Source organism: Poeciliopsis prolifica, unplaced genomic scaffold (assembly GCF_027474105.1).
Source record: "Poeciliopsis prolifica strain line A6 unplaced genomic scaffold, Auburn_PproV2 SCAFFOLD258, whole genome shotgun sequence".
Lineage (NCBI taxonomy): Eukaryota > Metazoa > Chordata > Actinopteri > Cyprinodontiformes > Poeciliidae > Poeciliopsis > Poeciliopsis prolifica.
Window position 1 is genome coordinate 4,187 of NW_026562633.1, and position 72,089 is coordinate 76,275.

At 39.7% G+C, this 72,089-nt stretch overlaps 1 protein-coding gene, 1 long non-coding RNA gene and 2 pseudogenes across 3 annotated transcripts; all 4 read right to left on the minus strand.

Moving 5' to 3' along the window:
- Positions 1–4,784: 4,784 nt before the first annotated feature.
- On the minus strand, positions 4,785–31,274 carry LOC129357572 (WAS/WASL-interacting protein family member 1-like; annotated as a pseudogene).
- A 9,667-nt stretch (positions 31,275–40,941) lies between these two features.
- On the minus strand, positions 40,942–49,990 carry LOC129357573 (transmembrane protein 41A-B-like). Of its 2 annotated transcripts, XM_055026698.1 has the most exons (6): positions 49,644–49,990; positions 45,014–45,164; positions 44,772–44,933; positions 43,209–43,347; positions 42,885–43,128; positions 40,942–41,239 (listed from the first exon to the last, which is right to left on the minus strand). In XM_055026698.1, the coding sequence occupies exons 1-5, from the start codon at positions 49,844–49,846 to the stop codon at positions 42,908–42,910; spliced, it is 876 nt and encodes a 291-aa protein (XP_054882673.1). In that variant the 5' UTR covers positions 49,847–49,990; the 3' UTR covers positions 40,942–41,239; positions 42,885–42,907. The 2 variants fall into 2 exon arrangements, with proteins under 2 accessions (XP_054882673.1, XP_054882672.1); XM_055026697.1 differs by having other exon boundaries at positions 40,942–43,128.
- A 1,664-nt stretch (positions 49,991–51,654) lies between these two features.
- On the minus strand, positions 51,655–52,890 carry LOC129357574 (uncharacterized). The gene is made up of 3 exons (XR_008605505.1): positions 52,872–52,890; positions 52,684–52,795; positions 51,655–52,348 (listed from the first exon to the last, which is right to left on the minus strand). It is a non-coding gene; the product is annotated as an uncharacterized LOC129357574 (long non-coding RNA).
- Positions 52,891–62,132: 9,242 nt separating this feature from the next.
- The window catches only part of LOC129357570 (protein BEAN1-like), a 20,986-nt pseudogene continuing 11,029 nt past the window's right edge, over positions 62,133–72,089 (minus strand).

The following is a 72,089-nucleotide window of genomic DNA, read 5'->3' on the forward strand; positions in this document are numbered from 1 at the left end:
TGACATTAATTATAAATTTTGAGCGTCTTGGGGAGTTCTACAAGTGTACCAAATTTCATGTCTGTACGATGAAGTAAGTGAATAGCAGAGGGTAAAAAAGGGTGTTTTTACAATTTCTAGGTGGCGCCGTAGAGCCATTTCTGTTGCAATTTTTGCGACGACTTTAAAATACGTAAATTTTAAACAGGCTTAAGCCCTCCGCCAAGTTTGGTGAGTTTTTGAATATGATAAAGCCCCCAAAAAGCCAATTCATTTGGGTGGAAGAATAATAATAATAATAATAATAAACAATAGGAAAACAATAGGCCTTCGCAGCGCTTAGCTGCTCGGGCCTAATTAAAGCTGCAAGCAGCCTCGAGCGGCCCTCGCAGCCAAGCGCCGCTCCGGCCTATTGCCACCGCAGGGTACTAGCAACCGCCGCCCGACGCCAGCCACCACAGATACTCTCACGCGGTTTTCAGCACCTCCGCCCGCACCGCGGAAACTGTTGCTCCGTTTCCATCAACGCTCCCCACGTTCTAACACAGAAGTTAGGGCACGGTTTCCGCGCCCGTCCACCAGGCGGTACGCATCGATGCGTTCGGCGGCACTTCCTGACGACGCACAAAAAATGTGGTGCAGATTCGTTGATATAGCGAGGAGATATAGCTGGTGTATTAATGTAGTTGGCGCAGTGGAGTCAAAATACATTTCAATGTTGTTGGGGTGTTTAGAGGTCAACAAAGGTCATACATATCCAATTTGGCGCCAGTCGGATGATCAACGTATCATTTAGAGCCTATCATATGCACATGGTGAAGAACTGCAGTTCGCCATTTCTACACCCAATGCGGTTTGGTCAGCAGCCAGCATTCACAGAGTTCATCATCTTGTCGTTTTAAGTCAGTATTCACATGATGAAACCCATATATATGATAGAATAACAGTAAAACTCACAGGAGAAAAAACTGGTGATTGCCTTTGAAAAGTGGTCGGGGCTAGGGTGATTTCATCAAGTGACCATGGAAATGTGTTCAGGATTGTTCTATAGAGAAACACAGGAAGTGTGATGCAGCTGTGATCTTGCATTTGGAAGTTTTTAATGTTTATGTTTCATGGCAAATAGTGAAAGTTTTACACTAAGCCACGCCCACATGCTTTGATGTTAACTGCAACTGAAATGCAGTGCAACTTTAACATTTTCCTAAAATGAGTCAGGAAAATGGTAAAGGTTAAGATGTATCAGTTTAATAAACCCTTCTGATCAGTAATAAACCAAGGGCAATGCACATTCAGAGAGCACAGTTAACTTTCAGTACATTAGAACAAAAGCACAGGTTAAATCTCTCTCAATAATTAGGTATTAATCACAGCAAGTGGTCCAAGTAAATATTACAACCCCAATGTATCAGTCTTAAGAACTCAGAACGTTGTAAGATTGTCGCTCCCAACAATCGTAACCGATCATCCTGTAGTGTGTGGTGTGTTACGACCGATCGGGTCCAGTCGGTGGAACGTCGGGACCGCTTTGATCTAAAATCGGGGATATTGACTGTCTTTAATCATCTTTGCTCATTCATCCATTCTCTGTGGTGTTCCTCCGACTTTTTTTTATCTTTTAATGAAAGATAATTATAAAATTATTGCACAGAGTACATCTGGTTGAGAAGCACATTCCAATCTTTGGTTGAAATGGCGCATTTGATTTTATTCTGCAGTCATAATACAATTTTAAACAATATAATAGTTTCAATTAAAGGAGCTGGAATAGGCTACGTTAAGCTTTCGCGGTCAGTTGGGGAGAAAGGATAACTCCCATTTGACTTTCTAAAAACATTGAAAACAGTATTTTTTATGAAAAATAAAAACTCACCTCCATGTTGCGATGCAACAAATATAATCCTTGCTCACGGTATCTCCAGTTCTTAATCCAAAGCTTTGATTTTTGGTTACATCTTTTTTGGGTTAAAATAAGTCCGCAAACTAAAGTTTCCACTTCAACGTCGTTGTCCATGTTTGTTTGTTTACTCCAAATTCAGCTGTGGTAGTGCAGAATTTTAATTTGAAGGTATTTCGTAGCTGGTATTAGAATGTGTTCGAGTGAAACCTCACTCTTAGAACGAACCCGTTACACCTACGATTTTAAATAGGCTAGTGTGTGTTCTCTCACGTTTTCAGAATTGGCCGACTTTTCTAAAATCGTGTAGTGTGAACTGAGCTTCACTCACCGCATCTCCAGTTACCACTTTTAAGACGAACGGCAATAAAACTCCTCTCCAACAGACCGTTCCGGCTCATGAGCGTCATTCAGGTCTGCAGCTCCAAAACCGAAGCAAACGTTAGCGTGGTCTGGTTATGTAGCTGCTCCAAGAGTTTAGCAAAAAAATGTACAGTCCACAGCGTAATGCGCCGAACCTCAACCATGTACGATCTCCTGCCGACTGCCAGTACGTACAGTAAGTATTAGCACAGCTACAGTACGTGCAGTCCTTCTCAACCAATCAAATTGCTTAAATTTGTTTTTGCCCTTGACTGGCCATTAAGGTAGAGACGAGGGAAATGATGCATTTACTTGCGGTAGGAAATAACAGTCATTAACAAAACGCTACATTTACTCCGTGTTTTAAGCCAACAAAAATTATCTTAGGGCTTACATATAACATTTCAGGTTAAATGTAATCGCTGTCCTTTTGGAAATCTCACGGCAGACGCGCTGGAAACGTTTTCACGGCCGTCCGAAAAAAACCGAACTTGATCTGTTTTCTCATTGATGGAGTACCAGTGACTCCTGCTGGCGCAATAATGGTATTGCGCCAGCAGTACCAGTATTGCGCCACCAGGGGCCAGTCGTACTCCATCAACACTGACCAGAATGTGTTACTCAGCGGAGCTGAGTAACACAATAAAAGTTTTGCTGAATGACGATGTTTGTATTATTTATAGCCAAAATTAATGAATGTTTGTACTCTAACCCACAAAACAAAATTATTAAAAAAAAAACTTTAAAAATAAAATTGAGAGCCACGCCGCCACGCCCACCTTCTCCATCGAAGCTGGTCGGGGTTGGAATCCTCAATACACCAACATGTCTTCTGTGACTGGGCAGTTTCATGTTGATGAGGTCAAAGGGGTCAGATAGCGACAGTTCACAGTAAACATGACACTTCCTGTTCTCAGGGGGCGTGGCCTAAGTGATGTCATCATTTGACCATAGGGTATTGTAGTAGACCCGATGATGATCAACAACAGTAATTTTGGTACCTGTGTGAGTTTCTGTGTAGGAGATATAACAGTTATTTTTTTACAGCGAGTAGGTGAACTTTGACCCTTGCTAACCCCCCTTCAGCATACTCAAAAACTCACCGTTTAGATAACTTTAGATGAGACATGCCTTATGAACAGACTGACCGAGTTTGAAGCCGATCAATCAAAATCCCTAGGAGGAGATAGATCAAATATGAAGGCTGTAAACGGCAAAAATGGGGTCAAAAACCGAACTTGAATCCAAAATGGCCGACTTCCTGTGGGGTTTAGACCATGGCTCCAAGAGACTTTTTTGTACGTCCTGACAAGGTACACATGTGTACAAAGTTTCGTATTTGTAGGTTAAAGCATGGCTTGGGGCTGATCATTTAAAGTTTTCTAGGGGGCGCTATAGAGAAATTAGGCTACGCCCACCAAATATTGTGATGGATTCCTGTTGGGGAGTGGATGAGGGTCCATCCTTATGAGTTTGCAGCAGCTGGGCCCGAAAATGTGGAATTGATAGCCAAACGTATGGCGATGGCGTTAGAGGTCACTTCGCCACGGCGCCACGCCCACCTGCTCCATCGAATCTGGTCGGGGTTGGAATCCTCAATACACCAACATGTTTTCTGTGTCTGGGCACAGTTTCATGTTGATGAGGTCAAAGGGGTCAGATAGCGACAGTTCACAGTAAAACATTACACTTCCTGTTCTCAGGGGGCGTGGCCTAAGTGATGTCATCATTCGACCATAGGGTATTGTAGAAGACCCGATGATGATCAATCACAGAAACTTTGGTGCTTCTGTGAGTTTCAGTGTAAGAGATATAGCAGTTTATTTTTTATGGTGAGTAGGTGAACTTTGACCCCTGCTGACCCCCCTTCAGCATACTCAAAAACTCACCGTTTAGATAACTTTAGATGGGACATGCCTTATGAACAGACTGACCGAGTTTGAAGTCGATCAATCAAAATCCCTAGGAGGAGATAGATCAAATACAAAGGCTGTAAACGGCAAAAATTGGCAAAAATGGGGTCAAAATGGGAACTTCAATCAGAAATGGCTGACTTCCTGTGATACTTGCACTATGACATTAATTGTAAATTTTGAGCGTCTTGGGGAGCTCTACAAGTGTACCAAATTTCATGTGTCTACGATAAAGTAAGTGAATAGCAGAGGGTAAAAAAGGGTGTTTTTCCAATTTCTAGGTGGCGCCGTAGAGACATTTCTGTTGCAATTTTTGCGACGACTTTAAAATACGTAAATTTTAAACAGGCTTAAGGCCTCCGCCAAGTTTGGTGAGTTTTTGAATATGATAAAGCCCCCAAAAAGCCAATTCATTTGGGTGGAAGAATAATAATAATAATAATAATAATAAACAATAGGAAAACAATAGGCCTTCGCAGCGCTTAGCTGCTCGGGCCTAATGAGAGTACCGAGCTGCTCCAACGTGCCGCCAACCTCAGCAGCGCAATTCTAGAATTGTTGATTTTTTTTATTTTAAAGGATGTTTGGAGCAAAAGTTGAACAATAAATTTGATTTCTTGATCCAATCTTACCTGTTGAGTGAGCTGTTCCTCTGAGGCAGGCGGGGTGTGTTTTGGTCTTCTCCTCCTCCTTGGCCAGGCGGGATTGGAGGCGGGCCCGGTCGTCCTGGAGGCAGAGGGGGCACCCCGCTGCCAGCCAGGGAGCGACCCGTTGATGAAGGCGAGGCAGAAGGTTTGGAGTTGATGGACGGGGGAAGCGGGGGCATGTCGCGGGGCATTGACGGTCGGTGACCTCCACCAGGAGCCGGCGGTGGCGGCGGTCGGTCGTCAGGAAGCGGAGGCCTCCCTCCTGGAGCTGGAGGTAATGGAGGTCGGGTGCTGTTTGAAGGCAGAGGAGGGGGCGCGGAGAAGCTTGACCGTGGCCCACTGGAGGATCCCCCTGGTGGGGGAGGGGGAGGAAGAGACCCATGCCTCCCTGGTGGAACACTGGGCGGCACTGGGGAGCTGGCGTGACTGGGCCTGGGTCCTCCGGGAAGCAACGGCGGAGAGGGCCCCCCACGAGACTGGAGGCTCTGCGGTGGCCTGGGGGTTGGGTACTGGGGGAGGTGTTCCACCTGGAGTGTCCTGTCTGGATGGCAAATTAGAACGGCCCTTTGGGAGATCAGGGGCGCCGCCACGAGGCACAGCAGGGATGGCTGGCAGCTTCGGGTCCGGATGGACTGCCGCCGCCGCCGAAAGGACTGGGTCCACCAGAACGGAACCCGGAGGAAGAACAGGCCCACGGCTGGGTCCTGAGTCTTGGAATGAAAATCAGAAACTGTCTTAAACCTAATGAGGATCTTTTTCTGTCATAGTTTTTGCTCTTCACAACTTTTCTTACCATTGTCTCTGTTTGCTGCAGACCTCAGTTTTGGCATCCCTCCTGCAAAGAGGCCTCCTAAACCAGCAGGAGACCCACCACCACCACCACCACCACCACCACCTCCACCTCCTCCTCCAGCACTGCCTCCACTTCCTCCTTTGGGTTCTGAGAAGAAAGAAAAACTGTCTCAATGCGTGATAGTAGTGTTGTCTGTTTCTATAACGTTCAAACTGGACATATGGGGTAAAATAAGTGCACTGAAAGCCAACATAGGGAAGGAGTTGGTCGTTTGTGCCATGGTATTGGTGATACCTTTGGGCTTTTTCAAATAAAAAGAAAGACATACTATTTTGTTTATCATAAAAGGTTGTACAGGGTTTCCTTCAGAAAACACCGCTGTGCCCAGTGGTGGGGGTGTTGGGTCAGTTCCCAGAGTTTTTGTGTTGAAAAGTGTTAAAAAGTTGCAAAAATTTACAATTATTTGGAAATAAGAGTTTGAGGTCAACAGACGGCAAAGAAGGAGATGTGGTGCGCAGCCCCTCATGCCCAGTTCAATGCAATCAATCAATCAAGTTATATTTGTACAGCACATTTCAGCAGCAAGGCATTTCAAAGTGCCTTACATCATAAATAAAAAAAAAACACAAAGTAGAATAAACAATACATTGTTCCATCATTACATTTTTAATTGATTACGTTTCAAATAAAACTCTAAACAGGTGTGTTTTTAGTCGAGATTTAAAGGAAGTCAGGGTTTCTGCTGTTTTACAGTTTTCTGGAAGTTTGTTCCAGATTTTTGGTGCATAGATGCTGAAAGCTGCTTTTCCTCTCTTGGTTCTGGTTCTGGGGATGCAGAGCAGAACCAGAACCAGAACCTGAGAGTCTGGAAGGTTGATACAACAGCAGATCTGTGATGTATTGTGGTGCTAAAACCGTTCAGTGATTTATAAACTAACAACAGTATTTTAAAATCTATTATTTGAGCTACAGGGAGCCAGTGGAGGGACTTTAAAACTGCTGTTATGTCTCTATCTTCCTGGTTTTAGTGAGAACAGGAGCAGCAGCTTCTGGATCAGCTGCAGCTGGAGGATTGATTTGTTGGACAGGCCTGTGAAGACGCTGTTACAATAATCAATGCGACTAAAGATAAACGCATGGATGAGTTTCTCTAGATCTGGCTGAAGAACATCTAATCCTGGAGATGTTCTTCAGGTGATAGAAGGCCGACTTTGTAATTGTCTTTAAGTAGCTCTGAAGGTTCAAGTCCGAGTCCATCACTACTCCCAGGTTTAGGGCCTAATTGCTAGTTTTTAGTTGTAATATCTGAAGCTGTGCATTGACTCTAGATCTATAGCTCTAGATCTGTAGCTCTAGATCGTTCCTCTTTAGGTCCAAAAATCATGACTTCAGTTTTGTTTTTGTTCAGCTGGAAAAAGTTTTGGCACATCCACACATTTATCTGTTTTAAACACTTATTCAGTGATTGGATGGGGTCAAAGGTCATCTGGTGACATTGTAATCAAGCGATAATGGAAATGAGCTGGTTTTTCTTTGGGATACAGGTATACATGTTGGTGCCAATGAGATGCGCCGACTTACTGTCGAAAACAGGCCCACTGCGGTCATTTGTGACGGCTTTCTTTAGTCTGGCGCCTTTGCAAATGTCAGACAGAAGAGCGCCACGTCCCTGCTGCTCTGTTCGGCTCAGAGTCGGCTTCTCTGTGTTGGCCTGAAACACAAACAACTCAAAATATTCAAAGGAAGAAATGACCAAAGCTGCAGAAAATATTATTTAGAAAATTCTAATTAAAATTAAATTCATATCAGCATTGTTAAAATAATGGCAGTGGACAGATGCACAAAATCAGTAAAGGGCAAGTATCATGAGTTTTTGCACCACATAGTGACATTTTATAGCATAATCCAGAAGTCAAATTTGACTTTGTGATTTAATGGCCTGTGATGAACTGGTAACCTTTCCAGGTGACCCTGTCCGTGTGGGAAGACGATGGAAGACGATGATCATTGTCATCGTCTTCCATATAACCATATAGCCATGTCAAACGTTATATCATTAAAAATATATATTTTCTAATTGATTTTAGTCAATATTCCAATATTTTAAGAAATTGAACTTTGGATCAGCTATAATAATTCCAATTAGTAGAAACCCACAGAATATGTCAGTGTGTATATAAACTAAATCAAATATGAATTCTTGAGTTAAATTATTATTATTATTAATAAATGGAACCAGAAAGAAAAAAAAATCAACATGTGTCCCATTTTTACAGTTTTCTGATCCAATCCTTGATATCGTCATATTCCTAAAATAATGCGCTTGCACATAAAAAAAACCTCAGCTTCAACATTGGAGCTTTAATTTTTTTGTTAGAGAATATATATTTTTAGGGTACAGCTGTTAAGTCCCAATCCATACATTGATTCTGCCATAAACTGGGTTTGTCCACTAGATGTCTCTGCTGAGCATGACATCTGAGGGGAACAGAGACTCACTAGAGCCAGAGTGGGAGGAGGTGGCGGCCCTGGAGGAGGCGGGGGAGGCGGAGCTGGCATCTTCTGCTCTTAGCTGGTCCCTATCTGCGTTGGATTCCTCAACCTGTCACAGAACACACACATAGTCACCAAACGTTGCATTCAAATCACAACCAAGTCCAATTTTAAGGCGCTCAAAGTAATGTAGAGTTAAATCCGTCTGACTAAAGGGTAGAGTATAATCTGAGACACCTACTTCCAAGGTGCAGAAAAAAGTGAAAACGTCTGATAGAACAGAGAAAATCTCCTCAGCAGAATATCAGTCAGCATTTAAATATAAACTAACTTCATCACAATATGTGGAAGTTTCCATTTTTTACTTCTCATTTTGCCCTCATGTTTAATGGTAATGGTGAATGTTTTTTCCTCTTTTAATCCACCAAATCAACAAAAAACACTGAAGGGGTTCTTCATAAACTTAACATGTTCATTAAAATTCTAAAAATTTGGAGAATTAGTTTTGGATTCATCTAGAAATTTTAATCAACCTGGTGAAAAACCCCCCAAAACATGTTCAGAACATTGAAAAGTAAAGTGTGAATGAAGTGTGAGTGAGAACTCGCATCAGAGTTTTAAAACCGTATTAATCATACGGTTCTTCAGGTTACAATAATTTAAATGAAATGCCTGAGAAAACAATGATGTGAGCAGACTATATTACTAAGAGGAGAAGAGAAGTCTTTTGTTTGTTGACCACTGAAGAGCTGTTGGTTGAAAAACGGCTGCAACAGTCTGTCACCAACATGAAACAACTGAAGCCGTTTCAAATATTTCCACTCAACACTGATGGGCATATGTTGTTACGACAGAGTACTAGGGACAGGCTGAGAAAAAAAATGTCATTATGAGAATAAGGTCTGCTTATACTGCAATGAAGATGGAACAACATGAGAATAAACTCATAATATTGCAAAAATAAAGTCAGAATACAAGACAAAGTTTTAAATACACATGGATTTGTATGACAAAAAAGTCCTAATATTACAAAAGTTTGTGAAAGTACAAGAAAAAGCTAACACAATGAAATATTCTGTTGAAGAGAGCAGGAACTTGAAGGATAAGTTCCCTAAAACCTGCTTCTCTCCATTTAGCCTGTAAATATTCTCAGTCTAGTTTCTGACAAACTGCTAAAGACTTGGGCTTAAGATGAGCCAATTATGTCAATTTAACAATAAATGCATCATATTCCTAACAAAAACCACAAATGTTAAAGTTTGAACCCCTCTGTCTTTTGTCACACTAAAAGGCTCAACATCTTTTAATTTTAATATCAGTAAGATAACCATAATTGTTTAAAATGAGTTTTTAAATGATGATTTCACCTGCGATGGTCTGGCGTCCTGTCCAGGGTGTACCAACACCAGGACTCCTCCTGACCTCAATGGGATAAGGACGTAATAAAATGGATGGATGGATGATGATGATTTCATTAAATGAAGTAAAAGACGCATTTAAACCAACTTGACTGTGTGAAACAGTAAAGTTCTCTAAAGCTACTGACTGGTTGTGTCACCGTTGCTGCAACAAGTCAAGCTAGGTGATAGCTGGAAACTAGTGTCATATTTTGCCCACTCTTCCTTGTAGAGCTATGTTAGGAAGAATTGACAGACATTTTTATTCTGCTTTAATCCAACTCTAATTTGTCTAGAAGGTCTGGTTTGTTAGGGTATGTGTGGATGAAATCGAACTCCAATGCAGATCAAAAAAGAAAAGAAAGACTGATCTGCCTAGAAATCTCAGTCTGGGTTTGGCTGAATGCATATGTGAACACTAAGGGTACCAGAGACCACTCTAGAAGCAGGAAGTGGAGTACAGCACAGGACCTTCTGGGTAAATCTCCTTTGCATTTACACAACAAAACAAACACGCTAAGCTAGCACTAGGGGGAGAAATGGCTCGTGGTGTTTAGCCAAAAACAAAAGAGAAATCCTCTAACCGCCAAAATCTATTACTGCTCCTCAGTCCTGGAAGAGCCTGAGACTGTCACACTACAGCTGGTTGATGGGGACAAAAAAAAACAATAAATTCAGGTATTTATTGCAACCAAAATAAAATGACAAATGAAAATCTAGGCCAACACCAATATTAATATTGGATTGATGGTTGATAACCTATAATTAACATGATAGTTATTTTATTACTTTTCAACATCTGTAAAAAATGACTACACTGCAGATGATGCTGCTGTGCTTCAGTAAAATATCCCACAATCCTGTGCTACATCATTGTCACAATGACATGAGCAAACAAATCCCACATAGCTACTTCCCCATCCCAATTCTGCCTGGATTCTAAACTTCTAAATCAAAACTTTACAACTTACTTCTTAGAGAGTTTGAAGAGAACAAGAGAAAATAAAAAGATAAAGTCTCCAACTTCAGATTTTTATTTACTGCCAAAAACAACAAAAGTGAAGAACTCTGCTGCTATAAACACATGTGTTAGAGCTTAATGCACATGCATCCATTTTCACACTTGAATCACCCTGTTCCACCAAACAAAAATACTCACAACTCTGCTTCACACTTCAGACCGTCCTCGAGGGGCCTCTTACTTCCTCTACGCAGCAACAAACAGGAAGTCACATCGTGTCTGCAGCACCACAGCCATCCGGCTGCCAGGATAATGTTGATAGCTTCATTGCACCGACATCATTTTCTGATTCTTGCTCTTTATCTTTACTCAGTTTTGCTTTTTCTGACACATTTTTCTTTAGCACTTTGCTTTTTTCCTCTTCCTACTCTATCTCTTTAACAAACTTGACTCTTGGATGACATAGAGAGCTTATTTAACCATTTTACACCCATTAATCTCATGTGCTCTCGCTCAGTTGTGATCCAACAAACATTTCTGATGCTGCTAAATTTCTGACAACCCAGAGATTCAGACTTTCTTAAAACAAAAGGAGGAAATAGAAGTTTTGCTTGACAAAAATATAACCCTAAGTGTATTTTATACGACAGAAAGATAAAGTAGAGCCTAACTGTAAAGCTTGACAGTGAACTTGTCTGCATGTACAGCACACATGACCCCAGTGTCATGTCGGCTGTACGTAGTAAACAAATGTGATTTTAGTGGTTGGAGATTTCAATTTTGTCTTTGGCAAAAGCCCACAGCCATTTCTCCGACGAGATAGATTTGTTCTTGTTTTGGTTGCATTTACTCACAACTATAGAATGCTTGCTGCTTTTGGAGTGATCTCCTGTCCAATTACAGTTCGCACCAGAGTTCACTTCAAACTGAGGCCGAGGTTTGTAGACATACCAGAGTTTGCTTTTTTGGTCTGTATCAGATGTTGATTAACATCCTCCATCACACCAGACTTTCTCAAGAAACAAACGAGGGTTGGATTAAAGTGGCTTAAACAGGGCTGTTAATGCTCTTCATATCTCTGACGAGTTTAAATTTAACATCAGAAGTTTTTCTGATTCCATGAACAAAGCATAAATGTGCGTTAATCTGAAACCCTATGATATGTGATACTTAGTAGATTAGAATTGTTTAAGAGCAGATATACAAAAGACATTTAATAACAGTTCACAACTGTAAAGCAAGGCTCTAAAAACAACAATGAAAAAATACTCAACTTATCAAGCAGCACATCAAAGGTTCCCTTGTATGGTTACAAATACGAAGTGACAATCTGTGATGCTCGTGCAAATGAAAAGCAGAAGAGTCATCTGCACTAATGAAACATATTGATGAAGAGATAATATGTAGTATAATTGGGCAAAATGTGAAAATAAAAACAAAACACATTTAGCCAGCATGATGGTGCATGGCAAATAGCTTGCTTCTTAACTTAAATGAAGAAATGTTGAATTTTCCATGCATGTATTCTAACAAGTCACAAGCAAATTACAACACAAGTTTCTCTGCAAGCACTTCACCTCTTCAGCTCTCATAGAAATCTCTTGTATTTCAGAAACTCTGAAGCAGTGACTGAAAGCGAGGCTTTTGAGAAGCGATGAGTTTGGTCTACGGTTTTGGAAATTGAATGACCCTTTTCCCATGGTCAAATAAAAGCATAAAATAGAAACAAAAACTATTTATTTATATGGGTTTGTCGAGGACTGTGCAGAAACAATAATAGATAGATTTAGTATTTTCTCTGCTGGTTTGTGAATGATTGTTTTGTAATTTTAGCCAAAATTCAGCTGTTTCAACACCAAATTTGCAAAAATGCAAAATTTCTAATCCATTATCTTTTAAGTCATGACACTGACTACCGTACATGCGAGTATCATAAGTGACACCATAATGCATCTGCAGAGTTGTAATGCTTGCAGGTCTCAAAATGGAATTAGACTTCTGTAAAATTCAGACCATTTGACAGATTTTGTGTTTCAGAGATTTTCCTTAAAAACTACAGCTGATAGCATTAAAAATATTTCAAATAAAAGAAATAAAATTTTACTGCTCACAGCATTATTACAAGATCTAAAAATAATTGAAAAAAGTAATTCATTCATTTTAGAGGGATCTAGTTCAGACGCTAAACTGTTTTTCTAAGAGCCAAAAGATTTCCACCAACTGCATTTTGCTAAATACCAAAGCAGTCCCTTCAGACATGCTCCATAAAAGTGAATTTTCTATATATGAAAAAAATGTCATTCAAATTCGAGAGTTGAAGGCTGAAAGCTCAAGCATTTTTTCTGTTACTTCTGCTAACAGATGCTAGAACAATATCAATGAGTAGCTATTGGCTGTGAACAGCAATGACTTCCATCAAAAAAAATTTACAATAAGTTCTATTCAATGCAGCATTCAACTTTTTGATAGAAAAACCATCTTACTGATGGAATAACAGCTACGTTTCAGTGTTTTCACTGTGGTAAATATAGCTGCTTTACTAATCACCAAACTAACAGTTAGCACTTCCTGTAGCTTAGTGCCGACTAAAAAATGAACCAGTACTAGGAAATATGTATACTCCAGGCAAATGTTATCGTTTTGTTTGGATTAAAATTAATTATGCCATGTAGAATTGCAAAATATACTGCAGAAATACTATTATGACAATTACTGTGTGTGCAAAGATTCTTTAATGTGATATTCAGTTCAGCGTGTATCAGACTTCACTTTGTTAGGAATCCAAATAAATTCACTGAGACATTTTGCAACTACAATGAAAGACTTACTTATCTTCAAGATTCACTTTTACATACCAGCACTAAAGGTGAGAATAAAAGTATCTTCAGCTGTAAAAACATTGCAGCTGAAGTGTCCCTATTCATCAGTGGTTTCCTTTTTGTGAGGGGAATACCATACCTGCTATTTTAAACTGAATAAAACTGGTCAGCATCAGAAAATGATTGAGACTTGAGGCCTTTCAGCCTCACTTTAATCTGCAGTTAAAATTAGCGTTGCTGTGACTTACTGGCTTTCACAGTATTACTGCAGATACTGAGGGTGACATGTCAACTCATTTCCTGTAGCAGTCATGAAATGACGCATGAAACAGCAGCAGCTCGGACTCCAGTTACCAGCGTGCTTTCAGGTGAGAAGGCCTGGGGCGGAAAGCTCTTCCCTGATTTTCCACAGTTAATGACTTGCCATTTATTCATCTGAAGCAGATATCTGGAAGTCAAAGAGCAGCTGCAACTTGCAGATTAACTCTGCAGCAGTTCTGAGTGAATGCAGAAACTTGCAGAATACAAAAACAGACCAGTGTGTTGAAATAACCAAAGGAAATAAACCACTTCTTCTTTTCTCTTTCTGAGATGTGGCCTAATATTAGTAAACCATGAACAATGGCTTCTCTGACAGAGAGGGAAGAGCAGCAGAGAAGATGTGACTAGATTAAAGCCGGTGAATCGTTTGAAGAGACAGTCATGTGACACACACACACACACACCCACCCACCCACCCACCCACCCACACACACACACACGCACACACACACACACACACACACACACACACACCCAGTATGGTTAACATATGTTTCCATTTACAAGTGGCTAAAATAAGACTTCCTTAGCCTTCCACTGAATCCCTTTTGCAAAACAACGCAGAGATTCATCCAAATATTAAATTAAGTTATTAAAGTTATTCACACAATGAAATAAGTCTGCTGATGGTAAAGTATCATGTAAATTAAAACCACAATTAACACAGACCAAAGAAGTTTACTTTGTAACTTTGATTTTTCATACTGACCATATGAGAGTTTGTGTAATTTATGTACTTAAACAGTGTAGAATACATTACATTTTTTCAGAAAAAAAATATTCCAACATGGATTAGTTTCTTTGCCAATTTCAACCCTCAGTTTGCATCAAGTTCACTGCCAGTCTACTTTCTCTGTGCATTCCTGTAAACTTAACCACCAAGTAGCTGTAAATAATTAAAATATCTAATTAATTACAGAGATTAACAGTCATGAAAGGCTCTAAAATTATTAAAATGTTGTTTTTGTGCAATTTGGAAAGGCAGACAACTGTCTAGACAAAGTGTCAGTCTACAGTCTGAGCACAATGTCAAAGGATCAATCTGGGGCCTGGTAGGAAAAAACATAGTTTGCTGCTTTGAAAGTCCCGATGAGCAAAGTGGTCTTGATTATCTATGGAAACAGTTTGGAACCAGCACTAGAGTTGATCAATCATAGAAGAAGCCGGTGAGGAGACCAACAACCTGATGGCGCTGCGATGGCCAGGAGGCCGCCATGTTACTGCCTTATGGGGCAATGATAGCCAATCACTGTTTGGGTTCCGTCTGTCAGAACTCCATCTTCGCTCTGCACAGACTTAGTTAGCCGAGTCTTAGTGAGCGACTAAACTGAAGTTACCAAAAGGAACTTGAAGAATGCTAAACCCATGAAAATTCTAATTCTCTGGTCTGCTGAGACAAAGGCATGAATGTCAGTGATTTTGGGTACAGAAAACCAGGCATCATTCCTTCAAACCATCAGGACAAAGACCTCCTACAGTAAAAAGAAAATAGTTGGACCAACTCAATTGAATTGCTTCAATTGGTAAACAATTCATATAAGTTTCCCCATCTTAATTTATTAAGTTGGTTTAACTTGTAAAATTTAGGTGAGCCTTACTCAAATTACTTAGTTTACTTCATCAAAGTAGTGAACAAACACAAGATCTTTAATCAAGCTTTTTTGGCTCAGCCAGCCTTTATCTGAGAGTAGTTAGACAGGAGAGTGGGTAATGACAGAGAGAGAAGACATGCAGCACAGGTCATCAGGGTGGAACTGAACTTCCAATGGGCTTGTTGAGGACTAAGGTCTTCTTATGCAAGTTGTGCTCTAGCCCTGCACCGCCACAGCACCTGGTTGTACAGGATCTGTCCCTAGTGAAGCCTGGGTCATAACGTCAGTCATAGGATACGAACGCAGCATTGAATTTAATTGTTTCAAGTAAAGTCAAAGTAAAAAGTTTAAAATGTTTACCTTTTAAGTTAATTCAACACAAAAAAGTAAGTTGTCATAACTAAAGCAAAAGAATTAAGTAAGATGAATACAAATAAGTCCATAACATGAACTACAGCCCAAATACACTTTTCAGAGTGTAAACTCTGACGTGGGACAATGGTTTGTCTTAGCTGAGCAACTCGAAGCAAAGCCAAGATGAGAAGGGAAGAAATTCAGGGCAACTGTGGGAATGTTCCCATGTGGCCAAGCTAGAACCTAGACCTGAATCTATTTGAACGTCTCTGGAGAGATCTGAAAATGGCTGTGCATTGACCCAACCTGATGGAGCTTAAAATGGTCCAGCATAGAGGGATGGACAAAAGGTTTGTGGGACTTATTTCAGAAAACTTAAAGGTTGTTAGTACTGCCAATCGTGCATGAACAAAGTGTTAAGAAAAAACTGATTACTTTTGTACATAATTTCCTACGGTTTTTTTAGTCTCCAATATATTTTCAAATACTTTACAAAACACATATTATTGTCATTATTGGGTATTGTGTGTAAGGATTTTACCATAAGAACAAATCTGACATTCAGACATTTAGCTGGTAAACATTCTTAAATTAAAACATATGGTTTACTGTTAGAACTTTCTGCAGATTCCTTAGTTTTTTGGCAGCTTAATGCAGCCAATACAATTCGCTGTCTTTTACTGCAGGATGGTGTTAGCATCACAAACTGACTTTGTATACACAATGCTGCTCAACCAGGTGACAGGATGTAGGATTTTGGTGAATTTTTTAAAAGGTGTACCTATGAGAAAAAAGCCTCTTATGCTTCCTCCACAGATGCCTCTAGAGGCCAAAGACAAACCGATCCAAACGTTATAGTTTTTTTCTACTAATGTTGTACAGCAACCAAACAGGTATGTTGGTGATCAAAAAGAATGCTCAGACCGACTGCCAACTTGAATTCTGGGAAACTGTAGATGTAGACATTCAATGCCATTGAGGAACGTGATAAACGTGTCAGAGGCTGTGCAAAAACTGTGCCGAGTGGCTAAGCTAACTTCCTGTGGTGTGTGTGTGAACTTGCTCTCACACACCTCAGTTTTACCATTCAGCAGTTGCTGTTACTTTAGTACTTGACTGAGCAGAGTAATGAACAGTTTCTTATGCCAACATGCATAACCTACAGAACAGTCTGCTAAGTAGCCAAAAAGACACAGCAATAAATGTGAACGGTGTCTTTTTCTTTGCAGATGAGATTTTCTAGAAGCCTGTAACGAGTTAGACTCAACTGCAACATCCTTGTGAAGCAACAATAGACTTATGCAAGAAGAGAACCAGATTCTATTGCACACATTAGAATTATATCCGAACACTGAAAACATCATGCTGTTAGGAATAGTAGAAGTTCATTTGCATCTTGAAGGAAAACATCAAAGTAAAATACGTCAAAAGAACTCTCCAATTGGTATGGATACAGACTTGAATTGGACTGAATTTATAGGAATTTTGGAATAACTAATGATCCCAATTTTTTTTATTTCCACAAATAAATTCACAAATGACAAACTTTGCCTTAAATCTATGATTAATTCAAAATATTCCAAAACAGCTTTTAAACAACTACCAATTTCCAGTCTTATTTTGACACTTTCACCTGCCGACAGATTTTTCAGTCGAAAAAAAAAACAAAAAAACTTGGTTTTTTCTCCTTATCAAAAATATTTGGAAGACAATCCAATTCAGCACAAATAGCAAAGCCAGTTGAAATGCTATTGGCTGGTGTTTGCAAAGCAGTCAATCCAGGAGCACGATTCATTTTCCTTAGCACTGATTGGCTGAACCTTCAAGAGTGGAAATAAAAAAAGAGTGTAGGCGTTGGCCTCTAAAGTAGAAGACTAGGGCAGTTTCACTTTGGAGAATTAATTCTTAAGTATACTGCCTATTTTAATACTTTGAACTATTAAACTATTAAAATAGGCAGTTGTCATATTTTTCAAAGGAATCTTTAAGTATCCAAATATTTTACTCACTCGCTGATGGCAGTGGTTCTTAATAGAGGCTCATAAATCTCAAACCATGTTGCCTGTTTAGCATGACATAGCATTCCACACTTCAACTTTAACTAATTCAAGTGTAACATTTTTAAGCTAGAGTCCAGATCCCTTAAAATCTTTGAAATAGTCTTTTAATTTAGCCACTACAGGAAGTTACGAAATGCTGTCTATGCTGACTTTAGCATAGTTAGCGATTAGGAAAGAACATGTCAATTGCTGTCAACAGGCCTAACGAGAAACCTTTATTAGCCAACTGTGTCAACACAACATCCCAACTCAAGAACTACTACCATTCTTTCTTTAAAATAAGAGTCTGAATCATCAGGAGAACAAGATGTGAAGTATAAAACACACACCTGCAGATCTGGAAATGGTAATATCTTATACTTTCTTCTGCAGATAAATTCATGTTCAGACATCGACTGGACCCCATCCATCCATCCATAGATCCATCTTCTTCCATTTATTTGGTGTTGGGTTGCAGGGGGAGCAGCCTACGAAGGGAGGCCCAGACTTCCCTCTCCCTAGCCACTTGTTCCAACTCAACTGGCGTTCCCAGGCTACCCGAGAAACATAATCCCTCCAGCATGTCCTGGGTCTTCCCCAGGGCCTCCTCCATCCTAACCAGATGCCCGAGCCACCTTAACTGGCTCTTCTGGACGTGAAGGAGCATGGGCTGTACTCAGTCCCTCACGGATGACTGAGTTTCTCACCATAACTCTGAGGGAGATCCCAGACACCCAACGGAAAATTCATTTCGGCCGCTTGAATCCACGACCTAATACTTTCAGTAATGACTGAAAGCTCATGATTATAGATGAGGATAGGAACATAGATCGACTAGTACATGAAGAGATGCGCTTTTTGACTGAGCTCTCTCTTCACCACCACAGACTGGTACAGCGCCCGCTTCACTGCAGACGCTGCACCAATCCGTCTGTCGATCTCTCAGTCCCTTCTTCCCTCATTCGTCAACAAGATTCTGGTCACGATCCTGTTAAACTCCTCCACTTGGGGCAGGACACCTCCAGGCCCCGACCCGGAGAAGACCCTTTTCTGGCTCGAGACCATGATCTAACAGTCCATATCAAACCCCATATTCCCGGAGCAACTAGATCCCTCTAGAAACATTGTGACATATGAATTGGGAGATTGTGTAACACCTTACTCTAATCCTTTAGCTTTAAAAAACTAATTTTCTTATGCGTGGTGTCCATTGTTGTATTTGGACATTTAAAGTTAAGAAAGCTGTTAAGAAAGCCTCCTTGTTTCACTTCTTAAAATGACTCATGAAAGCAATTCTCAAATACAAGCAGACAAGCTGCCTTTAGCTTGTGTGTGCACATAAATGCAACTAGCCATTATGACACCAATAAAACAACTATTTGTTCTGACTTCCATTTCTCAGAGGAAATGGAAGTCTTGTCTGTATTCCTTTTTTTGCACCAAGTTTTATTGTTCAGCAGGGTAATCAAACAGTGCTAAGTATCACTTTAAAGACTTACTTAACAGATTTAAAGATAGAGTTGGAATGCTTTTCACATGGCGAAGACATTTAAGTAAACTTACAATTTTTGCTGGACATATACGTTCCCAGAATTTGAAATAACATTGTCATTTAAAGCATTTTCATTTAAAAAGCAATATAATGATACTAATAATAGCATATACATATGCAAATGCACCCTCTCACAGACCAAACAAACTTTCTTTTCTAAATAAAAATATTTAAAATTCTAACTGGAAAATATTTTACATCTCTTACCCTAATCAAAAATTCCAGTTCAAAAACTAAAAATCATTCAGCTTCGATAGGCAGATAGTACAAGCTAACTATTTCGTACTGGATGTCAAATGCCTGCAGCATTTCCCAAAACGCAGACTTTTCTCCAACATTCAAAGAGAAGCAATTTTTTAATGACTGATGTCCAGAAGGAAATGATTAGAATTAATTGTTTTTATTCATAATAAGTAAAAGGAATTTATTGCTTATTGTGACAGGCTTAGATGAACAGCAGACTAAAAAAAGGTGAATTGTCACAGCAACCAATTGATGAAGACTATGCTGAAGTAAAGAAATAAGAGTAAGTGACAGGGTTTGTTATTTTTTGTGGAAAATACACCAAAATAAAACATGTGAATTTTGTTTAACTTCGCTTGTTCCTGCTAAATGACTTCTTCAGGAAGTCTCTTAAATAGCTCCTTCTCGCAGCACATAGATTTGGCTTTTAAATGAAAGCACCATTATTAGACTGAAAGTGAACCTGCAGTGCAAATTAAGTCAACACAACTCTCCAAGTACCAGACTGGAGCCATAAGGCTTGGTAACTCTTGGAGTACAGATCTGAGCTCAGCTCTTCACACGAGTGCAACACACAGTTGGGCACGAGTTACAGAAATAAAGTTACCATGTTTGCAAACTCGTTTTTGCATTTGCAAATAACTGATCATGTGACAACGTAAGGAAATTAAGGTGACTTACTCAATCTGAGTCCATAGAAGAATAACCTATGTTGAAAGACGGTAGAAGAAGCACCTCAATTCATTCCGCAGAAAAAGGCAAATGGCGAACAGCAGCCATATGCAGCTAAAAACGGAAAGAGGCAAAAGTTAGCTGAATCCAACAAGTTTTAGAATGGCACTCAGAGTTGCAGAATTTCCTGATTCCTCTTTCTCTGATCTCACAGCACACACTTTGAGAGAACTGTCACTTCAGCAGCCACTTTATATATCCTGCGCACCACTTCCTCTTTCAGTTCCCTGCCTGCTGTAGGCAGGGGGGGGGGGGGCGTGCTTACTCGAGGCGGAAGATTAAAACAAGAGTTTAGAAAAAAAAGAATGAAAAGAAAAAAAAGTTAAAAAAAGGTCATGATGTAAAAACAGAACATACTTGATTAAAAAAAAAAAGAAAATAATCCAGTCAAAATTAATAATGTACATGGGAACCATTGTTCTTTTGTAGATACAGCTGTAATTGAATTTCAAATGGAAAATATGATGAGAGTTTTGTAGATCTGGCTACAAAAAATTGAGGTTTCAAAACTAAACATATTTTAGGTGCCAAACAAATCATATCTGAAAGTGAGACACAGTTGTGATTAAACTAAAAGGTACATCTTTGCTAAAGTGCATCTTAGCAAATTAAAACATTCATTACTGCAATCCAACCATTTAACACTTTCCTTCCACTCAACTTTCCATTGATAAGCATGGACTCAATTCAATAAACAGCCAGTTTTTCTATAACATTGGAGTTTTCTGGATTAACCATCTACTGCACAACTGTCGAGTCAGCACATTTCGGCATAACACTGCTGAAATACAAAACTATTTCTGTTGGTCTTGCATAATATTTGAAATTGATTAAATAAATCTTAGGTTTTCAAATAGTTGTAGAGCACGTGTCAAACTCAAGGCCCGGGGCCAAATCCGGCCCGCCGTAGCTTTTTATGTGGCCCTCTACAGTGTAGCCTGAACACTAAGTGTGTTTAAATATATTATCAATCACATCAATGCAGTTTTTATCTGTTTACTGCCAATTTATATCAATCAATCCCTCCAGTTTTCTTGAGAATTTAGTTGATGTATGATTATAGTCCATGATTTACACAGCGAGTAAATAAAAAGTCGCATTTATTATTAGTCCCTGAAGGGACTGAAACGATGTTCAAAAATATTATGTAATTTTAAGAATTTATTGACATATTAACAGTTTGTGAACAGGTTTTATCAACACATTCTGGCACAACCGGCCCTTTAAGAGCCGTCATGATCTTGATTTGGCCCAAAACGAAAAGGAGTTTGACACACCTGTTGTAGAGGCTTACTAAAGTTTACAGAAATAAAAACATACTGAATGTAGCATTCAGCATAACCTCTCTGTAAAATCCTATATACAAAATATATTGGACATTATGTCACTGTTAACACAAAACTGTGTATTAACAACAGCAAGAGGAATCGGAGGCCCTTGTAGCAAACCGCGCCTCCAATCTCGTGGCAACTGTAAAGAGTCCAGCAACGCCACACTCTCCACTGACCACTGACCGCTGACACTCTCGCTCAGTTCCCACAGCCGTCTGTCAGGCGACAGACACAAGCTATTGGGCTCTTCAGAGATTAACAAAGGTAAATCCTCGCAATCATGTATGATTTGCAGCAGCCTTACTCAAACTGTGGTCTATGGACCATTTGTGGCACCCCCTAGTGGACAGAAAAGAACTACAGGACAACTTGTATGATTAGAGGAAGCCAGGTTTTAGCGACTGCAACGGTTAGTGGTAGGAATCATTAGTCAGAGCAGTTAGTCAGAACTGCTCTTTGTTTGGTAATGAATGATCCTCCTCTTTCAGATAAACAGCTATTATTTTCATTTAATTTGGTAAATGACTCAAAATACCCAAGAAGACCTCTTCAGTGCTTTGATGTGGCCAGTCACATTCATATAACAGCATCACTCTTCTAATTAAGATGGACAGTTAGTTAAGAGACTAATATTTTAATTTCAGGTTGCATCATATATTAACATGTTATTGCAGGGGTAATTTTAAAGGAAGTGGTCTTTGGCAGCTTGTTAAACGGGTTAGCTGGTCTTCACCCCGAAAAAAGTTTGAGAAACACTGATTTAGAGATGTATGCAAACTACGAGGGATTAGGATTCGCAATTCAAACATGCTCACACTCCCGCCAACAGCCAGTGTTGAAGGAAGGATTAGGGTTAGGGTTAGGGTTTGTGGAGCGAGGGCACACTCTAGTGGACAGAAAACAATTCCAGGACTACTTATATGATGAGAGGAAGCTCATAAAGTTATAGCGACTGGATTCCTTTGAACGGTCAGTTGTAGGTATTGTTCCAGTAAGTCAGAATTGCTTTTTGCTCCATAACTATTGTCAATTTAATTTAATTTTGTAAATAAACTCAAAATGCCAAAGTAGACCTCTTGAGTTTGTTGTGGCCAGTCAAATTTACCAAACAGCACCACGCTTCTCATTAGGATGAACAAAGAAAAACATGAGACTAATATTTTCATTTCAGGTTGCATCATATATTAAAATGTGTTATGGTGGGCACAATTTTGGATTAAGTGGTCTTTGACAGCTTGTTCAATGTGTTAACTAGTTGTCAGCCTGAAAAAGTTTGAGAAAGAGTGATTTAGAAACCTATGCAAACTGTCGGGAATTAGAATTCGCCATTCAGCCGTGCCCACAGGTTCCCATCAGCAAACAGCCTTGAAAGAAGGATTTATCATCATGTTATTCTAATTTATAACACACAGTTTAATAACTGCATGAAGCAGACATTAGAGGAAAAAAAGTAGGAAAACATGTGACTTCCTGTTAGGGTGCGGGTCTAAAGCAATGTCACCAACGGACCATTTGAATGCGATGAGCTCTGGTCTGTGATGATACAAATGAAGTTTGATGCTGCTGGGACCGTAAATGGGGAAGTTATTCCATCCTGATGTTTCATAGCGAATGGCCAGATTTGAGGCTTGACCACGCCCACTTGCTTTGACATAGGAAAATTTCTTTGGTAATTTTTGACGACCTTCAATGTCTTAAGACTATGCTGGCAGAGTTTGAAGTTTGAAGCCTGGATCTCAAAAGGACCGTTTGCTCAGAAATGACATCAACAAAATAGAAAAAATGGTGGCTTGCCAAGTTTCATAATTATAGGTTAAAACATGGCTCAAAGTATTTTAGGGAACGCTATAGCAGCATGAGGTCACGCCCACTTAAGTTTCTTATGGATTTTTGTCAGCAGGTGGATAAGGATCCATCCTGGAGAGTTAGGTCAAAAGGGTAAGATAGAGACCATTCACAATAAAACATAACACTTCCTGTTCTCAAGGGATGTGGTCTAAGTGATGTCATCATTGACTATTGGATATTGTAGGACACTCGATTATGATTAATCACCGAAAGTTTGGTACCTCTGAGTTTTTGTCCAGGACAGGGGTGGGCACTCATGGTCCTTGACGGCCGGTGTCCTGCAACTCTTGGACGTCTCCCTGGTCCAACACACCTGAATCCAACAGCTGAATCACCTCCTAAATGCAGTCAAGTTCTCTAGAGTCCTACTAATGACCTCATTATTTGACTCAGGTGTGTTGAAGTAAAGATGCATCTAAAAGTTGCAGGAGACCGGTCTGCAGGAGACCGGTCCTCAAGGACCAGGAGTACCCAGCCCTGGTCTAGGAGATACAACAGTTTCGTGTTTCATGGCGATTAGATGAACTTTGATCCCTGGTAACACCCCTTCAGTATGCACAAAAACTCACAGTTTTTATAACTTTTAATCGGCCATGCCTTATGAACAGTCTGAAGATCAATCGAAATCCCTAGGAAGAGTTGGATCAAATGCAAAGGCTGTAAAGGGCCGAAATGGGGTCAAAATCGAAACTTCAATCCAAAATGGTTGACTTTCTTTTTGACTTGCACTATGACATTAATTGTATTTTCTGAGCATGTTGCAGAGCTCTACAAGTGTATCAAATTTCATGTGTTTACAGTGAAGTAAGGCCATTGCCCGCTGCTCGGGCCTAAAGATTTTCATACATTCTGTATTACAGACTAACAAGAAAATGTGGAAAAAGTCATCTCCAATCTCCCAAATTTTAAGAAAATCCGGTGAATGTATGAACAAGTCAACAAGAAATGTAGAAATGAGTAAAGTAAAAACCGTTTTAAACATGTTGATTTGTTGTTTTCATCAGTTTAAAAAGGTGGTTAAAATAACTTCGAGAAAGGGCTGTGCAGCTTTAAAGAATTCAGTTCCAGATTGGTCTCCAAACAACCATGAACATAATATACTCAGAAAAGAAATTACTTTGTGATAGTTCACTTTGAAAGAAAGTTCTCATTGTTGTACCTATTTTTGGAGCCCATATCAGACATGCAGCATGCAATTCTCACTGTAGAACTTCAAGTTAGCTTGAGATGGCTAGAACTCATGAAGGCATGTTCACACAAATCTACAGAAAATGCATGTACTGTTTAAAGGTGCACTGATAAATCAGCCACATTTAACTTGTTTTTTATTTACACATGCACACATAATAGTCACCAAGTTGGCAACTTTGCTGCTAAAATTAGCAATTTTCAGCCAAAAACATCAATCTGTGGTCCTCAAAAAACAGACAAAACAAACAAGCACTTTACATGTGTAACCAGCAACATTATTCATCACTTTTTAATTTTTATCCACATTTTGGCATCTCAAAACATGCTCTTCAAATGACCCCCAGCAAATCTTCAGTGATATTATGTCACTGTTTCTGCTCTGACCTTGCTGACCTTGTTGTCATTACCACTTCCCATTTTTTGCCCCCTGAAATTCCCTCCACATTGATCGAATATGAACCCGGTGCTTCAGTTGTCCTCTGTTGTTGAATACTTCACTGGTCCTAAGTCTGTCTGGATGCTCTGTATTTATCATTCCTTATCCATCAGAGAGAAAGAATAGCTTCTGTCAGAAAGTCAATGGCTTAAACTCCATAATGCTGCTGGACAAAAAAGGGGCGCACACAGCTCCATATCAGTCACTTCCTGTACTCTCAATGTTACACTTCCTGCTTTGCGACATACAATCGAGGCAATCTGCAAAAACACTGTCGTTTTCATTTCAGTCCACTGCCTGCCGCTCCGTGTTAGCAGCCAACTCCAGTAACACAGAAGAGTCACTTTGGCTTTCTCTGCTGCCCACAGCTGTTTTTTTTTTCAACCAGAATCTGGCATTTGTAGAGGGGAAAAAATGCAGGAGCTCGTAGTGTAGTTATAAAAAGACCAGTGTTCCCCATACTGCCACTAGCTAATGCACTGAGAAAAAACACTAGGCCTTCACAGAGATCCTTCTGACACTAAATTTGTTTTATCACATGAAGCAAAAAAAGGCTTTCAGAATCACTGCAGGTAGAGGAAGATGCAACTAAATGCTCCAATCTGGAATGGTTTTGTTACCAATTTGAACAGTGGAAAGCAAGAAGAGAAATTTACTGGACAAAGTGACTGACATTTTGATCCAATATGATACAACATTATGAGTCATGAAACTGGTCAGAGTCTGCTCAGCAGATGTAAACATTGTACAAAGCGTCCTCTACATGAGTGCTCATTTTAACTTTTTCTGAAATGCAGTTTTTTTTCCTGTTTGCCTAATACATCATGCTGCAATCAACTGTAGTATCAGCATTTCACACTCAGTACAGTAATCTCCAATCAAAATTCACATGCAAGTTATAGTCACCTGAAGAATGACTTGGAAGAAATGATAAAATCCCCTATATTTTAAAATGAGCAGGGCTGATGGGAAACTGATCATTTTCTGAAACAATAACATATCCTGGTGTTGCTGGAAATATGAAGGAAGCACCAAAAGAACTTTGTGGCAGATCAGGATCCCTCTTAAAAAAGGTGCAGGACTCATTTCGCCACAGTATAATGACTATACTTTGCTATGTACTGAAACCCATTTTTTCATACGTTCCTTGATAATTTTTCAGAGTTAAACAGCCAAGACAGAAGAACAAAAAACAAAAAGTAAACTAATACAACAAAAACCAACAAGACAAAACAGTCAAAACAGTGTCAGCTTACTGGAGCACTGATAAAAGAGGATAAATACAATATGTGCACATCAGTCCATAAAGCATAATCAAGCATGAGAGAGAGGCAAAGGTAACAACAGACATTTATGAAAATATTGTATCAAAGAGTTCCATAACACACGGAATATCGATAAAAGCAATACATTATAATGACAGCAATAATAATAATAAATAAATAATAAAAAATTCAGGTCCAGATGAGTCAATTTAGCCCATTATTTTGTATGTATCTATTGAAAGGACCCCACACATCAACAAACTTATGGTGGTTGTCTGACAAAGAGTATTGAATTTCTTCAAGATAGATACAGGACACCGTATCACAAAGCCATTTCTTAAAACAAGGAGGGGTAGAGGACTTCCATTCCCAGAATGTCGCAAGCACTAAACAAACATTGCAGAGACATGGAAAGAGTAAGATAATTTAGAGCAACCCAAAATGATCAAATGTTTATCCAGAGATAGAAGCTTGGCATAAGTGTTACTATAAAATTTAAATACCTTCCCACCAGAAGTCCATAAGTTTAGGACAGGAGCAAAACAAATGACCCAAAGTCCCATCATCTGATTTACATTTGTCACATGTTGGTGATTTCCATTTGTCCTATGAAGGTGAGGAGACGTCCAACCTTTATATATGTCTAGGGGTGGGGGTTCTAACAGGATTCCTATTCCAACCACCACAATTTTGCTGGCCTTGGCATTTCCTAGATTTTATTTTGTGCTTAATACAGTTAGTGTTCAGGTGTCAGTCAGAAGTGAGATAAGTGTTGGACATTTTTGAAAATACGGAACAAATTTCATCCTGTATTGCTTCGATTCCGGATGGAACATTTAATTTCCAAATATGGGTGGCAACCCTAGGCATAATAGAACATGTAAATTATGTCAAAATTAAATTGGTGCTCCACAGTAGTAGTCTCTCAAGGGGGGATATAATTTCTCCCCTTGAGAGACTACTCGTTTCCATCTGTATACCAGCTGTTAAAGTAATTCACAATAAAGTGTACAATTCTTTTATTATTCTTTAAAAATCAGAAGCATTTTGTACTGTAGCTTGGCATTTTGAAACAACAACAACAAAAAAAGCGAATACTCAATGTAGTGCTTGAGCGAATACTCAATGTAGTGCTTCTGCTAAATACCATATTAGCGTTAGTAGAACAGATGTTTAGGATTAGTGTTCACTCGATTAGATATGATTCTATTGATTCAATCCAGTCATGTCCCAATCATTGTGTCGAGCAAATACTCATCAACACTAGGGTAGATCTCAGTGTTGTATAGTAACGAAGTAAAAATACTTCACTACTTTACTTAAGTATATTTTGGAGTACTTCATATGAAAATTTTTGATAACTTTCACTTTTACCTCACTATATTTCCGAACTTAATTGCATACTTTTACTCTGATACATTTTCATGTGTGCTTTAGTTACTCGTTACAAAAAAGCGAGAGAGAAACGCAAATGTTTTGATCCCACCTACTGACCGACTGCAACAAAGCCTGCTTGCCTGGGCTTGTTCATCACCACCAATAGGATGCACAGGTTTCGCTCCTCCCCACCTACATCAAAAAGTCCAGCAAACAGTCTGATTGGTCAGTGCTCCGTTTGTGTGGGTTTGTGCCGTTAAATTTTCGTTTGTGCAGCTTTGGTTTCCGAGATATTCAAATGATTTTTTAGGTCATCCAGAGTTCACCATCCCCCCATTTTGCTCCAAATCAAACCAAAGTGGGCTGGTTCGTTAATGCTCCGTTTGTGCAGGTTTGTGCCGTTAAAACAAACGCAGCAAAGTTGTTTTCAATTTGGATTTTGGCTGTTCCAATATCCGGTGTGAGCGGCGTCTAACTCGAGGTTGATCCGATTCATGAACGCTAATTTGGGCCAGCCGGTCTCTGGTCTCCTCCTTCCTCAAGGTGTCGGAGTTTCACTCAGGGAGAGTCAACAAATTTTACATCCAAACTCTCCTGAGAAACTAATGGAAATAGATTTCTTGCCTTGTGACCAACTGACACAAAATTCATGACAGTAATTGTAATCTTAAAAAGTATATATTTTGGATGGCCTAAAAAATCATTTTTAGTATCTCGGAAACCAAAGCTGCACAAACTAACATTTTAACGGCACAAACTGAGCACAAACAGAGCACTAACCAATCAGAGTATTTGCTGGATTATTTGAGTAGGTGGTGTCAGCTTCATGGAGGTCTGTTTCGCTTCTCCCACCTAGTTAACAAAAAGCTCTCCCTCTTCAGATGCCAAATAAGCTGCATTTCCCTCCCAATTCTTTTTTTCTTTTGCATAATGACCAGTTGTGTTCACCTATAGTGTGTGAAGTAGAGGAATCGTAACGGCTTTTTTTCTTCATGTTGGCCGCATTTTCTGTACTGACTATTTATTTTCTCATTTTCAGCACTGACCTTACTGAAAGGGAAAACTTGAGGCTTATAGAAACTTTGTATTTTCTGTCCTGGAGGGTTTACCAAGAAGCTGGTTCAGTTGTAAAGCAGGTTAGGTTAACCTAAAGCAGGTTAAGTTAACCTGGTGGTTCTTCTTAAAACCCTCTGATGCATGAATTATGAATCCTTGGGTCAAGATTTTTTTAAATATGATTTTCCTCTTCTTAGGGCATGAAAAAAACAAATATGAAGTTTTCTTCTTTTTTTATTGTATTTTTCCAGGAAGTTACAGAAATGTCCACTACAGTGGACTGCATGCGCTTCAGCACTCAACACTGAACAGTATGAACTTGACTGAAGAATAATTTCATCTGAGTTTGATCATAAATCAATGGCACTATGCTATGGCACTGCATGCAGATGTCTTTGGTCTTCACTATAAGGGAAACAAATACCTAAAGAAATCAATTGGTTCTCTTCCATCAACATTTACTTTTCTTTCTCCTAGAAAAGGTAGCAAGTCTCCATCAAAGTTATTGTCGTGGACTTTCCAGACATATTTGCGGGGTTGAGTGCAGGCATTGCCCTTGTGAACTTTTCTCTGAGCATGTACCATGTGGATATTTTCCTCAGCTCCCTCATCTTGCTGACCTCCCTCTGCATCCTGTCCTTCATCATCCTGGCCCTCAACATCTCTACTTTCAGCCTCCTGACTATCTGCATCTCCTTCATCATCCATATCTCCAATATCTGTAGTGTTCCCTGGCAGCCACTCCTCATCACTACTGTCATTACACTCGTCATCAGAGGAAATTTCCTCGACTATTCTATAGTGATCCTTATTCTTTGCAGCACTTGTGCTCTAAAAGTTTGAGAAAATTATAATTTACTAACACAAGCTACAATTGATCTGCATAAAAATATTATATTTTTAAAACTTATAGATATACTTAAAATAAATTTTATTGCAAGCAAACCAGTGATAATGAAAGATAAATCAACTACATGACTTATGTTAAAAAAATATAGTCAGCAATGCATGATGCCCACTGTGTTGGACACATGATTAATGGCAATTTTTTACTTACATGAAACAACATTTTCCAAACTAAGTTTTTAATATTGTTACCTAGATACTCCTGCATGTCAGCATATTTTATAACCTCTAGGATTCTCCGAGAATAGAAGGTTTGAGAGGATATTCCTGGAGTGGTCATCGAGTGTGTGTCTGTCTGCCGGCCAACTTGGACTTTGATGACATTAACTTGTAGTTACAACACATTGCCACTGAATTGACCTCAGTAGAGGGGGCAGTAAAGAGTATTCTAAGGACTGATATGCAATTCCTCCATAGAAACAACTGCACTTCGGAAACAATGCCTTCCAAACAGCTGTCCACTGTTGTGGCCGCTATGCACCAGAGGGTTCCTGTTGCAATTCAAAATGATTTCACTCAGGTGTGTGACAGTTGCAGGATACCAACCCTTGAGGAGTGGATTTAAAGAACTCTTCTCTAGAGTTTGTAGGAACAGCTAACTCTGGGATGTCCAAAGTCAGTCATTGGTTCTCTCCCTGGTTTCACATATATGGATCAAATGATGGCTCATTTGCAGGTTTCCGCACATCAAAATGCTGAGGAGGCATGTTGATGTGCCTCACCAGGTAGAGAACAAAAACGTGCAAGATACCTGCCCCTGAGGACCAACCAAATTTGGTTTCAGGGTCCTCTAGTTCTGGCCTGAAACCATTGTGAACTGATTGCAGCCAGTCCACATTGGTGTGTGCCGTTTATGTGGTATACATGTATAATATAGGATACATTTATTGGCCAACTGATTTATCAACCAGTTAATTTCTGGGTGCCGATTTCCTTAATTTTGGGGAATCGTGATCGGCCAATACTTACATGTAAAGCCCATCTTATTCCCTGGTCTAGTCTTCGTCAGCAAATGCTTATAAATCAGCCTCTGTCCTCTTCTGCTCTGCAGTGAGAGGTTTGACTGGCCGACCGGCCCACCAGGTCAGGTCTGCACGTTTGCAGTTAACAATATTCATTCCAATGTTGTCAACTCACTGACGTTCTTGCTATATTTAGCACCATTTCAGACCCAAAAAAAATCATATCAGCCAAAATTAAAACTGGCAGGTCAGGCTTTTTAAAGATTGGAAACTAGGGGTCAGCCAGAAAACTGCAATTGGTGCAGCCCCACACAAATATTTATGACATTCTTTGATTAAATACATTTCTCTTAAGCGTTACTCCAATAGTTAAAAATGTCATTTATACCAGGTGAATCTTTAACATAACTTAGAAGTTGATGTAAAGATAATGTTTGTTTTAGCCACAAAATGATTATGTTCAGCAGCAAACAACATATCCCAACTACAGCATAGAGTATAGCTCATCGATGTAGCAGCCATGGAGCCTGAAGTACAAATATTTTGCTAGACAAAGTTTTAATTATTATTATCAAACGTTATCAAAATACAGTGTTTTGAAGACAAAATACCATCCATGAGAATCAACTCATATAAAGTTTAAAATCAGTTTCACACAAAGACCCTCGCATAAATGTTTGGCTGTTGAACTGGACCGTTCCAGGTCGCTTTTAAGCTAATGTTCTAGTAACAGCTTTACAAATATTTGACATTACATTACATCACCAAGGCTCATTAAAACAAACCTTTATCTTGGGTCACCCCCCATTCTTCCTCTTTCTTTTCTTCCTCTCCAAAAGATAAGTCCATTTTTGGTGGTCCATTGTTGAAAGAAATTCATTTCGCAATGCAACACAAAAGATGTGGAATAATGAACTGTAGCAAGTCATTATTAGACAAAGATTCAACTTAAGGTGAAGCACTATGTTTGGCATGTAGGCAAAGGACGTTTTGGTTTTTAACAGTGGTTATAGTAAGAGAAAGTAGGTGAATAGAATTCACATAAAAAAACAAATATTACATTATACACAATTTCCAATTAAGAAAAAGAGAAGTTAACCAAATAAAACAATTAAAATATGGAGATATGAATTAATATTAAATATTGTTTTGTCTTTCTTGCCATTGTTGAATTGATTAAAGCATGTATAAAACATGTAATTAATTAAGGTCAAAATAAAACTACAACCTTCTATATAGGATTTGTGCATTGAGTCATGGAGTCTGTGTCTCACCAGTCATGAACTTCCGTGCACATTACTGAGGGGAACAAACGTCCTGTAAAGTAGGGGGCGCTGACCCAAATACAAAACTCAAACTACACACTCAGGAAAATCTCATCGAACTATTTTAGAACCTACTTTCTATGCAATGCTGCAAGCAGCTGATGAGCATCCATTGTGCTGCAATGCATTAAGGTATGATTGCAAAGTAACGTCATAAATTTCATGATTACGGAACCACTTTTACAGCTAAAGGAGCATTTTGCCTTGGAGGTTGTGAACAAACAATGCAACTTACATCCATTACATTTTAAAGCATTTCAAGCCGATTTATCCCAAGGGCGGTTTTTAATATGCACACCAAACAGAACCATAAAATGTCAAAACACTGCAGCCGAGTCTGACGCTTACATGGCAATTCAAAACACATGCCTTACTTAGTCCAGCCACGTCGATCTGAACAATCATGGAGTTTAAATACGGCCATAATCTTTACGCAGACGATATTTATGGGTGGAAAAAAGCAACGACAAGCTCGATAAATCTAAGGCTTTCCATGACTGTCTAAAAGTGACCTCAGAGTTTCTCAGTCTGAAAGAAACAAGCCCCACTGACTCGCCATCACTGCTGGAATTACTCCCAGCTGCTTTCAGAAAGTTGACAACTTCTCTGGCTTGTTGAGGCGAACTCGGGTCCCGCCTTTCCGCTTCACCGAGACTCCGTTTCGCCGCCTCGCCAGACCAAGACCTTCATAAAAAGTCAGAGATAATATCTTTTTTAGCTTACCTTTTGGAGTACGAAACGCTCGGCACGGCTAATAATCCTCCATGATCGTCAGTGATGAGAAGCTCCGCGCAACCAATCCTGAGTCAGTCTGCAGAGAAGCGGCGGGCGCGCGCATCAACGAGGCTGCGCGCGCGCCCGCCCGCTGGGACATAGTTTTAACTAACGGGAGGGAGGGAGGGAGGGAGGAAGGAAGGAAGGAAGGAAGGAAGGAAAGAAGGAAGGAAAGAAGGAAAGAAGGAAGGAAAGAAGGAAAGAAGGAAGGAAGGACACTTACCTTCGTTCAGCCTACCCAAGATTAGGACCTGCCAGTTAAATCAACTCCAGTATGTGCTTGACAAATAGAATCAGGACAAATGCCATTATATATCAGAAGAAATTAGAGACATTATTAGAGACATTTAAAAGGACAGAATGATGATCATCCAGTTAAGAAAGTATTAGAAAATTGTTGGGAAAGAGGAAAGGCAAAAATGAATAGTTTTGGATGGGTTGGAGATGACAGAGCAAAAACATTTAATGTATATGACAAATTTTTTAGTCCAACAGTTTTGTAGCCTTTGAGATCTACATGGAAATATATTAATATAGACAGGTTATTATCAAATCTTAAGGAAAGAAATATAACAGATATCTGTCAAGAATTTTATAATCAAATACAGAACAAATATAATGATTATTTGCAAATTTATACTGATAGTTTGAAAGACCCCAAAAATGAAGCAACCGGTACAGCAGTTGTGATTCCTGAATTAAAGATTAATATTTCAAAAAGAACATCTAATTGTCTGAGTGTATATGCGGTAGAATTGTGTGCTATATTATTAGCTTTAGAATGGGTAGAGGATACTAATATAATAAACAAAATAATAGTTTGTAGTGATTCATTATCTGCATTGTTGAGTGTTGAAAAGGAAAGTACAAATAATCAAAATATATGAGGTTATGGCTGTTCATCATAGAATATGTGAGCCAACTAAAAATGTACTATCATTTTGGACTCCTGCTCATGTTGGCATTTTGGGGAATGAAAGAGCAGATAGGTTTGCTAAGGAGGCTATTAAAAAGACATTGATATACCAATAAAGTTATCTAAATCTGAAGGAAAATATAGTTTGGAGAGAAAGCAAGAAGATATGGAAAATTCAGTGGGATAATGAAATAAATTTGAAGATATTTATATAGAATACCAAATACAGTTGATGTAGTAAGAATTAGAGGAATAACAGGAGGGAAGAGATAATTATAACTAGAATAAGAACCGATCACAGTTTTTAAAAATGGAACTCTTTTTAAGATGGGGAAACATCTCACTGGTTTATGTAGTTGATGTGATAATGTAGAAACAATGGAACATGTTTTTTATTCCATCCATCCATCCATTAATCCATCCATCCATCATCCATCCATCATCCATCCATCATCCATCCATCCATCCATCATCCATCCATCCATCCATCCATTAATCCATCCATTAATCCATCCATCATCCATCCATCCATTAATCCATCCATTAATCCATCCATCCATTAATCCATCCATCATCCATCCATCCATCCATCCATCATCCATCCATCCATCCATCCATTAATCCATCCATTAATCCATTCATCCATCATCCATCCATCCATCCATTAATCCATCCATCCATCCATCCATCCATTAATCCATCCATCCATCATCCATCCATCCATCCATCATCCATCCATCCATCCATCCATCTATCATCCATCCATCCATCCATCCATCATCCATCCATCCATCCATCCATCCATCCATCCATCATCCATCCATCCATCCATCCATCATCCATCCATCCATCCATTAATCCGTCCATCCACCCATCATCCATCATCCATCCATCCATCATCCATCCATCCATCCATCCATCCATCCATCCATCCATCCATCCATCCATCCATCCATCCATCCATCCATCCATCCATCCATCATCCATCCATCCATCCATTAATCCGTCCATCCATCCATCCATCCATCCATCCATCCATCCATCCATCCATCCATCCATCTATCATCCATCCATCCATCCATCCATCCATGGGGAGGAGAAGGGGACGGGGAGTGCGCTCTTTTTTAGGTTCTGGCATTGTGAGAACTTACATGTGAATGCCTTACAATTTTATTCAACAAATTAGGATACATGTCCTGATCAGGCTTGTCAGTTTCAAAAATAACTTTTTAGCAGGTATTAAACATACTACAACATATAAATATGATAAAATTGCTGTAATCTAATAACCTAATGTACTACACCCCTCCCCTCCCAAGACCACTGAGGGTCAAATCTGGCGCTAGGTTTAACACAAAAACAAACAGTTGATGTTTGTAGCAAATATGGATCATTTATTAACAGTGCAGATGAAATCAACCAAAGCAAGAACAAAACACAGGGAAGCTTTGATCTTCAGGGTCTCCAAGGCCAAAGCAACAAACAAAAACACGACCCTGTTTAACTAAGAAATTAAAAATAACTTTCTAAAGGCGAGCAGAAAAAAAACCAAGTACAAAACCTGAACTCCCGGGCAAGCCATCAAAACAGGAAAAAAACAGCTGAACAAAAATGGCAGAGAACCTCTACTGGCTTCCACTGTGAAAAGAAACAGGTTTTAGTAAAACACTCATAAACAGTCAATATTATGTCAGATCAAGGCCACACAAACAAGAAGGGATCCAACACTGCTTGCATAAAGCTCTTTATTGGGTGGCTGATGAGCTCCAACACATTGCATCTGTGGATCTGAAACACTAAGAGAGAGCTATCCTTTGAGGTCAATTCATGAAACATTTCTCCATTTCTCTGCATTATTTATACCACAGTGAGGTAAGCAGCATAATATCCTGGATAGTACATCAGCTATCACCCCCTTCTTATGCCTGATGTCTAGGTTCTATTCTTGGGCCAATAGAGCCCACCGCATTAACAGCTGGTTTTGGTTATACATGCGGTTCAGGAAAACTAATGGGTGATGGTCTGTATAGACTATCACGGGACTTGTTGAACCCACATAAACTTCAAAATGCTGCAAAGCCAATAGCATGGCTAACGTTTCCTTCTCAATTGTAGAATAGTTTAACTGATGAGTCTTGAACTTAGCTGAGTAGTAGGAAACTGGGTGACTGATGTCATCTGTCCCATCTTGGAGCAACACTGCTCCTGCTCCAGTGGCACTTGCATCTACCTCCAGCTTGAAGGTCTTGTTGAAATCCGGAGCCGCCAATACAGGAGCACTACATAGAAAGGACTTTGCACAGTCAAATCCATGTTGACATGGATTTGAATGGAGCCACCACCACTGAGAAGTTCCTGCAGAAACACCTATAATAGCCAACCAAACCTGAGAAACGGTGGAGCTCACGTCTTGTGGTGGGCACAGGAGGAGCGAAGGTGGATAGCCTCCACCATTGCATTCACCAGACGTACTTGGCCATGGCCCACTTCCTTTACGAGGTATGTCACCACCGCTTTGGCAAACTCACATTTTGCCAGATTTAAGGTGAGGGAGGCTTGAGCTAGACGAGCAAACAGTTTTCAGAGTGTTAATATGATCAGTCCAGGTTGATGAATAGATTACAATGTCATCCAAGTAGACATTACAATTCTTAATGTCTCCTAATACAGTGTTCATCGGTCGCTGAAAGGTAGCTGGTGCATTTGCATTCAAATGCCATCACTGCAGGAAATGGTCTGGTGCAAAAGCTGAAATATCAGAAGCTCTGGCAGTCAGGAGAACTTGCCAGTATCCTTTCAGCAGATCTAATTTTGTGATATAGGTTGCTGCACCAATGCTGTCTATGCAGTCTTCCATGTGAGGCAATGGATGTGAATCCGGGACTGTAACCGCATTTACTCTTCGAAAGTCTGTACAGAAACGCTGACAACCATCTGACTTTGGTGTCAGAACACATGGAGAGCTCCAGGAGCTACCACTCTGTATGGCCAACCCATTTCCTGTAAATACTGAATCTCTTTCTTCATCATTTCCCTCTTGACTGTGGGACAACGGTATGCATGTTGTTTCATGGGGGTGTCTCCCACATCGATGTCATGCTCCAGTACTGAGGACATGTGTCTCAAGACACGTCTTGTCTTGAGAAGAAGACAAGACATGTGTCCTTGTCTTCTTCTCTGAAAAGCATAGGGTGCAGCTGGATCAGTCCTTCCGCATCCTCCTTCTCACCCTGGGGAAGATAGGACAGATATGCATCCAAGGAATCAAAAATGACAGAGTTTGAAACCCTACCCATTGGCCTTCATCACACTTCTTCAAACCATCATGGGGGTATGTCCAGACACAAGAGAGATTGATGCAGGTTGTGGAGAGTCCTCACCACATGTGTCCTTGTCTTCTTCTCTGGAGTGAAACAGCTTCAACATATTTATATGACACAGACGCATTTGGCGCCTCCTGTCAGGAGTATGAACAATGTAGTCTGTGTAATTGACTTTGCTATTTACCACATATGGGCCTGCAAATTGGGCTGAAAGAGATGGGGCGGAAGCAGGCACCAGCATGAGCACTTTATCACCTGTTTCGAACAACTGCTTTACAGTCTTTCTGTCATACAGATGTTTCATTTTCCCTTGGGCAGCTGATAAAGACTTTCTTGCTATCAAACAAGCATGGTATTGATGCTCCTGACACTGTGTGACAAACTCAAGGACATTAGAAAATCTAAAAGATTTCTGACAGGAGTTGCTCCTTCAGAACCTTCAGTGGTCCTCTTACACCAGGCCCAAAAACTAGTTCAGCAGGGCTAAAACCTAGAGACTCCTGATTAGCTTCTCGGGTGCAACAGCAGAAAAGGAAGGCCTTCATTCCAGCTTTTGTTTGTTTCATGGCAATATTTCCGCATTATGGCCTTGATAGTCTGATGCCACCTTTTCAGAGCGCCTTGTGACTGGAGACGGTAAGGACTTGAGGGAGCGTGTTTAATCCTAAAAGACTGTTGTGTCTGCTTGAAGATTTTGGATTGAAAATTGCTACCTTGATCAGTTTGTATGATTCTAGGCACACCAAAAGTTGAAAAAAAACTTTAGAAGAGCTTTAGTTATGGTGGGTGCTGTGGTCTTCCGTAGTGGAATGGCTTCAGGGAAACGAGTGGCAACACACGTCAGTCAGGAGAAACTGATTACCAGCTCACATTAATACTGGCAGGGGACCCACACAGTCCCTCGGACACTCTCAAAAGGCTCACCGACTGCAGGAATGGGTTTAAGAGGGACGGCTGGTATCCTCTGATTAGGTTTATCCACTATTTGGCAAACTTTACATGTTCTACAGAACCTGGCATCATCCTTTTTCAGGCCTGGCCAGAAAAAGTGCTGCAGAATACGGTCATAGGTTTTAGTGCTTCCCAAATGACCCGACCATGAGTGAGTGGTCATGTGCCATCTGCAGTATTTGTTCACGATAACCTTGAGGAATGACAACTTGATATACTACTCCCCAATCCTCTTCAATACTTTTCTGTTGCAAGACAGGCCTTGAGATCCATTTCCTCATGAGTAAACCATCCTCAACATAAAATTTATGGGTCTTATTATTTACAGAATCACTCACACCTTCAAAGCATTTAATGAGTGTTTCACCATTTTTCTGAGCTTGGCTCAAACTCTCATGTGATATTGATTGCGAGATAAAAACCTCAGACTTTTGGGTGAAGTCCTCCATGAGGGTTGCTGGTTCTACAAGGTCATCTGCTGGCAGCTTGTCCTCCATCAAAGCCTCCAAGTTCACTTCCTTCAGCTTACGGGCTTGGAACCTGGTAAGAGCACTGACAGCAAACACATCAGGATGGGATTCCAACATCTTATATTCACCCATTATGCAGCTGGGATTATCAACCATCTCAGGCTATTTTACTACCATCAAAGAACTTTGAGGTGACTCATTAATTGAATGTCCACAACACCTTTTAGATTTTCTTTATGCTAAATATTTTATTAGTAAAGCAAATTTGCAAGGGTCAGTACAGCTTAATCAAGTAGCAGAAATAATCAAATCAGTAAAATCAATCATCTAGCCTGTCTTTCCCTAACGCTGATACTAAGAACTAAAAAGGGAACCTTTGAGAGAGACGGATGGAGTATGGCGTTTCGAAACCCAGAACTGGATCGATGATGAAGAAGGTGTTGCAGCAGGAGGAGGAGGTCTTTATCTTTGCCTTTATCTTCATCTTTATCTTTGGGGTCTGAGCCCAATTGATGAGAGAAGTGCAATTTGAAGCCACATGTTGCGGGGCTGACGGGTTGGTCCCCGTGCGCAGGACAGTCTTCGGCTCTGTGGCCCCGGCTCTTCTTCAGCTGCAGAGTTCTTTGTCCGTCTCGGTCTTGGCTCGAAGCTGCCTGGAGGATTCAACCAAAGATTCCTCTTTTGCTCTCTCTTTTTATTGGGTTTATCCAGCCTTATGGTGCATTTGCATTGGCTAACACTGTTGCTGTGCTTGTTTCATTGGCTGACTGTATGGACAGATGATCTCGTATCCATCACTGTCTTAGAGACATTATGTCCTGATGTCTGTGCTAATGTCTCAGGGTTGCTCAACATTCCTCCCAAGTCTTTTCTTTGAAACATTCAAGTTGTTCAACAATCTGTTTGGAAGTAAGGCATTGATCATCTCTGCTCTCCCATTAGTGCCCATTTTACCCCTGACCTTTCATCTTTCACCCATTATCCACCTCCAACACATCATCAGTGATCTTTAATTGCAGTTACACGCTTTACACCATTTCAAGTTCAATGTTAAAATCACATTCATAACCCTTTTAGTTTCTTTGATTTAGCATTCATTTATAATTTTATGATAACCACAACTTATTACTCTTATTATAACCATAATGTGAGTTATTAAAGACGTTCTGAAAAGAAACCAAGAATAATTCATTATTGTAATTATGTGATATCAAAATTACAGTTCCTTGTTTTACTTCTAAATGTTCCCACAAGTAAGTGTACACGTATTGTTATAAGTAAACCAATATTAATATAAGTACTTTACTTTGAATCTTATCTAATTACTCAAAATGTTGGGATTTCATCCTTTAAAACTTTCAAGCTGTGAAACAACAAATAATCTCAGCTACTTTATAAATCTGCAAGCTGGAAACTTACTTCCTCTTTTTCCAGGAAACCAGCTCTTCGTGTCTCATCTCTCTCTCTGATTATGATTTCTTATTATTAGATAGAAAAAATAAGTATAATGAAAGCTAAGTTTGCAGGAGACAAAAACAACACTCACAACCAGATTTATTTTATTGCAGTCTGGGTCTACTGTTGGATTTAGATATCATTTGTGTGACTAATTTACTTTATTTGTTGCTGCTGTTAACTAAAATCTCCAGCATGGGGAAGTGGGATGATCTCGGATTTTCTTGAGATCAGACCTTTCACATGCTGGGAGCCCAACACCCTCCTGCAGTTCTGCGTCCTCATCCCCAGGAGAGAAGAAAAGGTTCATCTGGGATGCTGGGATGTGAAGATGCAGATTCTTCATCCTCCAATGTCACAAAGGGCTCAGTATAGTCTTCAAAACTCCACTTCTCCTGACATGCCTCAGTTAAGAACTTTTCTACTTTGTAAGATTATCTTACTCTCAGGAAGATGCCGACCACAACAAGTTAGAAAAACCTTGTATTGCTGCTGCTGAAAACAATTTGTAAAAGTTTTCTAAGCAACAGGACGCCTACGTGGGGTGACTGGGAGCGGCGGAAAATCCTTTTCATCAGCCTCCGGATGAAGAGTGAGCCCTGAGATGAGGCCCACTACAGTTGTGTCATCTCCAAATTTAACTAGGGTTGTACTTTGATGGACTGAAACACAATCATGTGTGTACAGCGTGAAGAGCAGAGGGCTTGCAAACAGCCCTGAGGAGAACCAGTACTGATGTTGATGGCTGAGGAGGTATGGGGACCAATTCTAACTTTTTGCTTGCCAGGAAATCCTTAATCCAGCAACAGGAAGAGGGGATTACTAGGTGTGCCAGTTTACGCACTAATCTGTCAGGGAGGAAGTATGTGTGTGTGTTCGCATGGCCAATACATGCAATTGCATATAACAATACATATAATGATGATTGGGGGTCATACAGAAGACTATTTTGTGTGTGTGTGTTGCTGGTAAACAGAATAATTATCAATCTGGATGTTTGGTTTATAAATGTTTTCAAAACATTCATAAAGGGGAGCAATGGAAGGATAAGAAAATACAAGGACGATGAAATATTATTTGCATCCCAAAATGGCTCCTTTTCGCTTTTTCATACCGACAAATAATTATTGTGTCATGTCCCAATAAAGACAAAATTGAGTGAAATGTATTTTACTGCATTTTCCATAGAAAACGGACTGAAATATGGAAAAAGCAAAACAGTATATAAATCAGTGTAATCAGAAGAAGACAGAAGACTGGTAAAAGAAAGTGCCTTGTGTTTTATGAAGCATTATGAAACCATTCAAATTTGAAATGTGGCATTTTCATATTTCCCTTTAAAAGTCATAATCCCAAACCTATCTGAAAAACTGCATTTCACATAGAAAGTTCTCCATGATGTAATTTTGCAACCACCGAGTTTAATTTAAGTGGCAAAAGAAGGTCAGAAGGATGTTAACTTGGGAAAATATCAGAAGTTTTTGCAGCCATATTAACGACTGCAGAGTGAATCAGAGCGAAGACTCACTTCATGATGGGAATTCAAAATGTCCAGGTGCTGTTAATAAAATAGAACAGAATCAGATGAAATCAAACCTAAGGTAGCTCAGTCACAAGCATTTACTTCATCTTTCTCACTCCTTCACAGGACAGATCCAGCTACCTTAAGATCTGTTTAAGTTCTTTAAGAAAACATGATAAGAGTAACTTGACTACAACACTGTAAATATGGAAACAAACCAAAACAGGTTTGCCACTATTAAATTTAGACAGCTGCAATGAACACAATCAGAAAAAACATGTAAAAACAGAAACATTGTTAGTTTTAAAATCAGAACAGAAGGAAACATCTGGAGCCAGATTCATAAATCCCAGATGAGTTTACATCTAATGTGTTTGAGCACATTTTTCATAATATAAAAATATATATTTTTGAACACTTTTCATGCTTGCACTTTTTATACTTTTACTTGCAGCAATAATCAGTCTGACATGATTATTTATTCATATTTTAAATAGTGCTGCACAAAATAAAATTCTAACTCCAAGGTTTTTATTTTTATATAATTACATCTCATTAACTCCTGATTTAAACAGTCAGCCCTTAAAGCTGCAGTAAATAATTATTCAAAGTATTTTTTATATTATATGTGTCATGACAGGATAACATGTAAAAAAAAACATTTGTAGAAATCCGCTGCTTGATCAGAAACAACCAATTCAGAAGAAGACTGAATTTAGATGTTACATTATAACATCTGAAATCTACTGGCTTATGTCTAAGTGTTAGTAAAATATGTCTGATAAATGCAAAATCATAATTAAAAGACTTTATAACAGTCTGTGTTTTTGAACATGTAGCCAAATAATAATCAATAACCATTTAATAATATTCTTAAGAAGCAATTTAAATTATAAAAATGACAGAAAAAATAAAGTAAAAAAACAACTTGTTGAATATTTCTATGAAAAACTACATTTACTTGGAGTCACTGTAATAAAACCTCTTCCATTTTACAGTGAAAACACATAAATCCATTCAACAAACTGCAGAACAAGTGATGATGAAGCTAATCCTGATTAGCAACGTTAGCTCACTGCAAAAACATCTCATGTCGTTCTCTAGCTTCTACAGCAAATATTTTCTTTTTTTCTTATTTCACGTTACAAGAACTTCTCAGTAAGTTGTATAAGTTTTTGTACTGACTATATGTATATGAAAAAGTACTAGCTCCCCTGGCAGATTTCTCCACTTTTAACAAGAAATAATCTGCCAATGGAATGAATCCATTGTTTTAATATTGACAGGTTATTTACCTGAAACAAGCTCATATATCTTTTTCAGAACTTATTTGTGAATCCGTATGTCTGATTTTAAGTTTACTAGACAAAAATACTTTGTAATATTTAGAGTTTTTGCGGTGCATGCATCAGGTCTTTAACAGGAACAGAAAGATTTGTTCATCTCGAAGGGAACACTTAATCAACTCTGTGCAAAATAATTACAATTTCTTGCAAAATGTGACTTTCCATCCATTCAAAGAAGAGGATTTTCACCACAGTAAGGTGCTTTAAGACAATAAGTTCATATTAATGAAGCACAACCTGATAAAAACACAAATTCAAAAGAAATACCACCCTGAATGTCTGGAGTCTCCAGAGTGACATGCAGAGGTCTGGAGGTCACAAGTGTCCATCTCTACCTGAGCATCGTTAACATTCAGGGTCATCTGCTCTTTCTGTCCCGGCCGGTTCCATTGCTGGCGACGCCATCCAGCTTGAGGTGAGCGGCACCATAACGTTTGATGAGCGCTCCGGGTAGCAGAGCCATGAGCGCAATGGCCAGCAGCTGAGCCAGCGTCCCCCATGAGAAGATGTCGTCCAAAGAGGACAGTTGTGACAGGACGGAGCCCGTACGCACACAGATGAAGTTGTAAGGGATTAAACCTTGGAGGAGGAACAGCAGCTGTGTCATAGTATCTGCGACACATCAGTGTGATTAGTCATTTTTATGCTTTTTAGCTCACCTATTAATACAGAGAAGAAGAAAATGGATAGAGGGATGTTGAGGACAGGACAGGTGATGTTAAGGAACCAGTTAGGAGTCATGGGGAAGAAACGAAGGAAGAGGAGGAAGAAGAATAAGCTGCTACGATTCTCTTCCACCTGACAGGAAGACAACAACAGGAGACTCCAGGAAAGAAATATGACAAAGAAAAAGGTTTTGCAGGAATTCAAAAACGAAAGGCAAGACGTGGTTAGGAAAGAAGTTGTGAGAAAAATGTTCAACTTTTAATCCACCAATTCTTAGAAAAAAAGCTTTACTAGTGCAAAACTTCAGTTCAACAACTTTTATGAGTTTAGTTTAAATTGAAGAGATGTTCATGAAACCAAAACGTTTCTGATGGGAGTAAAAAAAATGTCAATATGCAAGCACTAGAACTTAAAGATATATGACACTTTTAGGTTTCCTTTGCATTTTATTGAGTTATTTATAGACCAAAAAGATGAACAGAAAACTCAGATGCATTTTGTTACACTTTCATGTTTTCCCTTAGACGAGGTTTAACCCACTTATAATCAGCTTTATCGGACCCCCGTCAGGTTCATTTTTCAGTCATACTTGCACTCTTATTCTTTCATTTAAGTGCCACAACTTCAAACTAAACATTTATCAGCAAGCTAAAAGTTAGCTTCAAACTAAATATTTAGCTCTGAGCAAATGATTTAGTCAGAAGCTACATATTTAGTTTGCTAACAAAATACTCTGTTTGCAAGCTAAATAATTAATATTTAGTTTATTTATATTGACTCATTTAGTTAGCAAGCCAATTATTAAAACATTTCCATTGGCGGTTCACTGAACACTATGCTCTGCACGGCATTGTTTTGTCTGTTTTTACTTTTTAAGTCTGAAAATATTTGGCTTGCTAACTAAATTTTTAGTTTTGAGCTACATATTGAGTTTGTAATTTAAATACTTAACTTGCTAAGTAAATGTTTTGTGTTGGACTAAACATTTAGTTTGGAAACAAACTACCTGGCTTGCTGAAGAAATATTTAGCTAACAAAATATTTAGTTTGTAGTGAAATATTTAGTTGACATATGAAATATTTATCTTCCTAATGAAATATTTAGTTTGAAACTATGACATTTATTAATAAGTAACACTAATTTATGACTTTAAAACAAATTACTTCTATTTTTTTTCTCATGGCAGGTTAATAACCCAGATTATTGTTTATTATTGCTTCTGTATCTTCACAAACTCCTAGCATTTAATATGAACATGAATGAATCCATTTTAATCTGAGTTCTTTTTGACAATGTATCAACACAAGATGGGCTGCAAGTTCATCTCAGATATGAGCTGCATCTATTGTACCAGATGTCAGAATGTCTGTCTTAACCTCCCTGTTGGATTCAGGTTTTTCTGCTTCATTTCCAGTTGGGTCATCATTTCTGACACTCAGAAAACATCCAGAATATCACTGAAAACAAGTTCAATCCTTCAAAAAAATGTGTCAATTCTCGTTTACCACACAAATAAAGGATAAATGACCAATCTAGTGAAGACTGACCCACTTACCTTCATCTGCAGCAGAGCCACTTTCTCTGGGAAGAAGTGAACCACATACTGCTTCCCAAACGCCGAGGACAACAGGAAGCAGAACGTGGAGCCGAAAGTGGCGAGCAAGCAGGTCAGCATCAGACCCACCCAGGGTCCGAAAATCGCCCCCCCCAACATGTTCTGAAACAGGGGAGATTAGATGGAGGGAAGGGTTTTAGTTTCCCTGCTTTCTGTTTAGTTTCTGTCAGTGTGTGACTCACCAGGAAGGAGGAGCCAGGTATGGCGAAGGACTGCTTATAGAGGTAGGCGCTACAGAACAGCAGCAGAACGTAGCTGTAGTTCTCCGTTTTGTAGAACTTAAGCGTCTTGGCCAGTTCCTGTAGTGACTTCAGGTCTGATGGGAACTTCAGCCTGGACAGAAAATCAAAGGAACACACCATGGTACACTAATGTGAGTTTTTTTCATTTGCTACTAAAATCAAGTGGAACACAATAAGAATGAACCTAAAGCACAGCAAAGAAAATTGACAAGAGATTGACTGAAAAAGAAAAATGGCCCATTCTTAAGCTGATTTCAAATGGAAAATCATATTGACTGTGCAGTACTTTCAGCTATGGTGCATTTATAAGCTGGTTGTATTTCTCTTTTGTTATTCATACACAAAATGTTTTTTGGTTATTTGTATTGTTCCTTACCTGACTGAAACACCTCTAGGAACTTTGTCGTTGTTTTAAACATGTTAAAGATTGGAAGCCCCGTCTGTGGTATTGTCTTTAAATAGTTTGCACCCTTTACACATGTGGGCATGAAAATAGACATGAATACGTTGACGCCCATTGAGTGGGTGGGTCTGTTTGCTGCGATATGTCACGGCTTCCGCCATATTTAATGTGGAGTAGCTGCCAGTAAGCTAATACAAGTGAATGGACCGAACTTTACAAAGTGCCGTTCTGCAATACCTGTCTGTCACAGACACATTCTCTCACACACACTAATATATGTACTAATCAAAGAAAGCACTAAAGACAGTGCTTCTAACTTTTATCATCTTGTCCTGTGGGAGAGGTGTGTGCTGTTTATTTTTCATTGAAATAGATCCAGTTTATTTATAGATCTACTAAGATAGTAATATTAGTAATATACTAATCCATTCTGTATTGCAACTATTTAATTGAAGCTAGAAGTTAGCTTCAAATTAGCAGGAATTAACTTTAGTTCTCTACTTTTGTGTGAGAAGCCATATCACGGTTGTTTTTGCTTGTTGTTATTGTTCCCAGCATCGGATCGAGGGGAATCTGAGCCAGAATCCTGTGACACACAGGCAGAAGAATCCAGTGCAACCAATATCTGTGGATCTCAGAGGAGCGAGTTATTTTAATGTTACTCCGGCAAGAGCTCGTTTATTCAGAACTGCGCATGCCCAGAGCCAGAAAAGCCGTTCTCCCTGTTAAGACTCACAGTGGCACGACAGCGCCTCCACTGGCAAGAAGCCACATGCACACAACACAAATATCTATAAATATGGGAAAAGAAAGAAGAAAAAACAATGACAGAAGCCAGGACTGATTCTAATTCAAAAATAGGGGGTGTAGTGATTTTTTTTATTTTTTTTAACTGTTCTCAACTCACTACATTCTCATCAGGTATGTTGTGTAAAAAATATTTACTTTGATTACTTATAAATTGTGAGACATGGCCTCCCCCCTTTTGTCATGTTATTACTGCCTGCGGGAGAGGACTCGGAACGGGCAGTAATAACACGATTGTTTTCTGTTTGTTGTTCTCGTCAGAAATAAATCGAGAAGGAAATCCCGTGTCACGGCCCTGATTCTTCAATAAAACCAGCACAACGCAAAAAGGATCCGTCATAACAGTCACTGCTTAGGATAACATTCAGTTACCTGCTAAGTAATATTAAGATTGACTGTCGAAATCAGCCCAAATTTTGAAATCTATATATCCCTAATCTGAAGTAGAAAATGGCTTTCCTCTCACTTTAAATAGTTCAAATTCAAACAGAGCAAAAACTTGAAACCGGACAGAAAAAACAGAATTATAGAATATTCAGTGACCATGCTGTGTGTCTCAGAGTCAAAGAGTAACTGGATATATTCATTTCAAAGATAGAAATAGCATGACTGCTTGTAGACTTGAGAACAGACTAGAAGACACTTCTGAAAACTCACACTGCAAAAAGAAAATCTCCCGTCGGTCTGCCTCCCCACCCTGCCTTGAAACTTAAGCTGCCGACTTTCCTCTGCCACCTGCTTTCACGTCCAGCATTACTTATTCTTACAAGTCAGAGGACAAACATCCAGCCCTCTTACTGGTCCACTTGGTGGTTGACGCGGAAATGTCCCGACATGTGAAACTGAATGGATATATGTACAGTATTTGAGGAGGGATACTTCCCGCTGACTCTACGAAACATGTTGTGCCTCAGCAGAACACTCTATACAAACACACACACACACACACACACACACACACACACACACACACACACACACACACACACACACACACAAAAAGAGGAATGAATAGATGTGGGATCACCCCAACATGAACAGTTAACCCTTCAGTTTCCTTCGGCTAAGAAAAAAAAATTACTAAAGGGAATTTAGTTTACAAGATGCCTGGATCATTTAGTCATGATTGTGAGTAATATCAATTTACTGGACACACACACACACACGCACGCACACACACACACACGCACGCACGCACGCACGCACGCACGCACGCACGCACGCACGCACGCACGCACCACACACACACACACACACACACACAACACACACACACACACACACACACATAAATGCTTTCTGCATTTGGCCTCAGAGTGTCTGGCTCAGCGTTATTCTATCATCCCTCTGCAGTATCACATTTAACCATTTTAAACTCCCCAAGTGTTGGGGTTTTATTTAATGCACAAGATCTTGAAGTTTAACTCAACAAAATAGTTTAAGGGATTATTTTGGTATTTTGAGATGTGTGAAATGTCATTTATGGTTTTTAAGTTGCTGAAATCTCCTGGTGTTGACCCATTCACTTCGATTATGGGTCACCTTGTCTCAGCTTCAGGGAATCCCCTTCAGCTTTTGAAATAGATACGAGTGGCTCATCAGAAGATTTGCTGCTTCCTATTATTTACCTTTTTATTCCACGTCAGAAGTTCTAACAGTGAATGGAGTCAGTAACTGTGTTTCCATTGGCCATGTTGTTGTGCAATTTTGAAAATAAATTTGATCATAAAGTAAAAGGCATTTTCAAAAAATCTTAGTGCCAGAATGGGGTGGGAGGTTTTGTCCTATTGAAATTGGTTTATTCCAAAAGTCCAATGGAAACACTTTGTTCACATCACATAATCAACAATCAGATGTTACCAGTGGGAAAAATCATGAAGAAGAAGATGGCAGGAAGTAATTGGAGGATTGGCTGGCTAACACTTAAAAGAATCAAAACATTTCTTGACAGTCATGGTGTGGAAACTGATCTAGTCTCTGTTAAGCTATCAGAGAATATAGTTAGCGAGTTTAGAGGCGACAGCCTAAGCAGCCGACTGTTAGTTGAACCAACTCAATTAACCAGCTAATGGAACTGGTTAATCAGCCAGTTGAACATTAACCAACTAATATTAGCATCTTATTCTTGTTTGATGATAACTGGCACAGTAGATAAAGGTTAAATGAAGTGTTTTGAATAATAAAAGCTTTAAGAAAACTACCAACATTAAAAGCAGTTTAGCATTTGTATTTTTAGCTTGCAAATACAAAATAACAAGAAAAATAACACAAAATAACATCACAAATATGAACGAGCAGGATTATCTTTCAGTTTTCAGTAGCAACCCTAAAAGCATCCCTTTCTATTATTGTTGTTATTTACTTTGATTTCAAGTCAAAGTTGATTTGGAAATCGACCCCCAACGAAATTCTGACCACAGCAAAATAATACATACATTTATGACATTGTGAACCACATATACAACAATGCCTAAAAAAGAAAATAGCACTTTGGCTTATTAAACTGAGGTCTACAGGCTGATGACTTTCATTTAAAAGAGAAGATAAAAAATATCACAATGACTCCTGTAATAATAAAAGAAGGTAAAAATGTGAAGGTAATTTTATTCAAATAGTGTATCACATTTTCAGCAAACTGGCATTACAAAGTGCATTACAGGAATTAAGAGGAAATACAATCAAAATAATAAAGCAAAAGAAGAAAAAGCTAATCCAAAGTAAATAAACTAGGTGCTACTATTCAGCATTGCTAGATAAGTGTAAGTAAGTATCCTCTGGTCTTACTGCTCGAAACTGCAAAAAAATGTTTTTTTACTGAGGTTTCACAAATCAGAAAAAGGTTTCACAAATCCCAAACATGGTTCTAAATATTTTGTTACTAGCTGAGAATAATGAGTCTATGTTTGAAGAGTCTAGGTGTTGTACTTTTTAACCTAGAGTCGATTAAAGATGCGGAAGGTAGTGAAAAATGAGGTGGACTCCCTGTAGCCATTCAACAAATCGGAAGCTGGAATGGAAACCAAGTTGAGCTTCGTCAGTCTCCCACAGTTTGGAAGTAATAAGAGAAACTAAGCGTTCCTGTTCTGGAGGAAATTTTTCTGGATTCTACGTTTGTTCTCAGTCATTTTCTGGGTTCAATAACATCAGTCTATCTGCTTAATAATCTAAAAATGAGATGATTTTTTTAGATAAATAGTGCGTACTTTACAGTTTCTAAAGCTAAAGAGTGACTAATCTAATTAGTTTAGAATGAAGAAGATAAAATATAGTGGATTGAACCTGCTGGAAAAGAAAGAATCCCCTTTGTCTGTACGGTCAGGCTGGACTGAACCTCATTTAAAACAGTGTGTTAGTTACTACCTGTACTCTCGGACGGCCTCTCCCTCCAGCTCAGGCCCCGGCTGGAGCCGCGTCGGCCCCGGCTGGAGCCGCGTCGGCCCCGGGGGAAGGTGCGTCGGCCCCGGGGGAAGGTGCGTCGGCCCCGGGGGAAGGTGCGTCGACAGCAGGTAGAGGTAGACACTTGCAGTCGCCACGATGACAGTTAGTCCCGCTAAGGAGCGCATGCTGTCCGGTCCAGAGAAACTTTCCTCCTGACGGGCAACTTTCACCAACAACTCAGTTTGAGCGCAGAGGAAGTACGCCCGGTGGACGCCAGGTTGCCATGTTCTGGTTCCGGTGGACGGCACCGGCTGAAAGGGGGTCACTTTCCGAGAGGCAAGCCACATATGACGGCTGACATTCTGCCAGCGGTCGGTGCCCGGATCGTATAGCAGCCTGGTGAGAAACAAGTGTCTTCATTCAGTACGTGGAAATGTTTTTTTTCTACTTGGCTACACATTCCGTTATCCAAAATACCTAGAAATATTTCTTTATTTCTGTGAAATATTAACATATTTGCTAGATATTAACTTATTAATTTATAAATGAAATAAAACATAATGCTCACTAATAATTTAACCACATACAATGCTTTGAAAAAGTATTTGTCCTCAGATTCCATGCTTAGTTTGCTTTTTGTATTTATTCGGGCTGTATATATATATATCTGTATCTATCTATATATAGACAGGAGCTTTCTTATATATATAGATCTATATAGAGATATATATAACTATATATAGATCTATATCTATATCTATATAGATATAGATCTATATATATAGTTATATATATATATATATATATATATAACTATATATAGATCTATATCTATATCTATATAGATATAGATCTATATATAGTTATATATATATATTTATATATATATATATATATATATATATATATATATATATATATATATATATATATATATATTTATATATATATATATATATATATATAGTTATATATATATATATAATATATATATATATATATATATATATATATATGTCTAGAAAAAAACATGTTTGATGATCTGAAACATTCATCAATATTTGTGCAGCAGAAGTATAATACGGTAAGTGAGGGATCATACTTTGACTTTTATGCCACAATTCATGCACAGTTTCTGGATTCTAATATGCAGGAAGAGTACAGAAGTGTCATGAAACCATTGAAATAAACAGGTGATAAAAGTGTGGTGGGATAGGGTTACAGTTCCACCCCCTCCACTCTGCAGGTGCAACAAGAGGTGCACCGTTGATTGGTGGCCGGGCTCCAAGGTGTGTGAGCGGCAGCAGGATCTCTTGAAGATGAGGAAGAAAGAGTTGAAATAAAAAAGAAAATAATGATGGAAGACTTTAAAGTTATATCAAAATTTAAGATTGGACAGGATGATTGGGTAAGTCCTATCAGTTTGTAAAATGGATTAAAGAAAGTTATTGGAGATGTAGAACTAGCTCAAGTTTTAAGGGATGGGAGCTTTCTTATTATTTGTAAGAATACTGAGCAAAAGAATAATTTCCAACATGTAGTGTGTATTTATACTTTTTCATTGCTGATACAAGAAGATGGAAACTGTCTGATAGCAGGGCCCAAAAATTAAGTCTTCCTGAAAAAATGAGAGTGTAGACTTTATGATAAATCATGTTCTAATGTAAATATATCAAATTACTGGATTAAGGAAATTTCCAGTCTACTACATGCTATCACACATCATTTTTGAGAACTTGGAAAAAGTTGCTCTTTATTTCCCAAAGTTACAGATATTTTGGCTGCCTGAAATATAATCTGTTCCTCCTCCATGACATGTATATGTATAGATTATATGAATAAAATGACTTTTGATGTTGATAAGACCCCGGGTTATTGATTATCAGGTCTGTTTTACACAAGCCAGGTTCCTGTTGAAGAAAGGAACCAGATCTTGTTTCCAGGCCAGGAGACGGAATCTGTTGCAAAGCTAACATTCATTGAATCAAGAGAATCATCACATCCCTGCAACTCCTTCCAGTCTGATTGGAGATTTTCAGACCCACAACTACACTTTCATTCTTACTGTGATGGAAGTGATCAGGATAATGCAAAATGATCTATTTCAGTCCAAAGAGTTCAATTGTTAAATGTTGCCTTGGATAAAGGAAAAAAAAAAAAAAACAACATACTAGAAAAACATTTCTAGGATTTCATGGACTATTTGAAGTACTTCTCTCTATATATTGTAAATATTCATTGATACTCTACACATGACTAATACTGCATTAATTGGTTGTCTGTGTGTTTTTACAAATTACCATTCCCTCCTGCAGTCGAGCCAGGAATTTTCTGATCTGACCTCATCAACTAAGTCATTATTCATTCTAATATCCATATATGTATTATCTGACATAGAAAAACAAACAATTCAAGCTGCTGCACCCTCCACCCTTCAACATTTTGCAAGAAGCAGAAGCAGATTTCTAAGATTAACATTTTATTTTCCAATTGTTTTAGTTTAGTGCAATGCAATCTTTATAGGAACATGTTTTAAGACAATGTTTTTGCATATTTTTATAAAATTAGAGGTGTGGATAAAAGGAACATATTTCTCAGATATAATGAGCACATAAACAGATTTGGAAAGTAAATAGGTGCAAAAATGGAAAGATTTTCTTTCCTCTTTATTCTCCATTTCTTCACTCCTGCAAGAAGAAAATAAGCACAAACACATTTCAGTAAAACCATAACACATTTTCAAGTAGCTTACAGTTAAAAATGATCACCAAAATGCTTTCGTTCTAGATGCTTGATGCTTTGTCACATAGGACCAGATTGGTTTGTACAGCTTTTACTCCATAATAATTCTAATAATCATTATCAGGTTATCTTTAACTGCTAAGTTGAAACCTGTTTGAGCTGAAACATTAATTTAAAAAAATCACCACAAAATCTGGAAGGGAGAAATATTTTATAGTGAATGTTCGAAATGTTTTGGAAAGAAATGAAAGTGAAAGAAAGTGATCATTTTTACACTCACTGAGAAAACTTTTAAGATTTTGAGAAACACTCAGTGATTGGTTCAGGGGGGGCAGCCTTTACTTCTCTCTGTTCCCCTCTCATTTCTGCAAGGGCCACGTCTTCTGGAACAACTGAGACACCAAGATCACACAAGAGTTTCAGTAATAATCCTCAAGTTTCCTTCAAATTACGGTACAAGGACTGTACCTGGTGAGTCCCCATGGGACGGATGGACATCAACTCAACTCCGACAAGAACAAGGAGCAGCAACAGAACCTGGGCTTTCATTTTCTGAGAGGACGCAGACAATCAGTGGGACACAACTGGTTTATGATCATCAAAACAGAAGATTGAAATGAAAGCTCACCTCAGGTGCAGCGCGTTAGCTGGAAGTTATCAGCAGATCTGATTGTGTTGAGCTCTCAGAGGTTTTGGAGTTTACACGTACTGGACTAACAGGTATGAAAATGGGCGCGGCTCTATAAACTATTTTAAGAATGCCGGTCCAAACGTGTCCCTGAAACAGTTCACTCATTGTCATTTTAAGAACAGAGAACAGCCAGTTGTGTGGCTCAGCTGGTGAGACTGAATTGTTCATAAAACTTTCTCTTTATTGTACTTTTCTAGAAGCTGTAACCAACAATAACTTTGTCCATTTTACCTACTTACACTTCTTTCACCAAATTAAGACTTTAGCAAAAGTGTATTTCAAAAATCTGGTTAATAGTTAGAGATATTAGGTACACTGTCCAATCATAATTTGCGACAGGTTATGAATATGAAATAGGGGGAAGGATCAGGGGAGTGAGGGAGGGTAGATATGCGAATGAATTTCACACCTCTTCACACAGCTCTCATTGTCTGTACTGTGTCTGAAAGACACCGACTGTTGGGAACGGGGTTTTTGGCTCTTGGTGGGGATTTTCTCTTTGTCTGCTGCGTCCCTCGTCATCCATTATATCAGTGGTACCCAACATTTTTTCAGCCCCCTTCTGCATTACAATAAAATCTGCCTCAAAAAAGAAAAAAAAATCAACTGAGCACCCACACACACACACATTGAACCAGACATTAAATCTATACACATATTTTATTTTCAAACTCCACTAAAGTTTATTTCACACTTCAGGTTGCAACAAAATCTACAAACCATCTTTACAGTGAAACACTTTTGTGTAACTGTTTACTTTTGTTTTATTTTTCATTCATCCATATCGCTTCCCGTGCCTCCATCCCCCTGCAATGGCATTGCGCCCGCTCTAGGGCGTGCGTCCCACACTTTGAGAACCACAGTGATGGTGCCTAGATTGGTGTCAGTCAACCTTTGTTCAATCACCCCTTCATCTAGGAGTTTATGAGGAGCAGCCTGCCAGCACTTCAGCGCCTGAGTGTTTTGCCAATTGCGGTACTCTGTGCCCTCTGAGGTTGCTTTCTGTGTTTCCTGGTGATGCTTCAGATTTAACCACTATGTAGCCCGGGTTCATGGCTTTCTGGTTTCCCTTTGTGAGGCCGTGGATTTTATCCACTGGTTGCCCTAGTCCCTCGCCACCTCTACTGTCAGGGTCAACACCTATCAAACACAGGAGAGTTAGATTCTTTCTTACTGCGAGGAGAACAGACAGAGATGTGCTTTCAGTTACAATCTCCTACCGCCCTGAAGCACATTTGTCTGCTCCTCTCTTTTTTTATTGTTTTCAGGATCCCTAATCACAAGAATGCTGTAACTCTAAGGGAGGGGAAACAACTCATCACACAGCTACAGCGCCAAATGTTATTCACTAACTAACACACAAATTATTCTGCACTAGATAATCTCCTTCCAGGCACAAAGTTAAACAGAATATTTAGTCAATCTACACAGTGACAGTTATGTAGCAACTCAATGAAGCAGAGCTCTTCACCAAGAGATAAACCTGCAGGAAAACTGTTGTCTCTGCTTCTCGTCAGTGAGGCTTTCTGACAAAGGAATGAGAGTAAATCAACAATACTGGAAACATTCTTAATTCTATAATGAGATCAAATAATAAATGCATCAAAGAAAGATAATATTAGAAGATTATATGAGAATAACGAATATTTGATTAATAATATCACAATTTCTCCAACATCTACTGAACAAACAAGTACAAAAACAATGAAAGCAGACTGTAAAATTTATGACTGAATTTTTATGTTTCTGCTTGTGTCACATTACGTTGATGGAAATGAGTGTCAAGAACTGAGTAACTGATCACATTATTATTTAATAATAAAAAATTACATTGTCAACTGGTCTGAAATGCAAGGTTAAAATACATTTTGATCTTTTATCTAACTAGTTACTCCAAATTGATGTTTGTGAATGAACATAAGGTTTTCTAGATAACGTTTAAAACCTTTAATCCAAGTTTGATTGATTGATGATCATTAAATTCATAAGAAATATTGAATTAGAGGATTTGAGATTTTGGCTTAATTTCAGAATGGTCATTTTCATTTATAAGGGTAATAACATTGTTCTGCAACAGAACCAACTCTGGGTTGTGCCATCTGTCAGGAGTAAAACAGAAGTGCTTCACCTTGATGAATTTGATAACATCCATATCTCTCATGATCTTTAACAAAATGCCTCTTTGCTAACAGTTATCCTTCAAGCAATATACAGTAACTATCAGCTAAACTAGCAGTTTGTAAGTGTGCAGCACAATATAATAATAATAATAAAGGTTAGATGATTAAATATGAAAAAAGCAGCAACAGGACAACATTGAAAACGTCCTAGAACAAGATGTAGAAGAACTAATAATAGATTAAACTATTTTAGCAGACATGCAGTATCATGCTTCAAAAGCATAAAACAAATGTGGATAACTAAAAGGCAGCACTGAATGATAATAAATGCATTTGATTTTTTTTGCTGTTTGTTTGTTTGTTTTACATTATATATTTTTTATACTTCTTTCATTTTCCTACTCTTTTCTTTTTCTTTCTTTCCTTTTGTTGTGGCATGTAAAATGATAAAGAGGAGGGAGTATGTTGGGACTTTATTATTATTATTATTTTAGATCATTAACCCAACATTATATTGTGATTTTCAATTTAAAGTTTTCTCTCTCTTTCTGTGTGTAGAAACTGACTTTGAGGCTCTTTTTTCCTGTGTTTTCATGTGAAACAGTTAAAGGTGTGTGTGTTTCCCAGACCTCATCAACCGGAATGCTCCCTACTTTGGAGGCCGCCTGTGAATGTCTCTGCTGTTTTTCTTGTCTGTCCTCCCTTTTCTTTGTTTGTTAAATACCAATATTTTCTCCAGATTTACAGAATGCAATGAGGAACAAACATTGGCAGATTATATGCTTAGGACCCTGAACCAGAAAGAGGTGTCAAATGCAAATTTACTGCCCTCTGACTCTCCTCCCCCCCAGAAAACCTCTGCCATCAAGCCAGGAGACTGGGTGGATACCAAAGTCATGAAGAGGAAGAGCTGGGCCAGCCCGCGGTGGGAGAGACCATTCCAGGTGCTGATAACGACTCCAGCTGCTGTAAAGATTGCTGAACGACCCAGCTGGATTCATCTCAGCCACTGTAAGTTTGCAGAGAGTGTTGGGAGCCTAGGTGGGAGCATTGGGGAGTCCACCACTCAGGGGTCTAACTTTCTAGGATCATTCGTCTCAACGGTGGTGAAGAAATCATCAACCCCCTGTTCTATAGAGTCCTAGGTAACTTCTGACATCTCTGTAATCTGAGCAGCAATGGGATTCTCACAGGCCAGGTGGAATCTCTGCTGCGCTGTGACTGCAGCATGTTTTTTGTTCTGGAGTGGAAGCTGCTTCAGCCTCCACAAGATAAGGAGAGAAGCAGAACACTCTTCCCCAAGTCTCATCCATGACTACAGCACCAACCTGTGGTGGCAACTGATGAACAGGACTGCTAATGAGGTGAACGTGGTGAACTGCTATGTGTGTGCACAGCTGCCCTACGCCACACACAACTCAGGCCTTCGACCAGGGAACATCACTGATGACAAACAGATGTGTCTCTATGGCCTGAGTTCTGTACACACCCACGGTACAGCAACCCCATACCAAAGGGATGCAGATGGTGCAAAAAGGACTATTCTTTTTCACTTTGGACAGGACTGCTGCTAAAGGACTTTTTGGAGCTATGAATTGTTCACTTGCTGCTGATGTTCTTCCATTTCCACAGACTGTAATGAAAATACCAAAGACCATTTCCTTGGCAGGAGCCAAACCAGGGTCTCTCAGGAGCTGGAATTACAACAATGGAACTGGAGCACTGGGAATGATCCCATGGAACCTGTGTAACACAGTTTACACCTTCTGCGAAACAACACCAGAATTTATCAACTGCATCGCCTGCAGAGGACAGGAGCCAACCTCAGACTGCAGCATCTGGAACGACAATCCAGACTGTCACGACTTGCTCCAGGAGAGGAGATTCAACATCACTCAGCAGACGAGAGGACGACAGGAGACAGCTCGTTGCAGCGCCATAGTGCCAGGAGACTATGGTCAATGGGTGATGGCTGACTGGTACTTTCTGTGCGGACATGGAGCTTAGATGTTTTTGCCGAGATATTGGGGAGCACTTTGAGGAACATGGTTCTGCAAAACCGTGTTGTGTTGGATTTTCTCACAGCCTCTCCAGGAGGCATCTGCAAGATCATAGGTTCAGCAAGCTGCGCATTCATCCCTGATGAAACAGGAACTGGTGGAACTATTCATGACACCCTGCATGATTTGGAAGAGCTTAAGAACTATATGGACAGTGGAACTCAGGGTTCTCAACCTTTTGACTTTCTTTCTTGGCTGACCTCCGGACCTTGGTGGCAGCTTTTGTTACAGATTGGAACACCCATCTTGACTGTACTGATCCTATTCTGTCTGTTCACAGCCTGCATCATTCCATGTCTTCGAAGCATCATGTTTAAGACTTTTAACACTGCTAGGGTTAACCTCTGTTAGGGTTAGGGTAACCTCTGACACTGATGAGGACTACATGTTGCTCCAGAAGAATGAAGATGACTGGAAAACAAGGGGTGTTGGTGACGACAAAATATGCATTTGGTTTTTACTGTTTCTTTGATATTTTCTATTCTTTTTATATATGTGTATATAAGTATTCTGAAACTCATATACAAAATGTAATCATTCTTTTTCTTTTTATATTATTTTTTGCATAGCTATTATGTAAGAATTATAAACAGGGGGGAATGTTGGAATAATTATGTTTTGTTATCATTCTTACATTTGTAGTTTTAATAGGTTTAGCATTCACATCCCTGAGAAAAGGAACTTGTTCGACTTTGGAGCTGCAGCCACTTCTTATGTTGGGATACTCCTTAAACTGCCTTTTCCCACATTCCTTTCCTGCTATGCTTTGTAATAAAGGACCAGTTCTGATGCAGAAAGTCAGAATGCATGGCAGACACCTTGAGGAAGTGGTCTGCTGTGCCTTCTCCTTTTGCAAAAGACTTGCTTGAAAACTCAAACATTGTCTGTGGTTCTTTTTATGTAGACTTAGACTTAGAGACTTAGACTTAGACTTGACTTTATTGATCCCTTGGGAAGACTCCCTCAGGAAATTATAGTTACCAGCAGCTCACAGGCAAAAATGTGGCACACAGTAAGCATACACAAAATACAAAAATACAAATTAAATACAAAACAAAGAATATAAATACAACACAAAAGGAAATTATAGCAATTTGGTCGATAGATTGACCAGTGATATGGTATTGCACTGTATGGTTTGGCCTGATAAATATGGAGTTCACATTTGTAGAAAAACTACTCCTTCTTCCCTCTGTCCTGTGTCACCTCCGACCCCCCAGTGAGGAGTTGTACAGTCTGAAGGCGTGGGGGACAAAGGAGTTCTTGAATCTATTGGTCCGGCACTTGGGAAGCAGCAGTCTGTCACTGAACAGGCTCCTCTGGCTGCTGATGACGGCGTGTAGAGGGTGGCTGCTATCGTCCATGATGTCCAGCAGTTTGTTCAGTGTCCTCGCCTCTGCCACCGTCACCAGAGAGTCCAGCTTCATGCCGACCACAGAGCCGGCACGCCTGATCAGTTTGTCCAGTCTGGACGTGTCCTTCTTGGATGTGCTGCCTCCCCAGCACACCACGGTGTAGAAGAGGACACTGGCGATCACTGACTGGTAGAACATCCACAGCAGTTTGCTGCAGATGTTAAAGGACCGCAGTCTCCTCAGGAAGTACATCCTGCTCTGCACCTTCCCGTACAGGTGGCTGGTGTGTTTTTGACCAATCCAGTTTACTGTCCAGCCACAGCCCGAGGTACTTGTAGGAGCCCACGACCTCAACTTCAGTTCCCTCTAGTACGACTGGTCTCGGCTTTGGTCTGGACCTCCCAAAGTCTATAACCAGCTCCTTCGTCTTAGAGGTGTTGAGTTCCAGGTGGTTTGTGTGGCACCAGAGAGCAAAGTCCCTCACCCTCCCTCATGTAGGTTGAGAAATACCTATCAGTACCTACTGATAGGTGGGTACCCATCAGTACCCACCTATCAGTACCGGTTGCCCGAGTTCAGTCTTCAATTCCCGCGTTGGATCGCAAGTCTTCCTTGGATTTCCTCCGGCTGGTTGCCGAACCGCTCCTCTGTCTCCGGCCCGAACGTACTATGCTAGGATGCTAGGAGTTTCACTAAATTAACCCCTCACATGATAAGCTTGTCCAGATTTTAATTACTTTTATAGATATTCCTGTGTGTTCTTGTGCATTTTCCCCAATGAGCAGCCACTCAAATTTATTAAGAATTTATTCACTTTTTTCTGCAAAAGAAAATTTTTGCCAAAACCATTACAGCACTTCCTATGAAACAACATTTTAGTTTGCTATTGTAGTAGTTGAAGTAAAAAAAAAAATGATTAAATCAAATTTTATTTGTATAGCACATTTCAGCAGCAAGGCATTTCAAAGTGCTTTACATCATAAACACAAAAACACAATCAACACATTGTTCCATCATTACATTTTTAATTGATTACGTTTCAAATAAACTCTAAACAGGTGTGTTTTTAGTCGAGATTTAAAGGAAGTCAGGGTTTCCGCTGTTTTACAGTTTTCTGAAGTTTGTTCCATATTTTTGGTGCATAGATGCTGAAAGCTGTTTCTCCTCTCATGGTTCTGGTTCTGGGGATGCAGAGAAGACCAGAACCAGAACCTGAGAGTCTGGAAGGTTGATACAACAACAGCAGATCTTTGATGTATTGTGGTGCTAAACCGTTCAGTGATTTATAAACTAACAACAGTATTTTAAAATCTATTCTTTGAGCTACAGGGAGCCAGTGGAGGGACTTTATATATATATATATATATATATATAATATATATATATATATATATATATATATATATATATATATATATCCACACCAGCAGATCATTTGTCTGAGGCACTGAGCGGAGAAATCGTGTTTTGCACCAGGAAGTCGTCACGGTGAGTTAACATTTTTATGAAAGTAAAATGTTGGTTTTTTGTGGCGCATCTCTGTTATTTTGAAGGGATATGTAAACGTTACCATGGCGACCAGAGTCAGCGAGTGTAGGGAAGTGAGATGAGATGAGAGGAGAAGAGCTTGTGAGCCTTATGTCTGGCTCACATGGCACAACTTTAGGATTGCCGGCCGATTTTCCAAACCTTTGTGACCACAGAGCCGATAAAGTCCAACAGGTTCGGTCGGTTCGTGTGTCCAGCCACACGGCAGGAGCAACACGCCACAAGAACCGATTCCACTCATGAACATCACGATTCCTGAAGAAGATCCAGTAAAACCATCAGCGCACCATACATGTTTTGTAGTTCATGATACATTTTGGATCTTAATTTATGAAATTTTATTTTATTTTAGAAAGATATTCAATATGCCAGTGAATGCTCTGTCTGGTTCATCTTTATTTGTTTTTTCTAAATAATACCAGATTTGAAGATGACAGGAAAGTCTGTTATCAAGATTATATTTTGGCTTAATATCTTGAAAGACCCTCAGACAGCCTTTATAATGCAAGTCATTGTATTTTATCAAACCTTTATCAATCCATGTTTTGAAAGTATTATCTGTTTTATTTGGGCTAAAATTCTGATCACATGCTATCTATCTGATTGGTAGGCAGGACTCTTTATTTTCTTTTACTAATTTTGACCAGGTCTTGAGTGCTGCTTCAGAACGAGTTGAGCTCCAATTGCTGCTTGCAACGAGACTTGTGGATCATTTTAAGAGATAATAGACGAAACAAAAAGAAAGGCCTTGGATATAAGATGGCAGGAGCAGCCGCTCTATTTGCTGCACTGTGATTGTGTGTTGAGTTGTTTTTCATAGTCAACATTTTTAACCGAATAAACATAACATATACTAAACATATATAATAAAGTAATAAACATTTCCACATCCACCGGACTCTCAGTTGCCATTTCAACTATTTGTGCTTTCTGATTGGCTACCTGTCACATTCAACAGCTGAGTTCTTTGCTCCCAGTCAGGGAAAACCTCACACGCGACGATAAAAGGGCCAAACAATCAAACATGTTGAATATGCCCCATGTTATATTGGGCATATTTAGCAGACAGACACCACCACCACTCACTGCAGGACGTTGTAAGATTGTAGTAATGGGAAAATCAGAAAAAAAAAAAATCTGATAATCCCCCTCTTTCCCCCGATTGCAGTAAAATCGCCAAGCCTCGACCGGTCCAAGGTAATAAAAAGGTTGGGGACCACTGGTGTACAACCTTTGGTCATCTGTGCTGTTTTTATAGTGCTTTATAACTCAAGCTGGTATGGATTGGAATATTTAGCTTATGTTTAGTTATTGCCATTAATTTTTGACTGTGCATTTTAATAAATGGCACCCCATAACTAATACATGGATAAATATTTAGTTTGTTAATGGATGTGATTGTATATAGGGAGCGATGAGCAGAAAAAAAGGAGCTGTCTGGGACTCTGTCCTCACAGAACTGTCATTGGTGAACAGCACTCTGCTATCATGTCTAGAGTCCTGTGTTGGTTTTCAACATAATACATAATATTAGAGCAAATGTAAAGAAATCTGAGACTGTGCTGAGTGTGTTTATCTACACTCAGCAGATAATGGTAGACAAACAGACAGACAGACAGACAGACAGACAGACAGACAGACAGACAGACAGACAGACAGACAGATAGATAGATACATAGATAGATAGATAGATGATAGATAGATAGATCATCTAGTTTAGATGGCTGCACAAACTAGATGGTAGATAAACACCCAAATATTATAACCTTGTGGAAGGTTATTATGCCACAATAATAACCTTAAAAATATCAAGAAAAAACTGAGCTGTGTAGCTTAACAGGTTGTTCAGAAAAGCATCATTTCAGATGAACCATCTGTTGATTACAAAAAGATTTCGTTGAAGCGGCCATAGTGTTTTAGCAACTGTATGGAAGACATTCCTACATTGTTGCTTTCTACTGCTTGGTGCCCAGCTGCTCACTAAGTGTTAGCTTTAATAACCAGGAGAAAGCTGAGAGCTCATCTGAGGAAATCAAATTAACGGTCTTAGGAGCTGTGGTTGGCCGGAGTTGCTGGGAGTTTTCGTCATAGTCCCAGTCTGAGTGTTTGTTAGGGTTACATTGCAAGAAGGGTAGGGGCTGTTGCTGCTCCCACTCATGTAGTCCCAGGGAACAGTGGGAGGAAGAGGAGGAGGACGATGAGGACCAGGCAGTCCTGACGGACGTCTCTCCACAGTACTGTGAAGCATCTGATGGACCCGAGTGTGGAGGCTGCTCCTCTGGGCCGCCCAGGCTCAAGCACGGGTCCAGCAGGGAGTATGGGGGTGGGTCATCGGTCGGTACGTAGATCTGAGTCAATCTGGTCCCACACACTCATCGTAGCTGGAGAGATGAAGGCAGAAAGAACATTTATCCAAATGTTGGAATTACAGTATCAGATTATAGAGCGGACCTCTCCGGAGCCCCTCGGGACATGGGGAATTTCTTTTTTTTGCGTTACCTCGCAAAAGGTTTTGTGAGGAGACGCAAAAGAAAAAAAAATCCCCCGTATCCCTTAGTGGGGCTCCGGACACCTCACTATCAGCTACACCCATAAAGTAAAAAAAAAACAACAACTGGAAACATATAAGCTGCACCTGACTATAAGCTGCTGATATCTCTGTGACTCTGTATCCTCAATAAATCTGCTATTAAGGCCCTGAGTCTCCAACGCCGAACCATGGATTCGTTCGCGCCGAGCTTAGGTGCAGCGGCTATCGATCTAAAATTACTACTGGATTAACAAACACAAAGTGAAATTTAACAGCGTATTAATGTTCGAGGTGGTAGCTTCAGAAAAAGCGTACTCCACAGAGGTCAAAATCAAAACCTTAACAGACGATGAACTTTATGAACTGAAAGTTTACAGAATTTAAATACATAAAAGAACTCAGTAATTATGTACATAATGGGATTGAACACATTTCATATCCAGGTAAGAGTTTCTTAGTTCATGCCTGGATTTAGCAGCCTGTTTAATCATGAATCTCAATGTTATGTAAGCTTTAATAGAAACATAGAAACTATAGACAGAAACATCAGTTTCTTTTTTAGAAAAAACAGAATTATCTCTAATTTTACCAGGTCTTCAAATTAGGAAATTCAATTAAAGACAGAATCATTTCAATTAAGTGAGTGATCTTAAGGCAGTGCAAAGAGGAGGAAGCTAAAGTTGGCAATTAGTCCAGCTGACATTTTGATCAAAAATGCCATGACACTGGCTTTTAGCAAGCTCTTTGTTCCTCCTCTATCCTCACAAAGGAGCTGCACAAACAATTCAAAGGGCACCAGATGAGGAAGACGGCTACAACCAAGGAAATTGACACCACAGCTGGCCTATACCTTTGGCATAATCAATAGAAGCACCTCCCCTGCCTCTCTCAGTTGTCTTATCAGCTCAAGCAAACACACAAATGTTCCCTCAAAATGTATTTTAACCGTCCGGATGCAAGAGAAAGAGTCATAATACGATTTGAAAACAGTTTTTTTACGTTGTAAAGCGTAGTTTTACTCCTCTGCTCTCGGTAGTGCATTATGCCCTGGGTTATTTATTTTGCCCTTCTCTAAGTTTGACAAGTTTGCCCTGTGTATTATCTTGATGCATGTGTTGCTTTCCCTCCACATATGCAGAAGTTTGTGAAGCTATGCTATGTATGTACATATCTATCTATCTGTCTGTCTGTCTGTCTGTCTGTCTGTCCATCCGTCCGTCCGTCCGTCCGTCCGTCCGTCCGTCCGTCTGTCGCTTTTCTATTTCAATGTTTAACCAAGTAAGTTTTTGTCCTATTTTCGTGTTACTATGCATTTTGGAATAGCCAGCTTGAGAGCTAGACCTCAAAATTTGGCGCTTGTTTGCATTTATCCTCCATTGTTTGGAATAAGACATCTTTTTCTTTGTATCATTTTAAAGGGCCACACCAAAGGAAACATATTGCTGGTTGAGTGATGGCAACAGTATAGGTTTTGTTCCAGATCTTCAGGGTGGAGCTTGGTACATACACATTCATGTTACTCACCCTGGTGGAGAGTCAGGATACAGGCTGGTAATCTGTGGAAGACTCTCTCTGAAGGAGTCAAAATCTAAACCAGGAGGAAAGTCCTCTAAGCAGCTGGACCTCAGTTCCCCTGCTGAACCCCCAAAGGAAAATCCATCTTGACCTGCAGACAAACCTCATGTTACTCTGGAAATAAACGCTAACGTGGCTGTACAGTTTTATGCATTCACCTGACACTCAGTGTGGCTTCACAGTTAAAGCTTTCCAAGACTTGACCAGAAACGTCTAGTAAAGAGACTGACCATAGCTGGCGCCAAAGTGTGGTTTCTGAGTCGACTGTCTTCCGCAGGCTGCCGATGATGATGGTGATGCAGAGAGGAAGAGGACCAGTCCTATAACAATCCCAGCCACCACCAGCGGAGACACCAGGAGAGACGCCTCCCCTCCAGACTCCCTCTCGCTGCGGCACTCTGGGTACTCCCCATGGCTCTGGTTGGAGCTCACTACAGGGACGTGCACAGCGACAGGAATCTCAGACAACCCAGAAGGCTCTTCTCTACACTGACTGACTGTTAGCATGCAGAGGGACATTAAGAATGTTCATAAATGTAAACAGGATTTGACATTTTCCTGTGTGGAACACTCGTTGCATATCAAACAACCAATGAGAAGAACAGGAATTGATTTTGTTCTTCACAATTAATGCTTGTTCACTTTGGATTATTATTACCTTAAAAGATCGTGTTACTTGGCATTTTTATCAAAAACTGTATGGTGTCTGGGAAAATGTACCTTTGTTGAATTCATTGCAACTAATTACATTTCAGCAAAGTCTGGGTGGGAACTCGCTGCTCTGCTCTACCTCACATATTTTTCACCTGACATTTCTCAATCCAACACCATGCAATCCTCAGGGTTGGAAATGTATGTATATGTTTCTGGTAAAGGCATTCATCACCTAATAAAACTTGTAAAGGTAAGAAATTGTCCTAAATTCCGCAAAAGAGGATTCATACATGACTAGCTCTCTACAGTTAGAAAATATTTTTTCATTAATAGTGGTGGTGGGGGAAGAGGAGGCGTTTGTAACAAAATTACTTTATTTCACGTAACCTTGAAGGTATTGTTTTCCAGTCTCTATTAAAACTAATATCACCCTGAGTACTTTCCTCAAAATGTACAAATATTAAGCACATTTTGTCATGTCATCAAGTCAGTCAGATCTTTAATGTGGTGAGATGCTTCTGGCAAAATCTTCATTTTGTACAGTCATACTGAAATTCAGGCCTTTGAATGCATTAGAATGTTACTTTTTTATAACTGTTTTACACTCAAGCATTTTTTCCATATTTAATAACCCTGGATCATCTGGAAATAAAGTTCAGGGTTGCATGAAATGCTCCCAGTGGTTAAATAGTTACTGGCTGAAATGATCAGAACGTAGGCCATGCATGCAGCCTTCAGTTTGAGCCACTCCAAGCATTCAGCATGTGGATGTGTGAATCTTCACTGTTGTAGACAGAGCCCTGGTTGATACAATAAGAAATCAAGTACTGCTAAGATTGCATTGCTGGATCTAGAGCTTGGCTAAATTATGCTATGATGCTGTGTACATTCTGCATATATGTTTTATTAAAGTGGGAATGCTCATGCCACAAGATGCCTAATAAAACTCAACAGGTCATCGGTTTGTGACCTCTAGCATAGAAACACAGCAGCAAAGGACCTGAGCTCCATTCTTGGTCCTGGCCTGATGGGTCAATCCTGACCTGAGGTCAGCTCAGGTCAGGAACAGGTATGACCCATCCGACCTGTTCCGGTTCCTGACCAGTTCCTGAACAGACCTGAGCTCTTCCTGACCTGTTCCTGGTCAGAAATGTTCTTCCTTCTGTTGTTATAAAGGAAGAAATATTTTCTTCAGACATGTTCTTCTTTGATATTGTTTTGTGGTGTTTTACTTTGAATAATTCGCAAAGTACAGACTGTATCTAGAAAAATACTTTTCTATTTTAACATTTAATCCAAAGGGTTTACTTTCTATTTAGCTAGCAAGCTAGATATTTATTTTCCATTGATAATTAACAAACAGCAATAACAGAGATAATTAACTAACTTGTTTTGTTGCTGGACTTCTGTGCTCGTCACGGATTCTCCATAATGAACACCATGTTCAGGCATAAGGGTTCCATATGTGCACTTGGCACCGGGACACCCAAGGCTGCAGTTCAATGATCGATTTTGCCATCATTTCGTCGGATCTGCGGCCGTATGTCTTGGACACTCGGGTGAAGAGAGGTGCAGAGTTGTCCACCGACCACCACCTGGTAGTGAGTTTGCTCCGGTGGTGGGGGAGAATACCGGTCAGACCTGGCAGGCCCAAACGTGTTGTGAGGGTCTGCTGGGAACGTCTGGCTGAATCCCCTTTTCTGTTTCAGCTTTAACTTCCATCTCCGGCAGAGCTTCGAACACGTCATGGGGGAGGTGGGGGACATTGAGTCCGAGCGGACCATGTTCCGTTCCTCCATTGTCGAGGCGGCTCACCAGAGCTGTGGCCACAGCGGCAACCCTCGACCCTGTTGGTGGACACCTTTGGTGAGGGATGCTGTCAGGCTGAAGAAGCCCATTTTGGCCTCTAGGTCTCTGGAAGCAGCTGATGAGTACCGGTGGGCTTCCAGGCGATTCTGGTCCACCATCTGGCATCTCAGGAGGGGGAAGCAGTGCAGAACCAATACTGTTTAAAATGGGGAGTATTTGATACGGGCTGTCAGGTCCCTGTGTGACCGGTGTCAGAGTCTGGTCCAGATTGCTGGCAATAAGTCGGGCTCGTTTCCGGTGAGGGTTGGACTCTGCCCTTTGTCACCGGTTATGTTCATTACTTTTATGGACAGAATTTGTAGGCACAGCTAAGGTGTTGAGGGGATCCGTTTTGGTTGGCTTAGGATCGCATCTCTGCTTTTTGCGGATGATGTGGTCCTGTTGGCTTCATCGGGACGTGATCTGCAGCTCTCGCTGGCGGTTCACAGCCGAGTGTGAAGCGGCCGGGATGAGGATCAGTGCCTCCAAGTCCGAGGCCGTGGTCTTGAGCCAGAAGTGGCTAGAGTGCCTGCAACATGCACCTCTAAGGCATGTTTGGAAATGATTCAGACAAAAATGTGATTCCATATGATAGGATGCAGTATCAGATGGTGTGTATGCCAGGCCAATCGGCTGTACAAGCAAACTTTGTTTTGCAATTCCAGACCCTGAATTTTCCCTGTGAATAAGCTCAGTTTAAAGAATGCCAGTTGCAGCAGAGAGTTTATGAGCATAAGCCATTAAACTTTTCAAACACACCATGTGATCAGTAATTGTGTTTAGCACCATCTTGTTTCCTGCTGGGCAGTAACAGTTTTCATCCAAACATATTTACTTCCTACTGCTGCTGCTGCTTCTTTCCGTCTCAGTAATAAAGTGTTGGAGCATGTGGATAAATCATATTTTACCAACAGTAAGAATGCCTCTGAAGCATATTGTTCTGTGCATTCATATTTTAAACATACAGCAGCACTTAGTCACATTAAAACACATGGTTGTATTGAAATGAGGTGGAATGTGGGTCACAGAACATCTGTGAATATGGGTCAAAATACATCATAGTTGGGCTTAAACTCCCTTCCTTTCTGCCATGTGGGATAGTGGGGGAGAGACAGATTATCACACCCGGCTGGCCCATATTCTTGCCTTCCTCCTGTTTAATCATTTGTCCATTTTCAATGTATTCATCTCCCAAGACCCACAGCTCTTGTTGTGATCCCTTCTTCTTACGGTTTATCTCCACAACCAACTGCTTTTACTCCAACAAACCTGTTTTTGAGGACAACCTGAGCTGCAGTTCCACCATAAATGCACACAGAACGTTGTCATGTTGAAAACACACAATTTCACAATCATTGTTACCAATAAATAGAACATTTAGTTGGAATCACATGTGAATAAGTTTGTGAATAAGTCATTAAAAAATGGCATTATCCTAACCTATGTGGTTTTTGCCGGTAGTAACAAAACATTGTGAATTATTGGGTTGCAAAATGTGTTTCCATCAAAGTTTTGCAAAATAAATGAATATTTATATGCCCAAAAAAACCACCTCATCCTAGCACCAAAACTCCTTATTACAAAACAAGTTATTTCTTTTGAAATTGGCATATTTCCATTAAGCAAATAATGGAACGGTTAATGGAAACACAGTTACTGTTGAATTCCAGGATTACAATATGTCTATACTTGTGTACATTTGTGATTGTAATATATTTACTAACTTTAACTGGTTGTGTTTTTCTGAATGCATATCTATAATTTCTACATCTTATGACAAAACAGAAATAAATGCCACAGCTATATCCTACTTCATTACCTTCTATAATGTTTTTGTGAACTCCTGGAAAAGAATTTTACTTTGTTTTTTATCTGTTAGCCAGAAAAGCAGATGAGAAATGTCTTTGTGACGGGAACTATTCCTATGAACAGGTGCAGAAAGCCTTAGAGATTTCCAAGATGTCCTGTGGTCTGGTTGTGTCGCTGGTCGGCGAACAGAAAGAAAACCTGTTGAAATAATTGATGCTTCAAACTGGGAATTTCTGTTTACTATTTTCATTTCCTAATGACCCACCTTAACTGTGTCAACCAAATGGAAAAAAGAGTCGGATTTGGTAGGATTCAGTCAATAACAGTTAATAAGCTTATCATTAATAATATTGACAAAATCCGTTGGAAAAAATGACCCTAACCCTATTAAATATACCCTTGTTTTTATGGCACATTTAAATCTTCAATAGTTTTTCAAAAATGTACATCTTTTAATAAAGCTGGAGAAATGGCTAGAATCTAAAACTGGACATCTCTATTTCCTGTTTAGGTGACGGTGAGCCAAACTGAAAATACGGTGTATTCTTTGGAGATTTGTCAGTCATTGTTGGAAATCAGATTTTGTTTGCTCTGTTGCAACCAGTCTGTAATAGGTTGTTTGTGAATATCAGTTTGATTAGCAATGTGAAAAGAAGTCTGCAGGAAATGGAGTTCTAAGATCAGTCTGTTTACGAACACACTCGCTAAGCTACAGGCTAAGCTACAAAAAGCAACAAATTAGGATTTAAAAAAATGGGTCAATTAAACTGGGATTGCAGTAAAACACCGTTTTATTTATTTGACTTTTAATATAATGAGGAGAAACAAAAATGGATATTTTTAGTTTTCCATCTTTTATCTTGCCTTTGTTTATAATTTTGCCCATAACGTTGCATGACTTCACAGTTTCTAAAGCAATCGAGACAACAATCGCTATTTCTAATTAATTCTCTTAATTCTAAAGTCATCATAGAAGTAATTAAGCTAGAGTATCTGTCGATATATCTATTCACTAAAAGGATTTCCCCTTTTGATTTGACATCTAAACATGTTAGCTCCTGGAGAGGAGGGTCTGTTGGATAGTCGATCCTCGGATTCAGGATTTTGGTCCTGGTTGTTGAACACTGGACCAGCTCTACACCCTCAGCAGAGTCCTGGAGGGTTCTGGGAATTTGCCCAACTGGTTTACATGTGTTTGGTGGTCTTGGAGAAGGTGTTCAATCATGTCCCTTGGGGAGCCCTGTGGGGGGTTCTCCGGGAGTATGGGGTACCGGGTCCTTTGATACGGGCTGTCAGGTCCCTGTATGACACATTGCTGGCAGTAAGTTGAGCTTGTTTCCGGTGAGAGTTGGACTCTGCCAGGGCTGCCCTTTGTCACCGATTCTGTTCATTACTTCCATGGACAGAATTTCTTGGCACAGCCGAGGGGTTGAGGGGATCCGTTTTGGATCAGTACCTTCCAATTCGAGGCCATGGTTGAGACCCAGAAAAGGATAGTGTGCCTTCTCAGTGTCTGGGTTGGGGCGGTGTCCTGCCCCAAGTGGAGGAGTTCAAGTATCTTGGGATCTTGTTCATGAATAAGGGAAGAAAGGAGCAGGAGGTCAACAGGCGGATTGGTGCTGCATCTGTACCGGTCCGTTGTGGTGAAGAGAGAGATGAGTCAAAAAACAAAGCTCTCGATTTACTAGTCGATCTACGTTCCCGCCCCGGGGAAGAGCCAGGAGACACTGTAGGGACTATGTTTCTCGGCTGGCCTGGGAACGCCTTGGGATTCCACAAGAGGAGCTGGAAGAGGTGGCTGGGGAGAGTAAAGTCTGGGCCTCTCTTCTGAAGCTGCTATCCTCGTGACCCAATCCCTGATAAAGCGGAAGAAAATGGATGGATGGATGCATGGATGGACTTTGACCGTTGGGGGAGATTCAGTTGCAGACAAGGAGAAGGAATTAGTGATTCAGGGGCTTTAATATCGTCTGAGGAGGATAATCAGAGATGTGGCCAGGAACAGATTGAGGAAGAGTTCAGGTTAGCTGCTGCTACCTGGGAAAAAGGAGTGAAAATGTTCATAAAGAAAAAGTTTCATGCAGGCAGGACGACAGGTATGTGAAAGGCAAGCTAATGCTAAGATCCAGGTTGTCAGAAAAACAGAAAAAAGGAGAGGTGTTGCCAAACTTTGGAAATTTTCAACATATGATTGAAAGAATGTTAGGGTTGTGTAGTTAGTTTGCTATTGCAATTACTTCACATTAACCTTTTGCACTATAAGCCTTTTAAGGTGTCTATGCTTTATGTTAAATTATTCTATACATGTACATCTGTACGGTAAACCTATTGTCGGTAAATTGGTTTTCATAGAATTAAGAATAAATCATACATTTTGTATAATTTGCTTGTACTTCTTGGGTTTGTAATTGAAAGAAGAAAAAAATCAGTGGATGGTGAATTTTTAATTTCCATCCCTGGTTTAAACTTCCTTTTCCAGGCCAATCTGCTCACAAGATCTTTCTATTTCTCTGTAGAGCTACCAAAGAATCTGCTCAATGTGGAACACAAATAAAAGCCAGAGCAGTCATAATGACATATCAGAGAAATCCTGACTTCTGTTTCCTCCCTGACCTGGACAGTGTCTATGCTTTCTTCATCCTTCAGTGTGAATCACATCAGAGCCTATTAAGTCCTTTTTCTCAGAACTGCTACTAAAAGGGAAAATGATGATGGGTGAGGAAGCACTGATGGAGGAGTAAATGGGGAGATTATGGCAGAGACGAGGAATGGCAGGAAAGTGTTAAAGCTCATGTGTAGCTCTGATCCACTCTAGAAAAACACCTGCAGACACATGAACCAACACACACACATCTACAGAAGGCAAAGGAAAGCCCCAAAACTGTCCATCTTCAAAACAACATCCTTTAACAATTCCCCATTATTTATGTTTCTAATAATCACCTTCCTCAGTGTATATTCTTCTCATTTTGTCACTTCCTCCTGTTTCCAGGTCTCGTGGCCCCTGTGCTGTGTTGTCTTCCTATGCTGTGTTGTCTTCCTATGCTGCAGGTTGGCTAGCATGCTCCTCATGCTAGCCAATGCTGACAATGTTTTTCAAAGTATTCAGTTTTGTAAGTTTAGTTATTTTGATAAATTCAACAGTGGAAATGCTGTTGACTTTATTCTTGTAATGTTATTTTTGACCCTAACAGTCTGATATAAAATGGTTTTGTTCAAACGCACTCAGCCTCTCCGGACCTTCTCCTCTTGCTCCAGTTGAGCTAATCATCCTTCAACAGGCAGAGCATGGCTTTACAACCAGTTTCCTTTCACTGTCACACATTTGAAGCTGACCACCTGTGGCGTGTATTAATTGTTTGCGGGGCCCTGATGGAGACCCAGTGAGCTGGAACAGCTTTGGTATTAGCTAAGGCGGCAGGCCATGAAATCTGCCCGTCACTCACTCACACACACACACACACACACACACACACACACACACACACACACACAC

Bases quoted from the DNA above. Each gene is read 5' to 3' on its own strand.
- LOC129357573 (XM_055026698.1), bottom strand. From the start codon at position 49,846: ATGCGCTCCTTAGCGGGACTAACTGTCATCGTGGCGACTGCAAGTGTC. The intron at 45,165-49,643 runs GTAGTAACTAAC...TTTTCTGTCCAG, and splicing joins GAGGCCGTCCGAGAGTACAG to GCTGAAGTTCCCATCAGACC. The intron at 43,348-44,771 runs GTAAGTGGGTCA...TCTTCCTGTCAG, and splicing joins TGGCTCTGCTGCAGATGAAG to GTGGAAGAGAATCGTAGCAG.